A 72,089-nucleotide genomic window follows, 5' to 3' on the forward strand; every position below is an offset into this window, starting at 1 on the left:
GTTGTAAAGCCCATTAGGCATTTGATGTGACTTACTTCTCATGCATGCTTCCCTATATATATAGGAAGCATGCCATGAGAGTTGGTGGTTCATTGTTAATAAAAAAACCTTTTTGCCAAACTCTCATTCTCTCTCGACTTTCCCTCTTTCTCTCTAACCAACCGAAAATAACCTCTCAGGGTCCGAGACCGCTTAGGTGGCTTAGTGTGATTTCCGCTAACATTAAGCTCGGTTGATCCAAGATTATTGTTAGATCCACCCGCGTTGGGACCTACACAAGGAGATAAAAACATGCAAAATCCACATAACGTATAGGGAGAAAGTGGCTAGTGTGAGTTAAGGACTAATATAAGTGGCTGGTGTGAGTAATTGTTTTGGATATAGATGTTAATTTGCTATATGTTGGGCTACGGCATTGAAGTGCAGACCGCTTGTCTCATCCAGCAATACATGGCCTTGGTTATAACTAGCTTTTGAAGGAATACGGCTATGATATCAACTCAAACCAAAAAGAGTGTAACGGTATATTATTTGTGCATAGTAGTGTTACTTATGGGCTAAGAATATTACACTTGTATAGCTTCTATATCAGTCTAATATTTGTGACAAATGATTTTGATTTATAGATATATCTTCGTGAAGAAAGATGATCTTATAAACTCACGAGACAAATTAGGAATGTGGTAAAAGTTTATAATAAAATCCTGGGTGTTTACAGCTTGGTTTTCGATCAAATCATGAACTAAAGCATTATTATTATTATTATTATTATTATTATTATTATTATTAAAAACTGAAACCAAGATGACTAGCAAATCAAGAAAAGTCAATCATGTTATCACAATTGTCAATAACCAGTCAAAACTGTAACAAGGTGATGGAGACTAAACCCAAAATCAACATCATAAGTAAGATATACGTTAATGTCATGCGGTGGTGGAGTGATAAGGGAAAGACTTTATGTTTCATGTGATTCGGGTTCGATTCCTGCCCCCAATATTTAGTTTCAGAGGCACCAGGGTGATGATGGGAGATTAGACGAATATGTGGCTTTCACTAGTTGGATCCTTGAACTGAATAGGTTTTATCTCACCGCACTGTCGTGCCTTCGGGCGAGTGTTAACGGGCGTTGGCCTTAGGTGAGGGTTTATCCCGAATCAAAAAACGAGTGTATCCCAATGTGATGAATTTAACCAATAGCCGTTTGAAGGATACGCTTGTCGTTCAAAAAAAAGATTAACAAGGTAACAGTTTAACTTTTGATTAAATAAATCAGGAGATAAATGAAGAATCATAAGTGATGGCGTGAATGTATAAAAAGGAAAAGTCTTTCCTTCAATTCATCAATTTAATCATATATATATCGCCGTTTAGTAAATTATTTTATTTCCACCGTGGTAAAGTGGACAAATAATTACGCCGCATGACTTGAACGCTATGTTGTCGATATCGCCGATATATCGGTTATCAGTCCCTTGGCGATATATAAGTCAGAATATCGGTTCGGAATATCGGTACCGATAATATCAACGATATTTGACCAATTTTGGACTAATATTTGACGGATATATCACTGATATTCCCGATATCAGTATTTTAAGTCTTAATTATCAACTTTTAGTGTTCAATTTTATTGTTTTAAGTCTTAATCAATTCTTACTTGTTACGATTGTTAGTGTTTTGCAATTTCCAAAAGGTTAATTTGTTAATGGTAGGAGACTATACTGAATATTAGTGTTAAATTGCTATATATATGAATTTTACATGATATTAAAATTACCGATATCCTGCCGATATCTCACTGCAATAACCGATATCTCAGATATCGGTACTTGACCGATATCCGATATTTTTCCGCATTAACTGCTTAGCTTGTACGTTCGCTGAGTGAAAAATGTACACTCGCATGCGTAGTTGTAGTTCTGATATAGCGCCTAAAATAACGGCTATTTTTATTAATTTATTATGAATGGATGTTCGTTAACGGTTAACAAGAACGAATGTATATTATTTTATTTAACTACTAATATAGGGCCAATATTATATATTGTTTTTAGGATTGTATATGTTATTTTAGTTTACTTTTAGTCGGTGTAGTACGTACTCGATACGTTTATTTTGTATGTTTATTATGTAAACTTTGGAAAAATGGGAACCCTATAAAAGGGTTACTTTATCCATTTCTCAACAACTCAAACTCTTTCACAACTCTTAGAAATAAAGTTTTCTCTCTCCACTTATCTTTTTCTCTCTTAAATAACAAAACTAAGATCCAAGATCCGAGTGTCGTTGATGATTTCCGCTAACCAATAACACAGATTGATTCGAGTCAAGTTGTGAGATCCATCTAGAGGACCTACGTATATAATGAACTTATTTCTTTCTCCTATCGTATCATAAATATTTACGTGATTTACCATTTAGAATTGATAAAAAAATAGCGATTAAATACAATAAAGAACGTGTGTGAGCTAGTTTATGATATACACATGATAAAATATTGTCATGTAGAGGAAAGATATACATAAACATCTAAGTCATATAAGTGTTATAGTATTATTCGGCAAGCTTAATTGTATAGCTTGGAACGTAAAAAGAAATTTCTTTTTTTCTTTCGTTTTAAAACTGTTTTTGGGGTTCCAGAATTGGCGCTGGACAGGGTAAGCAAAGGCTACTATCAGAAAAAGATTATAATTGTTTTTTTAGGATATCCAAAGGCACTTCACGGGCGAGATTATGGTTCAAGTGCACGATGGCCCAGGTTGTGGTACGGAAAAAAATTAATGTAGTTTTAATTGTTTAACTAACTTAAATTGTATGTTACTATAGTTATTGGGAGACATGACGTGTGGTCGAGGTAACTGGTATTGGAAGTGGCTATTGTGAGTGGCACTTGATTATACGCAACAACTAGGGTTTAGAAGTGGAAGCGTGACGGCTATTGTCATTGGTGTGAGCAAATGCTTTGGGTGACAACTGACAACATAATATATATACATGGGAATAGGAAGTGAAGGCTACGTCTCATTATGTGTGAGCGTAATACGTGTATGTGGTAACAACTAGGATTATGAGTACCTTGCCTAAGGAAGAGTTGTATGTGAATTATGTGCATAATAATAGAGTTAAATAAGGACAATATATAGAGAGAATGATGTTACATTGGGATATTTCTAAATATTATAATGATATAACTAGTCTAGCATTAGTGAGATATGTGATTTTAGTTTGTCTTTTCATACCTCGGTTGGAAAAGACGACATTGAAAACTACTGAAACAAAGTGGAAATGTGGTAAAGGTTTTATAAAAACATCGAGTTTTCGGGGTTGGGATAATCGACGTCAACACCACCTTTGTCTATGGTAATTTATCTGAGATGTGTGTATGATACAACCTCCCTACTATGTCCACCCAACTTTCCCACATCATATCTGCATCTCTATTTGGCTTTAGTGAGTGTGCTTCGGATACTTTGTTATTTGTTTATTACCGATATTCAATCACTTATTACGTGCTCGTATATATTGATGATGTTCTTATGACCGAGAGTTATTTCGTCTTTTGCATCCGAGGTGATTTAGAAGTCATATACTTAGTCTACTCTTAGACTTGGCCAGATTGAGCTATTTTCTTATAATAAAAGTCACATTCTTTCATGATACTTTACACCTGTCTTAGCGATGTTATTTTTTCAGAACTTCTACATCACACTAGCTTAGCTCAATGCAAACATCTTTCTAGTTTGGTTTCTATGTGTCAATAGCTCTATCACTATTCTTGATCTATAGGCAGACCCTTACTTTATCATAGAATCATTGGAGCATTAAATTCTGAAATGTCCGATAAGGTTTCTCAATTTCTTCTTAAAGTTGTTGACTGATACTTGATAGAATTCAAACACATATTCTAAGGTATCTTTAGGATAGCATTACTCATGGGTTGACCATCTCTCCTTTATCTTTGACTATAATTTACTAATGCATAGATTGGTTATGTTCCGACTATTTGGTTAGTTGTTGTGTGTCTCGTTTAATTTTTGTTTCCAATCTTAATACTAATAGTTAGTGTGTAGCATCCAATTTTTGGGAATATTTGTAAAATATTCAATTTGTGTGAAGGGTTTATGTTCGTCAAGTGATTTCTTTTTAAACGTTAAATAAATGAAAATTTAAGTTAAAATGTTCATGTGTTGGTTATATGGTTAATATTGTTTACCTATGGTCGTGTTCCTAACTTACGTTTAGAATTTGGAGGGTTAACTATTCCAAAGGGTTAAACTTCTATTAATGTAGTCAAAGGGGAGAGTTGGTTAAACTAGAAAAAAAATGCGTGCCTTCTTTGAAGAACAACGGGAAACAATGGATAAGTTGATGATTAAAAATCAACCAAAGTGTTCTTCATCCTTAGGTGAATAACAAGTGTTGTAAGTAATTTATAAACTTGAAAGCCTAGTTGTTGATGTAACCTTATATTTAGAAATGAATGTTGATTGAAATGATATAAATCAGAAACGATTGTTGAAATGGGTTAGTTATATACTTATTTCATAGTCAAAGGACACATTAATCTCATTATTGAATAATGATTGGTGCGTTAATTAGGCTCTTTAATATGGTGGGGCTTTAAAGCCTCAACAGTGATCGCCACGTAAAAAACAAGGCATCGAAGCCCCTCTCTGTAATGCTCCATTGTAGTTTAAAGTCCCTTTAACTGTAAGATATTGGTAATTACTAGGTTGTTCTCATTGATAATAATGCATTACAATATATAGAGAATAATATGTAAACCCTAATCACCTACGATAGGCCCGTGGACTCACACTACATAATATAATCCAACACTCCCCCGCAGTCAGAGCGGAAGGAAACCAGAAGCTTAGACTGGAAAAAAAAACTAAAAACATAAAACAATAATAATAAGATAAATGTGCTTTGATCGACTTAGAAATCCAAACTTTTGCCAACAAATCCATATTTTACTTGATTTTATCATCCACGGGCTTCAATGATTTATTCGTAATCTTGCAAGAAACATGCAATGCGGCGGCGCAGCTACCAAAAGAAAAAGAAAACTAACAAACTAGCAGTGCGACGGCAGACTGTAGTCTAGCAGGCGGCGCGACGGAGGACCGAAGTCCAATAAGCGGCGGACCGAAGTCGGCGGCAATAGTAGGGACCGTAGTCCAATTAGCAGCAGACCGAAGTCGGCTGCAATAAATAAAAACAAAAGAGTTCGGCAGCACGACAGCAAGGAGCGGCTTGAGGAGTACGATCGGGGAGTGGAATGGTGGCTGAGATGCTATCGTAGCATCATCAAAAGCTCAAAGTACATGTTCATGTCATGGTAGCCATGGAGAAACCTTAAAATTGTAAAACAAACACCAAAAATAAATTCGACCCGTGCGTGGATCACTTCTGCTTTGTTTGGGAATCAAGATTTAATTCAAAACAATCTTATCTTGGCGTGCAAGAATGGATGGAGCCTCACGTAAACCAACAAGATATTAAACCTTTGAATGAAAGGTGCGGCTAATAAAAGGATGGTTTTGATGGCGGCGATGGACGAAAAGACTTAGATAAGTGATAACAAAGCTTTATTTGAATGAAAACTAAATATAGAAAAGAAGAAACGAAACTGTTAAACGAAGGTGGGACAGGGCGGCGGCGAAGGTGGCACGCCGCCCTGTCTAGGGTTTGAACTCGACGGCGACGGCTAGGGTTTGTTTGTGTTTGGGGCAGCGAAAGTGGTAGAGGTTGGCTGTGATACCATGTAAGATATTGGTAATTACTAGGTTGTTCTCATTGATAATAATGCATTACAATATATAGAGAATAATATGTAAACCGTAATAACCTAAGGTAGGCTCGTGGGCTCACACTATATAATATAATCCAATATTAACATCCCATTATATATATATATATATATATATATATATATATATATGGGTGGGATCTAGTAAAAACTCCTCTTAAAGAGAAAACTTAAAAACTTTAAAAAATAATTTTTAACTTTTTTTAAAAAAATTTTTTAAGTTTCTTTTTTTTTCCATTATTCTTATATGTTGTTATTGGTTCAAAAAAAAAACTTGTCAGTAACCTCGTCGGTAAGTGCGCATGTGTAATAGTGTGCATTGCATATATGCATAAGTGTTTGTATTGCATAGAATACAACACTATTGAACATATTTGATACACACTATTATATATATGCAATATAAGACTAATACACACATCGAATACACATTAGTACGTATGTGTAATACAACATTAACTCACATGCGCATCACATCGAATTTTATTTTATTATTATTTTTTTTCCATATAATACAACACTACTACACATATCAATACACAAATATTGAATATATGCAATAAAACACTATTAAACTCAAAAATACATAGTAATACACATGTGTAAAACAACGGTATCGCACGGTAATACGTATGTGCATTACAGCGGTTGATGTTCGGGTATTTTGTATATATGTTAGTGTGTTAATTATGTAGTTTTGTTTAGTATATTGTTAGAACTTTGGTACTTCATACGTGCTTTTGTATTTTAGGTCATTGATCGTTAAAGACGTTAAATTGGAGACTTGTACGAGCATGGAATGATATCTTGGGAAGACCGAAGCATAAATTGAGTCTTAGGAAGTGTTAGAAGGATTCGGGAAGAGTTTGGATGAGAAACCTAAAGCCGATACTAAAACTGAACAAGATGGGTTCACAAAAAGTGACCATGAAGTAAAACGAGCATATCCTAGGCTAAAAAATGAGTTACGGAACCCATAATATATGAATTTTGGGTTTCTCAACGAGAGGAATATAAATATGAAGTTTTCTTGGACCATTGCGTAGCACGATGGTCCAGGGAGGGTGACCATCGCGCCACGGACGGAAAAGTTAGGGTTTGATGTTATATCTTGTTTTGACGACCTTAGACGCCCCCATTCAGTTTCAGGCAGTTTCTAGAGCAGCAAGAGGAGAAAACCTTCATTCCTATTCATCTCAAGGCCATAGATATGATCCAAATCATCCAAATCGAATACCGAGAGATGCCGAGACGCTGCTAGACCATTCGAGTCATATCCGGGATGTATAGTTTGTAATCTTTCAATTTATTTCTCATGTACTAGAACAACTAATTGTAATTGTTTTGATGTTAATCTATGAGTATTGATGTTTGGTATGTTCGTACAATCAGTCGGTTTAGGTTTATTTCGATCAGAACGATTAGTTTGTCGATTGCTATAATAATTGCTCATAGGATTGTTTGACCTGTTAATTGCAATAAAGCATACGTTTGCCCTTAGTTGAGTCACATTGGCAGGGACCGTTTGATAACCAGTGCCGTGTGTTAGCGAGCGTGGATGCCTAAGGTTTAACCGATTAGTAAGTCTGTAGTTGACACAAGATAGTTAATCTGTTAAGTTGCATGAGATTGCTGTTTGATTGCTTACTTGGATTCCCGGGTGTGATTTGCTTTATTTGATTAACTGAATCTTGAGTACTTGTTCGTTTCTTATACAACTAAATTGTTTGCTAGTGTGATTAGCACTTTGATAGAATTCACTTCATAATGTTAGGAATCGATTTCACTGCACACTGACCACATACTCCTCGTGGTTCGACACCATACTTACTCTGACTAGCTTAAGGTGATTAGGACACTGATTTACTTGTTTTTGACTAGATAGCGGCAGTCTAGCATCAAAATGGCGCCGTTGCCGAGGAGTTAGTGCGCTTAGTGTTTTGTGTTAATTGATTTCTTAGTTTAATTTAGTTTTTGTTTTTAATTTTAGTTTAGTTTTATTTTCCTATTTTATGCGGAGTGTGTTATTTGTGCAGGTAGCAGGTTTATGCACACCCGTCATTCAGGGAGACGGTCCCAACTGATTTACGAGCCAGAGATTAAACATTTAGCTCGGCAGAACCGAGCTCAGATCAGACAGCCGGATATGGAAGGTTAGAACCAGAACCAGAACCAAAATCAAAACCAAGACCCACCACCCGAAATTAAGGTTTTCCAACTCGAACCAAACCCACCGAATAATCACAACCCACCAAATAATGACCTACCACCACCAATACACACCAATCAACAACCCCAAAATTCAGCCCGACACTCCAGAAACCAAAACCGAAACCATGACAGACCCGGGCCATCAGCCCCGAACAATACCCCTCGTCACCCACAGCCGATTATTCAAGATTTTGACTATGTCAGTATTCACAATGAAGACGATGAAGAGGGAGATAAGGAGGAATTTTGGGCCGAGAAATGACAATGCGGGTTTGCGTGTTGAAGAGGTTGAGGAACCGGTTAGGGTAAGAGGTAACAGGTGGAGGAACAGGAATCTTGATCGAGGTGGTATAGGAAGATATCGGGAGGAACAGAGACAGCCGATTCAGGTTAATCGGGGAGGTTTTGAGGAACCAAGGGCCAGACAAAGGAATTACAGGCCTCCAGTTCAGGGTGTTAACAGTCGGTTCAGACCGGCTATATTAGATGGTGCATCACCGATTGTCCCACAGTTGCGTGTTCAGGGACAGCCGACATTTAAATCCCGTCCGTCCTACATCAACATAGTTCCCCATTTTCACAGACTGGGATCAGAAGACCCGTATTCACACTTGTCAGATTTTTCACCTATTTGCGGGTCTATTGGTGATGATACTTATGATCAGGATGAGGTCTGGTTGCGGTTGTTCCAGTGTTCATTAAAAGACAAGGCAAAACACTGGTTCAACTCTCTACCGATGCACAGTATTGAGAGCTGGGCCGAGATGCAGCAGGTTTTCCTTAACAAGTATTATTCGCAGTCGAAGACTAACGAAGGCCAGATGGAGATTCGACATTTTTCACAGTCACCGGGTGAGTTATTTCATGAGTCATTTATTCGTTATAAGAAGATGATCAGGAAATGCCTGCACCACCAGATTGAGTTGTGGGAATTAGTGAAGTGTTTTGTTGACGGGTTGACTTACGAGGACAGAAAGTATTTGAAATCGTCATGTAATGGGATGTTGTTGAACCAACCAGAAGAGGATGATTGGGATTTCCTTGAGTTTATGTGTGAGGATTCCAAGTCGGAAGCCGCAGCTGAATGAAGACGAAAAGTCGAGGTCACCCGAACAGTTAAATCAGCCTCGAGCGAGTCAGACAGAATTGCAGAGTTGGAACGGGAACTCGCGGGTTATCGAAAAGAAAATAAGAAAGAGGTTGGTAAGGTCGAGGTGAAATTCCCGGTTTGTGCAGACTGTGGTGAGTTGGGTCATAAGACAGAAAAATTGCCCCGGATTTGATGATGATGACGAGTACCCTGATGAGGAGGAAGTCAATTACGCGTACGGGGATTCCAACAAGGGTTTGATTCAAACACCTATCACCCGGGCCTAAGGAATCACCCGAATTTCAGATACGGGAACGCTTCAAGTCAGTCAAATCCGAACTTTCAGGGGTCCAATCAGAACCGACAACAGGACAGCTACCGCCAGGGCGGTTATCAGCAGGGTTCGAACAGTCAGAATAACAGTCGGGGGTATAACAGAGATGGTTACCGGGGTAGCAGTTCATCGGGTGATCAGAATCAGGATCGGCAGAAAAGTAGTTCGGGTAATATAGATGAGTCAATTCATACAAAACTCGATGCATTGTTGAAGCTTGTGTCAGATAATCAGAAGGAAATGCAGAGACAGTTCGAGTTGAGAGACAATTCAGCAGAAGCTATGTCTAAGCAGATTGGTCAGCTTGCAGCAGACGTGGCGAGATTTCAAAAGAATGCGGGTCAGCTACCGAGCGATACCACACTGAACCCGCAACATGCCAGTTCAAGCTCTAAGAAAGGTAATAATGTGCACATCAACGCGGTAAGTCTTTTACCTCATTTTGAAATTACCTGTGTTGAAGTTGAGTCACCACCGCAGGTTGTTGAGGCGGTGGTGAATGATGTTAGTGATGAGAATGAATGTGTTGGTCAAAATGAAATGGTTTTCCAAAATGAAGTTAAATTAAAAACTGATGAGTTATCTTTTTGTGAAAACTGCACCTGTGAGAAATGTTTAAATAGCAAATCGACCAACACGGATGATGAGGAGTTGGAGGATAATACCACCTCAAGTAAACTCCAAGACCCGGGAATGCCATTTTTATCAATTCAAATTGGAGATTTTAAAACTGATCGGGTACTTCTAGACCTTGGAGCGTGTGTTAGTGTCATGCCCGGCAGTTTATATGATCAGTATGAGTTTGGCCGTTAGATAGTTTAAACACCACCGTGGTGTTGGCAAATCAAACTCATACACAAGCCCGGGGCATGGTCACTAATGTAATGATTCAAGTGGATGAATTTTGCTACCCAGTTGACTTCCTTGTACTTGATTATGCGAATGGTAATATTAAACAATCTGAAGTCATACTGGGTAGGCCGTTCCTAGCCACAGCACATGCGGAAATTGATTGTGCTGAGGGATTTTTGGGCATTAAGTGTGGGAACCATGTTAAGCGGTTATTATTGTTTGAAAATGCTACTAACCCTCTTGTTGACAAATGTGTACCATCATGCACAAATCATACAAGAGAGGGATTTTTTGTAACTGACAGGAATGAGCTGAAAAGTAGCATGAAGAGAAAAGGATGGAATGAGAGATTCATTAAGATGAAAGATGGTAAGAAACCGATAGCAAGGATGGGAAGGAGAGAAAAGGAATTGATGAGTTCCATGGTGACCTCATCGGCTTATGAAAATACTTGAGGCATTCGAGACATTGTCGAGCTGTAGACACACAATTCAGCGCTGACCGGGAGGCAACCCGGGGTTTGTAAATGTGTTCTAGTTTGTTTGTTTTTTTGTTGAGTTGTTGTTTGACTTTTGTCTCGAGTTTTGTGCAGCAAATCCCAAGTGTGGGGAGGTTTTGGTGAAGTGCAAGTCATGGAAGTTTGGTAAGCATTTGGTTAATTTCACGTCTATCCAGGTACGTGTATATTTTGTTGTATTGGAACTTTGTGGGTGTGGTTCACTATAAACCCTCACAAGACCTCACTCGTCCACCCGGGCTACCGGGGGTTCAAAGGGCTTGTTGCATACGCTAAATGCAACCGTCATTCCTACGAAAGTGAGTTCGGTCTTTTCTTATTTTTAATTAATTAACACAACTTTTTATGGAACTGACTAACTCGGCTCGGTAATGATTTTTATAATATAATAATATTAACTCTCAAAAGACCTAAGTATGTATACTTGTGAGTGGTTGCTTATACATGTCTCGAGATTTGTGCAGATGTAGTTAGTCAGTATTGATCAGTTGTGGAGACGTGTGTCACGAGTATGTGAGAGTTGTGGGCCGAGTTTAGCATTGCATTGTCATTATCATCAGGTGATTTCGGTTTCATAAACAGTTTTGTTATTTTTTATATTTTCTTTTTAGTTTTTTAGAAATGTAATTGTAGAATTTGCGTAAACCCATCACATTTGTTCCCCGAGTTTTTAAGTAGTTAAACTGTCAGTTCAACCCCGTCCCTAAATGTTTATTAATTGTTTTATTATTTTAACATTGAGGACAATGTCAACCTCAAGTGTGGGGATGGGGGAAAATTGAAAAATTTTAGCCCGATAGTACCTCGAACAGTATTCAGAAACTTAAGTTATTAACTGTCACTTATTGCTATTAATGCCAAGTTAGAGGTTTTTGGTCATGGTTGGTTTTTCAGCTTCTCGATAGTTTTCCCGACAAATGTTTTTAAAAATGAGAAGTTGAAAATGGAATCGTTTAGGCGGGGATAACGAGTCAAGCGGACAGGTATACATGTTTCATATCGGCAGCCCATATTTCTAGACATATTGTGAGATTAGCTCCTATACTTAATACACATATTATATAATAGATATAAAACATGTCTTGCCATTTATTGAAGGAAACCGGCATGTTTTACAGAATTAGAACTTGCTTGTCACATGTTTTTCAAGATCTTAATACCACCACCTGTATGGAGATTAGGATTTTAGAAAACCCATTCCGTACATATTTTCCTCACTAAATAAATTCCTTACCCGACATTATCCCCTGGGAGCCCGTTTGGACCATATTCCTTTTTCGTTTGTTAAACTAAATATTACACACCATTTCAGCCTTGGCCTTTATTTTATTTTTACCCGTGTGATGAAATCCAGTTCGTTATCGAGTTGTATATATCGAGTTGTAAAGTTTTCAAGTTATGAGTTGTAATTATCAGTTAATTCAATTATTGATGTCTAAAAAAAAAAGAAAAAAAATTAAAAAATCAGCAAAAAGACAAAAAGAAGTTATCAGTTCAGTATTTTCAGTTGCTATTAGCAGTTGAGTATGTAAATAGCAGTTGATTGTGTATTTGGTTCGTTTGTATTCGCGAGTCTGTATATTGGTTTGTTTAACTGGGTTTCATCCACCTGAGTCACTAAATAAGCCCAATCCGCACCCAAACCTAAGCCTCAGCAAAACCTTAGTCCGAATCTTTATGCAACCGGTGGTTAATGGGTGGAGATAAGACTGACCTGCAAGCGTATTCAGTTGTAACTCATATTAGGTATTTTGAGGGCAGAGACATATACTAGCATATCTTTTGCTAGTCCAGATATTAAACCGAGTGGAGTGTTGATAGTGTGAGGGGTATGAACATGTATGCCCTAACCGGAAACAAAGTACACTTGTCTGGGTGATTCTATAGTTTTATTGTAGCATTAACTTTATTTGTGGGTCGTCAATCTAGAAAGTGTCAGTCTGGAAAACTGGGTATGACCTTAAACCTTGCTAGTATTAATGGTGATAATTGATATACCTATGATGGAGATTGATGTTTGCTTTAGAGTTTTGCTTCAGGGAAAGCAAAAGATAAGTGTGGGGATGTGATGTTCGGGTATTTTGTATATATATTAGTGTGTTAATTATGTAGTTTTGTTTAGTATATTGTTAGAACTTTGGTACTTCATACGTGCTTTTGTATTTCAGGTCATTGATCGTTAAAGACGTTAAATTGGAGACTTGTACGAGCATGGAATGATATCTTGGGAAGACCAAAGCATAAATTGAAGTCTTAGGAAGTTTTAGAAGGATTTGGGAAGAGTTTGGATGAGAAACCTAAAGCCGATACTAAAACTGAACAAGATGGGTTCACAAAAAGTGACCAAGAAGTAAAACGAGCATATCCTAGGCTAGAAAATGAGTTACGGAACCCATAATATATGAATTTTGGGTTTCTCAACGAGAGGAATATAAATATGAAGTTTTCTTGGACCATCGCGTAGCACAATGGTCCAGGGAGGGTGACCATCGCGCCAAAATATCAATTGAGCTCTTATTACGGTTCAAAATATCACGTTTAAACGTTCTGAACAAAACTGAAGACACTAAAACGTTCTGACCAAAACAAATTTAAACGTTCAAGTTAAACGTTCTGACCAAATCGAACACCTTTAAACGTTCAAGTAATACGTTAAATTACCCTCAATTAATACTCTTAAACTAATACGTTCAAAAGTTCAAGTTTAAACGTTCAATTACCCTCAATTAATTAAACTAATACGTTCACAATATGCACTTGACAGGTTGACACCATCCATCCGCCATGGAAGCTCTCAGAGCTCCCACTCCTGTTTTTCAACCTTCAGTCATCAAATCCCAATTATTCAATTTCAAACCCATTTCCACTCTCTCAATCACTACAAATAAACCCAAATTCAAAACCTTTACCGCAGTTTCAACCGAACAACCCATATCCCCACCTGAAGAACAGACCGAAATTATTAACGAAGATGAAGAGCAATTCGACTAGTTCTCTTAGTGGTACGCACTCATGCCCGTCTGCTATCTCGACAAACGGGCTCCACACGAGAAGAAGGTGATGGGGCTGGATGTGGTGGTGTGGTGGGATAAGAACGAGAATGCGTGGAAGGTGTTCGACGATATGTGTCCTCACAGATTGGCCCCGCTTTCTGAAGGAAGGATCGATCAGTGGGGCCGGTTGCAGTCCGTGTACCATGGATGGTGCTTTAATGGCTCCGGTGACTACAAATTGATCCCTCAAGCGCCCCAAGATGGTCCTCCGGTACATTACATGATGTTTTTCGCGTCATTCTATTGTTACGCATTCGTTATTACGCATTCATTATTACGTTTTCGAAGTTTATACGTTCAATTCAAAAGTTCAAGTTTATACGTTCAGCTTATACATTCAAAGTTAACAAAAAAAATTTTGAAGTTCAGCTTATACATTTAGACCTTTAAACGTTCAGTAACATAAAACTTGAACAAACCTTAAACGTTCAGAAGCTCGGATATGAATTTAAACATCTGTATCATGAAATTGAACACTGAAATCACTTCATGTAATCTCGTAATCATCAAACAATCATCAATCGACCTTCAATTTTATCACAGACATCATCATATGAACAAAATATGGAACGTCTGTAACTGGGTTTCCGCAAATGGCGTATTTCATTCAATTCAATTGAAGCATGTGTCTGCAAATGGCGTCGGTAACGATGGTTGAATCGACGCAATGGTTAATTAGGATGGAAACGATTTGAAATAATTTACAAATTTGCCACCGTGTGTTTTTTGAAATCTAGGGCTGAGGGTGTCCCGTACGTAATGTATGATAAACGATTATTGTATTATATATATATATATATATATATATATTGTATGTGTGTGTATAAGAGGGAGGGAGAGAGAGAGAGAGAGAGAGAGAGAGAGAGGAAAACACATGGTCCCACCACCACTTTCTCTTAGGCGGCGGCCATCATGAGCCCCCCCCCCCCCCCCCAATGCGGTGTTCCCTCTCAATAACACCCCCAAAAAAGTCCACAATACCACCCATAACGTGCAGCCTTAGGGTAATGAGAAATGTTTTTTTTTTCTTTTTTTGCCTAGGATTGATAGTAAGACCAAACGGCGTGCACTATATAGGGGCGGTAAAGGGGTGATATAGAGGGGCTTTGAAGCCTCAAACACCACGCCAGGGCTTTATGGGATGGGGCTTCATGTGGTTACCCGGGCGGTAAGGGGAAGGAGGTCGGGCCATGGTGCTTTTCACTCTCTCTCTCTCTCTCTCTCTCTCTATTGTATGTATGTACGTACAATGTAAGGCCCCGACCCGGGTGCCCTACTTTCACTCTGGTCGGATTTACTCATTCACATAATTCGTAAAATCTGAGTTAATTAAAACATTTCGCGGAAATAAAAGTCATTCATTCATATATAACATAAACATCTTGTCTTAAAATATCATAACATAGGTCTTTAAACATAAGTCATAAATGACACGATAGTCTTCTTCAAAGCGATTCCAGTCTTCCTCTTATTGCCACGTGTCCTCATCAAGCAACTTGTCTCATTCTACTTGCCTGCGTGCATACTAAAAGTCAGCTACGCTGAGTGAGTTCTAGTTATTTAACATACATTACGTTCACTTACTTACTAATACGCGTCTGAAGATACGTATTAATACTTACCTGTTCATCTATTACTCAAACATACATACATACATTTATACTTCTTGCTGACTACATACCTCGGATACTTTAAAGATCCGGTCCACACATACCTTAGATATTATAAGGGTCCAGACCCTACATACCTCGGAATTAATAAGGATCCGGTGTCCTACATACCTTGTATATCCTCAGAGTCCGGTCCCTACTTACATTTGGATATTATAAGGGTCCAGTGCCCTACATACCTCAGTTATTATTAGGGCCCGGTGCCCTCTAACATACCATACCATTCTACCTTCGTTACATTTTCATTCTACTTCCTTCAATCATAACTAATATAACAACTACGTGCATACTAGTTAAACAATCCATATCATTCACATTCATATGCAAACATATATCTAACATACACTTACCATTTAAGTTAAGTGTATAAATCTAAACACATCGTATAATGCACACAGCCCCGAAAACATAACACATAAAAGGGGCTAGAACTCACCTGGATCCTGTTGCATTCATCGTTAATAGTAATTCCCTTCCTGAGCTGTGCGCGGCTAACTGTTTAATAATGTATATGTATTTATCCTCTATAAGTTAACGGGGTTAACTCTTTAGCTAACTGAGCCGACATGTATCCTTCTTATTTTGTTCATACTAATTTAATATTCTTAATCCTTCTTTATTATCTTTGTTTTTATATATATTATTCTTATTCATTATTAGTTCATATCCCTCACGTGTTTATAAGTTAACATCTTTAAGCGGGTTCGGGTTCGTTAGACGAGTCGGGTCTCAGGTTCGGGTTTTCCTTTAAGTTCTTGTATCCACATGCACTCTTAACATTATATTTATTATTTATTATTAAATTATTATTATTATTATTATTAACATAAGTCCGCCAAACACTCCTTCCTCCCCACTACCCAAATCTAGCCCCCCCCCCACCCTCCCTGCTCTCTGTCTTTTCCGGAGACCGGTTCCGGGTCGGGCTTGGGTTTTGGCTTCCTCATCCTGTTCCATGGCCTCACCACTGCCGCCACTTTGCTTCTTCTCCTTTCATTCCCTAACCGTGGCCACACCACTGCCGCCACTCCTTATTCCGGCGACCATTTTCACGAGGAAGAAGGCGGGTTCGAGTCCGAGAAGTGGCTAATGAGAGGCACAGGGTTCGCGTGTCAGAACTTCGCTTCGCACGCCGGAACTTCGCTTCGCATGCCGGAGTTCGCACAGGGGGTTTCCCATAGTAGCTTCGCATGGGGTTCGCACGAGATGCGAATTTCAATAGTTCGTATAGAGGGGGTTTCGTGCGGATCTTTAGCTCGTCAGAACACGTTCTTTACCTCACCGGCTCAGATGGCGGCTATTGGCGACTTGTGTGAAGGACCAGGAGCATTTTGGGTCCTTTGGATCATATCTGGGTTTTGGTTACGAGATTCCTCAAGCTGGTTAGGGTTTAGATCTGGGCTCGGGTCCTTAACCTTGGCCGAGCAGTCTGGGTTCGGGTTCTCATTGCACTCGTTTGTAACAGTTTGCTATTTGTATTATTTATTTTTCTTATTTTGCTAAATCCCTTATTCTTATTGTTATTGCTAGATTTGATTGAATCTTGTTTGTATCAAGTTTGTTTATGCCGGCTCGACTCGGTTCATTTTACGTTAATCTTCCAAGGATTCATTCATTCATATTTATTATTAGATCTTCAAAAAAAAATAAAATGAACTAATAACGAAATTAATGTTTACCTTTTGGTGAGATTGAACTAGATCTAGGATGGATATATTTGGTGTTCAAGGGAATTATGTTGATGGTGGAATGATAAGGATGGAAAATCTAAGGTTTTAGGGATTTAAATAGGTAAAGCCCAAAGGCTTTTGGCCCATAATCTCACCCAAGTCCATTAACCTCTCTTAATCTTATCCATATTCGATATATAATCTAATTAATTTAACGAGTTCACATGGCACGGTAACTAAAATAAAACTCGAAACATTTATTTATTCATTTATCGAAACTAGGGCGTTACATATAATAAGAGGCTTTAAACCACACCGGAGTTTTATGGAGAGAGGCTTTAAAACCCCATTTCCTGCATGACGATAACGTGGAGGAGGGCGGTAAAGCCCCTCCACAATCGAAGAATTGACACAACTAAACGTGGACTACCTAATTACCAGTTCGTTAACATAAAACTTAACATATATCAATGATTAACGGAAAATGGTTCAATGCCTATAAGAACTTAATCCTAAATGTTGATGAACGCAAACCAAATAATTGATGATAAGCGAAAGTCCCAGAAAAACAACTGTTTAATCAGTTCCAATAAAATATAGATTTAATCAATTAAAAGATTAATCAAAACTAAATCCCAATACATGTAATGTTTATAAAAATAATCAGTTCATTATGCGAACCCTACACCTGAAGAGGTCACCGGTGGTTTAGTCTTGCATTTGCATCATCAATCATTCAATTGTTGAGTTGAATCTTCAAACCGTGGAGGAATCGATCTCAATACCCCAAAATGGCTGGAAGAAGTTCAGTTTTCGTAACCCTAAGTTTATGTTTATATATGAGGTCAAAAAGTTAATTTTCGCGTCTTTTTACGAACTTGGTCGCAAATTATGCTCATGGGACTGCAAGTTGCGGCCTTTCTCCCAAAACTGCCTTATCTACGCTAGTACTTGCGACCTTTCTCATCAGACCGGACCATAAATTACGGCCCTGGCGGCGCAACTTGTGGCCTGTCTGGTCTTCTTATTTTTCCTACATATCTTGACTACCCGTCCCATTCTTCTTCGTATTAACTCTTGAGCATCATCCCAATAGCTTTCATTAAGCTTCGTTTAGCTCCACACCTGCAATCATAAAAGATCTGAAAGTAATCGTGTTCGATATATATAAATAGCTAAAGCACACTATATTAGATATTAAAAACACATTCTTTTACCCACACATCAGGTAGCAAACTTGATTTATTAATCAAGCCATCAATCTATCAATCACTAGGTCTACTCTCAACGCCTAGATTGTGAAATCAAGTTTTCTTAATAGTAATATTTGGGTGTTAGCCAATTCTTGTTACGTGTTCTTGAATACTGATTGTTAGTCTGATTCTCAATTAATCACTTTAGATTGCACAACCAAAAGAGGGCTAGGTTAATACTTAATGGGAAGAATAACACAGCCACATAGAATGATGATAAAAACAACAATATCGAGCACACATAAACATCATATAAGATAAAAAAAAAATTAGTTTTACTAAGACAAATTAAGCTTCATAATTCAAGTCAAACAACGTTGATCTTTACTCGGTGACCAACTTCACACCAAAAGATGTTATTTAAGCGAACACTTCACAGCCAAGCTCTAAAATCATAATTTTCTATCTAGAATCACCTCTAATAATAGATGGCAATGAAATTCAAACCCGGCTGGAATACCCGAAACATTTGGACGGGTATAGGGCCCGGTAATTGGGTGTGGGACCTAATATGGGATTGCTTTTGAATTTTTTTACGGTTATGGAACGGACATGGGATTTGTGATATACCCGTTTACCTAGCCTGATAGCATATACCCGTTTACTTGATTATATATCCAACATGATTTTTTAGTATGTACGATATATAAATATATAATATACCTAGTTTTTACCAATCCGATTAATAGTAAGTATATATGATATATAATATACGTGATCTGTATTAAATATACACGGTATATAGTATACTCGAAAACCTCGAGTATACATAATACCTAGTGGGTAATTGCCCAATAGATACCCGATGAGTTTTGGGCCGGGTATGGGACAAACTTTAATAATCGGGTATGGGGTTGGGATTACATAAACGCGTCTCAAAACCGACTCATTCTCATCCTTATCTAACAGTGGGTTAGAAGATCTAAATGTTAAACTCCTAACTCTGCCGTCAAGTTGATTTAAATAACCCAAAATTCGGGTTTCTTAGCTTACCGAGAGACGACCAGTATCATGTTATACGGTTATATCACGGCTGATTTTTTGGGCTACTTCTACTCTATCTAATATGGTTGGTATCATGTCTTACATACCCTATTGTCTCTTATTTTTCTTGAATTCTTCAACATGTCCAATATTGATTCTGCCATGTCATTGTTTCTTTGGTTTTGTCAAAATTGTTCAAAACAACAAATAAACATGCAAATTCAAAGTTTTACGTAATTAAGTACTAAACCTTATCGAATCTACAAATAAAAACTAGTTAAATTTAGGACTAGTGTGTTATAATTGTATGTGCATAAATTAGAACAAAGGAGTTTTAATATTTTGAAAACCTAATTTTAGTATGAACAAATGAGTTTATGTCTTCTTTATTAAAAGGTAAACAGTTTTTAAAATTTCATCAAAACAACAAGCTCACACAGTCACACTTTTTTCTTTGTAAATTAAACATAATTTAAAATGATGTCATATTCTAGACATGGGATAGAAGGGATCACATTTATGAAAATAATACTTTATTAATATGTAGATTTCAGACCCTTCACTATATCCACCCTTCACTCTTCAGAATTCAGACCCCTTTTAAGATTGAGATTTCCTCCCACAGAGTAGACCCTACACTATGCCCATTTCAACATTATAATCTCTCTCATCTCACTCTGTATCATCTTCTTCTTCTTCCATATCTGCCCATCCCCTCTTGCCTTGGGACCACTTCACCTCATTCATTCTATCCCCAAATCACCTATCTATCTTTCTTCATCAGGGTTTGGTGTTTCTTGCTTAAATTCACAATCTTTTTTTAACTATTTCAAAAACCATACATGTTCAAGACATTAAGATGCTTTGATAGATTGATTGATTGATACAACTTACTGCCTCTTCTTACATCTCACATGGTTAGTTTCTTTCTTTTAATTTGATTTTGTTATGTGGTCATTTTTCAAGATTCTTCATTTATCTTGTAATGTAAGTCAAGGATCTTGTCTTTTTAATCAAGGTAAAACAAAACCCTTTTCATATACCTTCCAAAATCTTTAAACAACTCATGCATTTCTTGTTTTTTAGGGGTTTATGTTATTATGCAGTTGGTTCTGCATATGCTGTTCTGAAATGATTTTATTTTTAAATTTTGGTGCATACCCTTTTAGATTTGAAGGTTTTGAAATTTTTAAGCTTTGTATTTTTACTGTTTTGTTCTTCCCTGTTCTTTAATCCACTCATGCATTATTTATACCTTTTTATGCTTTTATGTTATTATGTTGATTTTGTAAATACACTTTTGAAATGCTTTTGTTTCAAGTTTAGTTTCATACCTATGATTTGGATTTGGATATATCAAGTTTGTTGTTGATAAAAATTGAATATTTTTCATTTAATTTGGTAGAACAGCTTCTGTGTGTTCTTGAATCTTGATTTGAATACTTTTGAGTTTGTTAAGCTTTATTCTCTGACTGTTTTACCCTTCCTTGATCTTTAATCAACTCATGCATTTATGTTCTTTACTTTTTCTAGGGTTTACACTCTGAAATGATTTTGTTTCAACTTTAGTTACATAGGCATGATTTGGATTTGAGTATATTAAGTTTATCTTTTTTCATTTGATTTGGCATAATAGCTTCTGTTTCTTGAACCTGATTTGGATACTTTGTGTTGGTTACGCTTTATTCTTTTGACTGTTTTACCCTTGCCTGATCTTTAATCAGCTCATGCAGTTCTATTCTTTACTTGTTCTAGGGTTTACGCTTTTGAAATGATTCTGTTTCAAGTTTAGTTACATACCCATGATGTGGATTTGAATCTTTCATGTTTTTTCTTGATAAAAACTGAATCTTTCATGTTTGTTCTTGATAAAAACTGAATCTTTCATGTTTGTTCTTGATAAAAGTTGAATCTTTCATGTTGTTCTTGATAAAAACTGAATCTTTCATGTTTGTTCTCTATAAAAATTGAATCTTTCATGTTTGTTCTTGATAAAATTGAATCTTTCATGTTTGTTCTTGATAAAATTGAATCTTTCATGTTAGTACTTGGTAAAGATTGAATCGTTCATGTTTATTCTTGATAAAAACCAAATATTTTATGTTGGTTCTTGATAAAAACTGAATCTTTTTCACTTGATTTGACAGAACAGCTTCTGTGTTTCTTGAATCTTGATTTCTGTAAGTATGGGTAGGGGTAGAGGAAAGGCTAAGAAGTTCACTTTGACTAGCAATGATGATACCGGAAGCGGTGAAGAAGAACGAATTCCCGCCCAAAAGAAAAGGGGCAGGCCTCTAAAACCATCTGCAGATGACATCGATGAAGATATTGAAAAGATAGAGGATGAAGCGAACACTAAATCAAATGATGTTGCATCAGACAAAGATGTGAAGGTTACCGAGAATGGAAAAAAGAGAAAACGAAGCAAGCAGTCAAAAGACGAGGGCGATTTGGTCAAAGAGGAAAGTGAGGTTGGAACTCAGCCAAACACGAGTGAGTTGACTCAGGTTAACGGTTTTCGACATGTTGGGAGTAGGAGGAAAAGTAAGCCGCGCCGTGCAGCTGAAGCTGGTGTTGAATGCAAATGAAATTAGTAAATCCCAGTCTCATTTTGGTAATTTGGTATCTATTCTGTTTGTTTTTTGGTAAGTAGTTTATGGTATGATTGAATGGTAATCGCAGACTATTATAATTTAAATTTTTGCATCATATCTGTTGCATAGATCGTCTTCTAAATGTCTTTGTTCATTTTGTCCTGTTTTCGGTTAATTATATAGTCTAAATATGTTCTTTATGTTCTTGATTTATTTTTTGTTTAATCATCAGCATGATATGCAAACATGTTATATGAAACTCGGGATGTCGATCGTTTGTGAATTTACTAAAATACCCATGATCATAGACTAGCAAGATTTAAAAAATTTGTACACTTTAAACACTTTGTGATGAGATCATTACAATGATTGTGTATTTGATTTCATGAGAGGTTGGTGATATATGCGGATGACAGCATATAGTCATAACGTAGGGTACTGGTGTTGTGTTTGTTTGATCATCTTTTTGTAGGGCCATAAGTTTTATGAAACGTCGGTTGTGGTGTTTCTGAGGGTGTAACAGTCATTTTCCAATGTTGCTGTGTAAATATTCACATGGCAAAATAGCCCAAGGTGTTCACTGATCCAACATTTGTTACTGTTTGGTGATTCAGATACCACCTTGTTAAAAGAAGATATTTTCACAATTAACTCGTAGGTATCGCCTATATTAGCTTGTTGAATACCTGATAAAATGCAGTTTGAAACGGGCTCGTTTAAATATTAAATGAATACGAGATGAACATAGCTCGCTTGACATGTTCGTTGGCAATGTCAATCTTGTTTAAAGAAAGATAATTCCTCAATTAACTCGTTGGCCACGCTTATATTAGCTTGTTAAATACCCGATACAATTAAGTTTGAAACGGCCTTGTTTAAATTTCCATGTTAAAAACGGGACGAAGGTCGTTGGTGATTTCGTGTTATTGAGATGTGTATGATTAATTCATATAAACAAAAGTCGCTAGGCGCTAGTCGGACAGTAACTAGGGATTAGTGATTAATTGGAATTAATCGGATTAGAATTTATATGTAAATTTTCAAATATACATATATACGCTAACTTTTATATATATATATTTTACTATTTTGCCCGATTTGATCAAACACCTATTAATCGGTGACTAATTAGTGGGGTACCTACTAGCGATTAATTAAGGATTAATCAGCGTCTATGCGATATTTTTACAACCATGATTTATACCGTATGCAATTCTTTTTTCTTTTTTTTTTTCAATTATAATATTTTATTTCATACCAAATTGGTGTTGATCCTCTCATAGTTCTCTCACCATTTGAATTGTGACTTCTCTTTTAAGTTACTCTAATTATTGTATTTGCTTTTAGGTGTTAAGCTATTATAGCAACAATTTCATTTAAAGATAAAAAGAGACCCAAAAGAAAATGTCATAATTGAAATTTTGAATAAATATGCCTCGAGTTTCAAGGATAAACTCTAAAGTCAAACAACAGGTTGGAAACATTTTTTAAAAAGCTACAATTATTATTTTAAAAAGTTAGGAAAGAAAAATAACAAAAATTCAAATGTTTGTTGCTCCATATTTTATTTATACTTTTCATACCTACCACTATTTTCATAACCGAACTAGTCGGATCGGAAACGTGTTGCATTACCAATTTAAATAGCTTCTATGATTTCAAAATTTAAAAAGTCTAATTTACTCAAGTATCATCATCATCATCATCATCTAAGCTTTATATTTTATTAATATTGTATTGTAAGGGTAAGATCCAATACAAATAAAATTAGCACACTAGACATACAAAATTACAAATTACTAGAGTAGTTAGAGTTTTAAACAAGTCTTATTATTTAAAAAAATATTGTAATAATAATAATTACTCTATTTTAAAAGTTATAGTATAATAATAATTAAAAATTACTCTGATGTTAGCATGATTACTTTATTTATTTATACACTTCTCATAATAAAAATCATTTATACTTAATTCAAACACATGTATTGTAAATCAACATAAAAAAACAAAGTAGTTTCATTTCTTTATTTTCTTTATAAATTAGATACATATAACTTTCATTTAAACTTATTTATTACATCATGTGATTATTTAACCAGCCCGTCCAGTAAACCACTAAGAAAAATAGAGTACACCCGTTTAGATAGAAATACTATTCGGAACGCCCATACCCGTCACACCGGGTTCCGAATAAGGCTTCAAAAGGTTGTACGGTACAACCCCAACTCCATTCCTATTCTTTCTACTTTCATCAGCATTCCTCTCATCAATAATCCCTTCCAACTCCTTTAACCTCCCAACAAACACTTCATAAGCACCTTTAATTATCGGATCCGCTTCAAAAACCGGCTCAATTTTCGCCCCGATATACTCCTCATCGGGCGAATGATTCGACAACACGTCCAAAACCGCCATTACTTGCGAAGCTTGTATTTGAGAGGGAAACGCGGACAAAAGTTCATCTTCGGGCCTATGTTTAAACGCTTCCCATTCGTCCTCCGTCGGGTCCTCACATGGCATTTTTACGCGGGCTATAGTTGTTCGGTTAGGAATGTAGCCCGCGTAGTCATACTGCCCAAAGTTGACCGCCCGCATGGTGGCCCGTGGCAACCCATATTATTATCGTGAGTATCCCGATAAGATCTTTTGTGGATTTGAGCACGGGCCACCACAGCTCATCTTTCTTGTCCGCATGGCCCACGGTTCGAATCTCGGTCCACCACGCTTGAAGCTCGGTATCGGATTGTACAAGGCTCGGGTCCGGGTAGTAACGTGTCACATAGTTTGTAACCCACTCTTTGATAATATCCCAAAGGACTAAACCATCATTTGCATACGGGTAATCCTCGATAGATAGTTTTAACCCGTGTGGCGAGTCCGGGTCTTCGACAGCCATCCCTCGGGCAATAAGGTCGGCTGGTAACGCTTCGTGGTCAAACCGCCAAAGTTGTCCGTATGCAACCGAGCTCAACTCAATGCTGTACTTTCCTGGTGAGAAGCACGACTCGATGATCCCGCCAGCGTTTATGAGGGCTTCGCGGGCCAAAGCGTTTATCTCCATGGTGTAGCGGAAATGAGGATGTAAGAGGCTGTGTATCGGGTGCATTTTGCTGAGCTGGCGGTTGGTTGCGATTATATATGGCTCAGTGCAGCAGTGTGTTCTCATCCTGCAAAGATATTTAGGGTGTCAATCGTGTTGGATTAACTTGTTGACTGGTTTAAAAAATTAGTCAACCTGAAGACGACTCATTAAAAAGTGGGTTGACTTATTGTTCAAGAGTTTTGAAAGAAGCTAATATTTTGATTCTAAGAGATTAAACAATGTTAAAAATTTGAGTTAGATATTTTTAATTATTCATTTTAATTTTTAACTTTTATTTTATTAGTTCTAACCGGCCATTTTCCGATTATTCCCATTCGTTTATTCTAATCTTTGGCTAAATATATAAACTCATGTTTGTTAAATAAGATAAATTCACAAAAACAATTAAAATAATACAAATTACCAAAATGTTTAAGATAAATCAGAATAATTAATTGTTTAAATTGTTACTGTAACCCTAGATAGTACTCATATTCGTAAATGAACATGAAACAGGTTGACCCGAACATGAAATGACTTTAGCTCGACACGACAAGACTTTTAGCTCGACACAAATAAGTGCATGGGTCGGTTAGGGTTGAAGAACTCTACCTGCGAACCTGACATGATTTACACCCCTAATCAATCCTAACTCGGATGCACTTAATATCGCGTTGTGTTTTAGGTCGACCCATTTATTGTTCATTTACAAATATGAACTCTTTTTCAACACTTAAATAGACTAACGGGTCATGTTTGGTTAACAGTTTATTAAATGGGTCGTGTTCAGTTGACCCGTTTACATGAAGGGTGGGTTGGCCTTACCAGTGGCTATAGAGCTGATGAAAACCGCTATCATGAGCAAGTACATGGACCTTAGCAAGCTTCCATAGCCACATACCGGTTGCATCCCAACAAGGAGTGAACACGCGTTTCCATTGTGGTTTGCTGTTGCCAGGTGGACGAGTCAACTTGATGGCTAACGGTCTCAATGTTCCGGTTGGAGTAAGGTACATTAATGTTCTTGATCCATATAAAGTTGTCCTTATATTTTTCAACTCTCTAACTTTGTGCACATATGGCAGGAAGATGTCATGGTAATCTAGTATGAACAGCTTCTTGTTCTCTATCGCCTGCATATGATGCAACTCTTCAATCGTTTCTTAAACGTATTTAATTGGGATGTTGTGCGCATTAAAATTTTTTTAAAAATTAAAAAAGAAGCTAAATAACCAACGGTATATTATTTTTTATGAAAACTAAAACTACATTCGGTTTCAGTTACACCTCGTTCAAAAGCACACCTAACCGAACTGCACCAGACCTGGGCGCCGAACTAGTTTGAATAATTGTTAGTTAGTTATTGCATTTATGGTCCAAATTCTTTATTTCGGGCCAAATGTTTTAGGCCCAAATTTGTTAACAAGTGATTCACATATACTTTTGGTCAAACGTTTCGGGCCCATAAATTATTTTGGGCAAAATGTTTTAGGCCCGAAATTGTTAATAAGTGGTTAACAAATACTATTGGTAAAAGTTTTGGGCCCAAGTCCACTATCTCAGGCAAACTTTTTTCGGGCCCAAACACTTCAAGCCCAAATGTAAACCGAAAACCGGCCCATATCCGAACCCATACGCAAAATCGGAAAACCAAATCCGAATGGTTCGTTTCTTTAACCAACAATTATTGTTTGGTTCGGTTATACCCCGGTTCCAAAACCGCACCGAACTTGTTTAAATGTTTGTGATTGGATTTATGGTCCAAATTCATTACTTTGAGCAAAGGTTTTAGACACAAATTTATTTTACTTAACAAATACTTCTGGTCAAAAGTTTCGGGCCAGATTTTTTTGTCCCAAACACTTGAAGATTAAATATTAACCTATAAGAGGCCCATAACCAAACCCATACGCAAAACCGAAAAATCAAAACAAACGGTTTCCTAAACTGACTCATGCAGACCCCTAAATTCATACTTCCTCAAGTGTGCAAAAGCCTCTGATTTGTCTTTCAACAATCTCTTTGGTTATTGCTGATTCAGGAGGACCGTACACTTCCGGGTCAAGTTTACTTTTCAGTGGCCATTCCTGCAAAACATTCAAGCTGTTAAATTTACTGACTAAAGTTTCATTTCTTGATCATCAAATATTCACAACTTGTTAAAAAATCAACAGTTGTGGAAAAATGGGCCGGTCATGCAACGGGTCAAAACAAGTTGTCAAGTTAGACTCGAATTGTGGGTGCCGACCCATTTGAACCTGTAACAGACTCGAGTTGACCCATTATATAATTTGAGTTGACTCAAATTAACCCGTACCTTGACCAAGGTTATACTCAAAGGATTAAGACCAGAAACAGTTTGTCTACCAAATTCCTCATCCCTTGTCCAACCAAACTTATCTCCTGCAAATCAACAAAGCTAAAATCATGAAATTAACAAAAAAAAACAGTCAAAAGAGCTAAAATCATAAATTTAACCAAAAATAAAGTCAAAATAGGTAAAATGATAAAAATTTGACCAAAAAAAGTCAAAAGAGCTAAAATCATAAAAATTGACCAAAAATAAAGTCAAAAGAGCTAAATTCATGAAATTGACCCAAAAAAGTCAAAGGAACTAAAATCATGAAATCGACAAAAAAAATGTCAAAAGAGCTAAAATTATGAAATTGACCAAAAAACTTATCTCCTGCAAATTACAGTTCTGTAAAAAATTGTCATTAGGCGCCGATTAATCGGAAGGCTACTTCTTCGATTTCACCTATTCGACCCTAAAATCGGTACCACTGAAAATGGGTCAAAACTGGTCAAATTGTTGTCAAAACAGGTCAAAATCATTGAAGTAGTTGAAAAAAAATTTTCAATCCGATTAATCCATGTGAATCGCTAGTTGGGTACGCCTAGTGAGTTCTACAACACTGTAAAATTAACAAAGATCAAATCTTGAAACTGACCAAACAAAGTCAAATAGAAAGTCAAAAGAGTGAAAGCAGTAATTACTATCAATTATAGATGGAGTCTCAAACAGCAAAATATTATTCTGAACATCTTCAATAGACTTCAAAAGCCTGGGCAGAATATTCTTCAAAAACCCATCACTATCAATTGGCGGTAAATTCACACCCTCATTGAACAGAGAATCAATGGCAGTGAAGTACGGAAACCCGAGGTTTTTGTCGATCATTGTCGTCTCCAACGACGGTATCACCGCCTTCAAAACCAAAACCGAGTTTACGGTTTGCACATTGAATGCTAAGTTCTTCACTTCTGAAAATGCTTCATCTCTTGGCACGTAAACTTCATTGCTTCTTGTTTCGGATAATGGGTCTGCATTTGAAATTCTGTTAGTAAAAACTAGCCTTGAGCTAGGCTCATTTTGAGTTATTAGGATCTTTTTCTAAAGCTCGAGCTCTGTGGGTGAGTTGTTTTTTCAAGCTCTAGTTGGCTCGTTTATTGTTTACAAATGAATAATTAATTTATATACGTTTTGAATTATTGTTATATATTTTGACTTTTGAGGACACCTTAGTCAAAGCTCGGCTCGAGTTTAGCTCAGTTGAATAGAGAAAATTACTGTTTGAGTCCCTGTGGTTTTAAGACGAATGCACAATGGGTCCCCGAAAAATTTTTTGAACTGGTTGAGTCCCCGTGGTTTCAGAAACGAACCATTTGAGTCCCTACCCTTACTTAACTTTCAGGGTAAAACTTTCATTTTACTGAAACCACAGGGACTCAAATTGTTCGTTTCTAAAACCACAGGGACTCAATCAGTTCAAAATTTTTTTCGGGGACTCATTGTATCTTTGCCCTAAAACCACAGGGACGCAAACAGTCATTTTCTAATTAATATATACAAGTTCAAAAGAGTCAAAAACTTTAAAAAATAAAAATAAAATAATAAGGCTCCTTATGGCTCAGGCTCGGCTCGTTTTCACCCTTGAATACCTGATTTGGTGGGATGTCGACCAGTTTTGCAACGCCTAGGGTGAGGGAAGTCTTTGTTGCCGAGAACTGGGCGAGCCAGTTCAGGATCCTAGTCCGGATCACCGAGGTCATTGTATACATCGTAATCGTAAATTCTATCTTTCTTTTCGCGAGGTTTATCGGGGACTCCTTCGCCACGGAGGATGGCGAGTTCGTTTTCACGGAGTGACTTTAGGCCACTGGGCGTCTCCGACGGTAGGCAAGATACCTGCGTAAAAAATAAAGTGTTATTTAAAGTTTTCTATTCAATATATTAATACTTACGCGGACAAGAAAGTCGTTCTTCTAAAAAAATATTTAGGCTGGCAATATGAAAGCATGAGGTGAATCGAAATGGGTAACGTCGTTAGACCGTCTGTTATACCTATACTTTATTTTATTATCATTTTGTGTTATATCAACGTCACAACTCCATCATCCTTAATCTTTCACCGCAACTTTCAAAATATGTTATATCCATTTTTATGTTTCAGCCTTTTTTGTTAATTTTTGTAAGACAGATAAAAATATTTTGAGGCTATAGAGCTATTTAGGTGCTGTTTGTTTTTGCTTAAAATGTCTGCAAGGGGCTTACGTCTGCAGGTGCTTAGACATAAGCTTTTGAATACTGTTTATTTGTTTAAAAAAAAGATCTAAAAATGATTTTATTGTCTTAAAAAATAGGTTATTGTTCAACTTTTTCACACTTCTTCATATCCTACCATCACCCAATGTCTAACACCATCACCACCCACCATGCGCCATCACCACCGTCCGCCACCACCACCCGCCACCACCACCCGCCACCACCACCCACCGTTGGTCACAACCACCGTCCACTACCACCACCCACCATACGCCACCACCACCCACTGTCGGCCATAACCATCGTCCACTGCCACCACTCACCACCCATCGTCCACCATCACCACCGTCCGCCACCCACCACCACCGTCCATCACCACCACCACCCACCGTCGGCCACCACCATCGTCCACCACCAACCACAACCGTCCATCACCACCACCCACTGCCCACCACCACCATTCACCGCCTACCACAATCGTCTGTCACCAATCGTCCACCACCACCCACTTCCATAGTTCGTACACCACCACCAATTGTTTTAGCAATTTACAAACGTTAAATGACTTCTATCTACTGTGATATGTATAATAGGCAACTAATTTTCAGCTTATGTATACGATATCCAGTTTATAAAACAAACAGTATTATATTTTCAGATTGCAGACCTTCAGAGCACATCTTCAGTTGCGACATGAAATCAAATGAAATCAGATTGCAAACAGTTTTTGTGTTAAAAAACAAACAACACCTTAGTTGTCTTCAACGGGCTATAAATATTAATGTTATGACTTATGAGTTATGACTTTACATTCTATGAATGTATTTTCTTTAACGATTTGGTTTTGTTATTCAGAAAAGGATAATGGTACATGTTATTGCCCATTTGCCTTCATTATTTATATAAACACTATTTTTTTAATGAATTTTCTAATTGTTATTATCTGTATCTTTTCTTAAAATAGAACATACATGCAATTTAGTTGGAAAATAATTTCAAGTTGTATGCATGGTCAACGCATTAGTCTAACCTATGCTTTCCATCCCCATCTTGTGTTGGTATGTCTTTGTCACTCGTAATAAATTAATTAATTTTATATTTGGTCATGTTTCTTTCATTTGATGTCTTTTAAGTTCTAATTGTGTTTTAACAATGATCTGTCACAAATAAAATAAGCAAATGATCAGCCAAGGTTAACTACAAAATTCATGTTCGAAAGAAAAAGAAAATAATTTTCTCTCCCAATGATTAACCATGATCAACAATTGCTAACCTTGTCAATGAAGAAAATACGTTTTTCAGGATTGTCGAACTTTGAGTGAACCCATGAGTTACATGAGACAGTAATTGGGCCAATAGCGGAGCCTTCTATGACAATAGATTTCACAAATACCTCCTTGCGATGTTCATTTTCTATTTTAATAGCCCCAATAGAACCAAAATCCTCTGATACTTCAAATTCTGCTAAATATATTACCTCATTTGCTCGTTGACTGGTTCGGTGTGTATAATTTTTTATTGTTTCCTTCACTAGTCCCATCTCTTAATATAAAAACAGAATAAAAAAAACAACAAAATTTAGCTAAAACAATTTTAATTAGTTACAAATCCAAAACTAAAGTTATTTACACATTCTATTTTGCCCAAAAAAAATCACACGATGGAAATGAAGTTTATCAACTATTTCACTAATGTCACTAAAAGGTTTTTTTCTCTAAAAATTCTTAACTTTTATTTTATTGGTTTTTTCACTGCCAATCTCTCATGCCACAGGTAATAAAGTTTGGGCCTCTTTTTATGCTTAAAACACAGATAGTCATTTTTTTAACAGGTAAGAATCTCACATGTAAACCTATTTTTTGAGTTATGTTTAAGGTTGGCTTTTCGACCGTCGTGAGACTGTACTCCTACGATGCACGGGAATCGGATGGAATCTGCAAACCCTTGCCCTGTGTCAGGTTTAAACCTGAGATTAAAGCACTGATTCGTCCATTCACCCAGATATTCTTCGGGAATCGGATGGAATCTGCAAACCCTTGCCCTATGTCAGGTTTAAACCTGAGATTAAAGCACTGATTCGTCCATTCACCCAGATATTCTTCGAACTGGCCCAAGTAAGAATCGAACATATGTCTCCACTAAAAAAAAAAAGCATGCCTCTTACCAATACACCAACTTATCAGGATAACTGTCACTCTTTTGTTCCCTCAAAATGCAACACAATAAATATTAACACAAATAAATCTAGCACCAAAAAAATCAAGAAAAAAATTAAAAAGAAATTCAGCTAAAAAGATCTAGTATAAAAAATTCAACATAAAAATCTAACACAAAAATTTTAGCCCACAAAATCCAGCACAAAAATCTTATACAGTATAGAAATAAAAATAATTTTAGTTTTATTTTTTATGTATATCAATATGGTATTCAAATTAAAACTAACAAAGATGCTCAATTTTATAATACAATTTTTTTTAAAAATAATGTAATATAAAAACTTTTGAACGTTTAAAAAAGATGGGTGAACTTGAAATAACTCAATAAGAATGACTCTTCCCGAAATGTTTCTCATCCGTTTATTAATCTAGCAACATTTTAATCACTATCATTGATTGAAAAATGAAAGGTTAAAATGCCTTTCTAGCTAGTAAAAATCAAGTTTTTATTTCATTCTTCAATGTGTAAAAAAAATAATAATAAATTGGTTGTAACCTTTTTATGTTATAGTATTATATTATTTACTAAGTTTTTTTTCCTTTTTCGTGCGCTAACGTGTTTTTATATTTATCATCACACGGTTCTGTTTTTTAAAGTTACATAATTGTGTGTTTTTTATTTGCATGAAAATGACGGTATAATATACTACAACGGGACCACTAAACTAAGTGAGATGGTCTTTTTGAAATATAGTGAAAGTGATTGAAATAATAATATTGAATTTCTTATTAAATAAGTTCATCTTAAACTTGACAATTGGCTCGATCTCTGGGGGCAGCAATTGACGATTCAATTTTATTTTGTGGACCAAAATACTTAATCCTAAGCAATCAACAAAAATTAAAATAAGAGCAATCATATCTCTCCTGGTGTGTCAATTACACATACGCACACCCCACACACAGCAGAACTTAAAACATCTAAATTAAATATATTAAAAAAGCATATGTTTAACTAGGGCTTTTGGATTAGAAAGGGGGCTAGACAAATAAAGATAATGCTATTCAAATGTAATATGCTAATTAAACATACACTTCTAAGAGAGTGTCCATATACTTAGACAAACCATAATTATGCATCATAGTCACGAACCCTGTTGTAAATTACACATCATAATCACCTAGTAACGCACAATTTTGCATCAACTCTGCACCACTATGTATGTAATAAGGGTAAAGGGGTCATTCTACTCACTCCAACGCGGGTAGGGCACTGCAACCCTTGTGGGTTGGCCATGCGAGTTCGCCAGCGTGCCATAGAAGCCAAAGTAGAGGAGAGTTGGGCAACATGACTTGAGCAGTGGGTCCAACTAAGAGAGTGTCCTAACCCTTTTTAGATTAAAGTGGGTTAAAATGAATGACACATTTTTAAATATTACTTATAAAAATAATATAACTATGTTAAATTTAAACTAAAGATAATAAAGGTCTCGATTTTATGTATACGTTAGTACTTGTTACTTGAGTTCATAAAAAAAATTATGAACCAGATTTAATTCAAAAGGTCAACAATTGATGTTTGATATCATATAAGTTTTGGTTGGGTGGTAAAAGCTTTTGTTTTTAGGAGTAAAAACCAGTGTTCAAAACCTGACATGTAAGGTTGATTTTCTCTTAAAATAATTTAGACGTATGGGTAGAAATAGATAGGTGTGTGTAGCTGTTAAAAAAAAAGAAAGGAGTTTGATAGTTAGAGCATTTTCATCCAGTTTTCTATCCCTATATCCATATATATCATATAATTACACTTAAAAACACTATATTTCTCTCTCCTGTTCAATTAAATAATATTTTTTATACGTTTTTCATTACAGTTTTCTCTCTCCACCCTATAATTTACAAAAAAATCACTACATTTTCCCCAAATTTACAAAAAATCACTACATTTTCTCACTCCATCCTGTAATTTACACTCATAACCATTCACAACCTCATCCTATAATTTACAAACCCTCCTCACATAATTTTAGAGGATGAGTTGAGAATACACTTGGTTACCCTTTTGGCCATTTGAAACTCCATATCATTTAGGATTTTAATATCGCAACAATCTTCACCATATATTATAATTTCACTATGTATTTAATTTAATTTAAATAAATAAATAATACCTACATATGCATATATCTATGTATCATCTTAGAAGAATTTCATGTACATAACTAATTTTATAAGTGGATTATCACGATGCATTTATATACAGAAATAAGATCAAATACATTTTATTCTTAACATGAAAAAAATGAGAACCAATTTGCTATTATTATTAGGTTTATTTTTATAAATGTTTGTTGTTATTTTTTATTCGTATTTGTTAATTTTCGATTATGAAACGTTATAAGTATTTGCTTATTTATATTTTGTTCTTATTATTAGATTTTTTCTTTTGCTGATATAAGTATTTGCTGGTATATACTGTTATTATTTTGTTCTTGATTTTGATTCTTTTGTTGTAAATTTTTGTTTTTTTTCTTTGTTATTATAATTTATGTAGATATGGTATTGTAGTTGGTATTGTTTCTAACATTCTCATTTTTTTATAAATTGGTATTATTTCTTACGTTCTCATGTTAAGACTAAAATGCACATGAAACTTCTCCTTTTGAATTAAAAAAATTAAAAAATTAACTTTTAACCGTCTTTTTCTTCCACCACATGTAATTATTTCTATGCATCAGGTGCAAGCTTTCATATTGTTCCCATATTTATATATCAACTTAAATATAATTTCTATTTAAAGAATCCAAAATTCATCTTTGTATCTTTGCAATTAAGTTCTAATCATCGGATGGACTTTCATTTATGGTAGAAAAGTATATAAAAGATGAGAAAGTTAACGTACAAATGAAATTAACATGTTAATTGTGAGAATCAAGTACTCTACTTGATTCTCACAATTAGCACGTTAATTTCATTTGTATTTGATCCAAACCGATAAAAGGTATTACCGCTCTAGAGTGCACACTTACTAGGATCGGTCTCGGATGCAACAAGCTCCAAAAGTAGTGATTTCCCAATCAAATCAGTGAAGCCATCAAGCACTTTCACTAAAGGGTTTGACATGGCTCCACCCATCGTCAACTGGACCGTAACCACGGCTTTGAGCCTCATGGTTTTGATGGTACCATCAGTAGTGATTTCACCGGCTACGGCTTTGATTTGGCTGACCGATTTTCCCATGATCCGCTGGGAACATAATGGTTTAATAGGAAATAACAGCTTGTTATTTGATACAAAAGAAGTAGGGTTTTCGATACCATCTCGGCCGATAATAAACGTTTTTTCCCGCGTAAGTAAGGACGGAGCCGGGATTTTTGGGATGTGTAGGTGGTTGACTTGAGGATTCAACATGTTTGTGATTTGCATATGTTACCATGCATGTGATTTACTTATATAGAAGACAACAGGGATGGAAGTTGTAAAAAGATGTAAGTTATGCAAACGACCCATGAAGAAACCAATGTGTGCAGTTTTACTCTCTTTGTGATACACTTACCTAATTATTATTTTATGTGAAATGATCTTACTATTTGTTGAAGTGGACCGTCTTCCAGTTTTACCATGAACCGATTGGTACACAAGGCTAGTTATCGCATAATTTAATTAAACTACTTGCTTTGTGCATTGCGTAAGTGACACGGTGTCAACTTGATCAGTATGGTTGGGTTCATACTCTATTAAAAATTTATAGGGCTGCTTGTGTACGTATCTTAATGACATAAAGGTTAACATATTAAAAGGTTGTGGGCTAATTGTGTGATTAATGAAACTTAAAGATTACTTTGTTAATTATTAATATATAAGTCAATAAGTTGTTTTTAAACTCAATCCCAAACGATTTAAAGGTGAAAGAGATCATTTATGCAATGAGTTTACAAATGTCAAAAACGAATTATATTTTAAAATCCTTCTAATAGCAAATCTTAACTAACCATATGATACATTATTTGAACAATGATCTTGATTAAGCTATTTGGTTGTATTCCTTTCTCCTTCATTAGTTTCACATTGCTTTACCTGAAAACTAAAACCATGCATTTATGACCTAATATAGAATTGAAAGTGACAATTCTTATTGAAATTTAATTTCTATTTCCATTTTTTATCGATAATATTTGTGTTGAAGTTATCTAGTTTATAATGTATATACATCATCTAGGCTAGAGGTGCATAAATCGGGTATTCTCAATACCCGGTTCTGGATATGATTGAGTATTGAGAAATTGGGTATTAGTCATAACCGGGTCATGGAACTTGTTATTGGCTTGAAAAACAATACCCAATATCATTGGTTCCAGGTAGGGTATGAAACCTGGTATCCTCTACCCGGGTATTTCAATACCATATTTTGGGTATTAAAAAAGCCCTATTTTTGGGTATAGATTAGCTTTTTTAAGGGGCTACACTTTTTGAGGTATTTTTCAGATATAGTTAATATAGTTGAAATACCGGTTTTGGATATTGGAAAAACCCAGTTCCATTTCCAAGTATGGCATTTCCAAGTATGGAACCAGTTCCCGTTTTCTGGTGTTATCGGCTACAGATCGGGCCCGGTTTTGGTACTAGAATATCGTATTCGTACCCTACGGTAGAGTCGGGTCCAGGTTCGAGTACTAAAAAACCGGTTCTAAGCAAATCCAACTCTAGGCATTTTGACTAGGTTTTCCGTGTTTAGTTTTTATGCAACAGTAATCTAGACAAGTAGACATTCATTATTGTCCAAAATTATATTTGTTTTACTCCAAACACAGGATAGACGATATCGACCTTCAAAGTAAGTATATATTCTTGTAATGAATCTTACAAAAACTTAACATTAAATTGCAATTGTTATCCTTTTAACTTTGTCAAATTATAGATTGAGTTCTTTAAAAATTTCATGCTCACTCGCGGATTTTTAAACTTAATACTATCTTTATCAAATTGCAATAATTGTTTCAATCAATACGTGAACGCAATTAAAAAATATGTATATATACATCTTGGACTATTATTTTAACTTATATATATATGATATATCACGGTGTCAACGATTTTGCTGTTAAGTTTTTTATACATATGTGAACCACGTGATTCACAAGTTGGCATATGTTTTATTATTCACATAGTAAATTACAAAATGATCATTACAAAATCATTTATATTGGATACAATCACTGGCGAAGCTTATTCATAGTTACAACGGTAACTGAAGTAATTGACCCAAAAATTTTTAGGTCAGTGATCCGGTTCGTGTCAGCGATTCGGATCGGGTCAACAATATGGAATATAAATATCTAATTTTTCTTCATTCATTCAAAGTTTAAACGATTGTTTTTGCAATAATAAAAAAAACAAAAACTAGATAAATTTTTAACAACAAATACCTAAAATATTTGTGTTAATACGAGTAAAAGAGTGAGTACCTAGAAGAACAATTACCCGTTTGTTCATCATCTCGTTTTTTTTTTTTTGAAAAAAAGAATGAATAGTGTCTTGTTTTTACATTATTTACTTAAGATTCTGTAGGATTGAGTTAAACCAAAAAATTTCACTATACAGTACCAATTATAAGCTTAACTGATCAATTTCCTCAAATCCCCAATTCCACAATTATAAAAGCTAATTTTATAATCCTTGAATAATAATAATCAATATAGATGCAATACAATGTTTAACAACTCAATAATGGTGAATAATAAACTAAAATTAACAATTACCTTGTTGATTAGTGATTGCGATGTGCGGTTACTCAGTGCTGCGACGTGTGTGGTGTCTCCAAAGCTGAAAGCATTGTCCTGTGTGTGGTAGTTGGTTGTCTCCAAGGCGTTGCCCGACATCGACGGGCAGCGGAAACCGGTGTGTGCTTAGTGGTGGCCGGTGATCTTCAGATAGGCAGTGCCTTTGAGTTCTAAACTGAATGAATCTTAGATGGTTTCCAAACCCTATGCCCAATGGCAATCCCAAGTCTTTTTTATTTATTTGTTTTTTGTATAAACAGGTTTATTATTATTGTTAGAAATAGTCCCCTTCAAATTTCAGTTTTATAAAAACAAAGCTTTTAGTATTTGACGAGTATTTGTTTATAAAAAATGTGAGGTTTTATAAAAAGAAAAATCATACACGGGATACTATAAAAAAAATTTCAGTGGTGACCGTTACCTTCTTGAAAAATACATCGGGGTGAGCGCGTGAGCTCAATACCTATTAAAATTTTTAGACAAAAATCGCAAAATTTACCATATTAATTGAAAAATCGGCAGTGGCCGGGGTCACCCCTGGTCCCAATAAACCTTCGCCCCTGGATCAATCGACTTAACATACATTCCTTGAAAAACATGCTCTTACATAATTAGAAATTACGATGTAAGCTATGTTTTAAAAGGCATGCTAAGATATACTTTTAAAACGTTTTAACTCAATATATAAATAATAGACGTCATAACGTCATTGTCGTTACATAGTTTTTTATTATCGATCACTTAATATCATTGAGTGTCTAATAGCTTCGTGTACGAAACTCAGGCCTCGAGCTTTTAAGATATGGTTAATTTAAGCTTTGTCGAAACAATTTTGAGTTGTCCTATTTTTTTGTCTTTCTTTTGTTGACTTTGGTATTGATTAGGAATTGTTTGTTATTTATGACATGTAAATGTCCGCATAAAATAATATTAATTAGAATAATGATTTGTGGATGAAAGAACGTGAAGTGTTTTATATCGTATGTTTTACTTGTTTATATGTATCAAACATGAGTACTTTGATTAGTTTTATGTTTATAGGTGCTCGGAGTTAAAAGAACTAATTGGAGCATTTAGGATGGCAAGGAATTGAGTTATGGGAAAAAATGAAGCAATCGGGGGAGTTCAGAAGTGATTCGTGCGCACTTAAAGTAAAACGGGCATATCCGGGGCTAGAAAATGAGTTACGGGTGGTATATGAATTTTGAGTTTCTCAACGAGACAAGCATGAAAATGGAATAAAAACCATCATAACGCAGAAGCTCATCACCGTAAGCTACGGTCGGCTAGGCGGGGAAAGTCGCTTTTTGGTTTTTTCTTCCATATTTAAGCCAGGTAAAGCCCTAGAACGAGAATTCTTCATACCCTAGCCACCAAAGGACGACTTTGGAGCAATTCTTCACCATCTTAACACCTCTCAACCATTATAATCATCTATGTTATCATCCGTTCAACAATCAATGAAGCTATTCAAGATGTATATGCTAAGCTAAACCGTTCATGACCATCTTCGGACACAGGGTTGTGTTTGTAGTTGCAGTTTATTGATTTAAACCTTCACTTTGGATTTGTAATTGATTAATCGTTTGGTTAGTTGAATCTTTATGTTTGTTTATGCGGTTGAACAGTTTTTCATAATTGAATGTTTTGAAGTTTTATCAATTAATTGATTTGCGGTCATCAACTTTTAGGATTAGGTTCCTAGAGTCATTGATCGGTTTATCTTTAACCATTAAGCCGATTACATTTATCAAACCTTAAAATTGGTAATCAATTAGATTATTATTCATCCAAACCAATTATTCGGATTAAGTTCTGATGATCAGTAAGGTCAAATATTTTAGTCTTTTGATTATTTATTTAAACAAAGTGATTTCCGAATAGGTTTAATTAACTTATCCAATCTGCTTCGCAACCTGAAACCTGGAGATTGGTTATTTCCTCATAATTGTTTACAAATCAAAGTAACTGTGTTTTCACTTAACAAATCTTTCTAACTGCTTGACATCGTCTGTCCACTTAGTTTAATAGTTAATAAATTATGAGTTTGATTAGCAATTTTCATTGATTCTCTATAGATTCAACACCTTACTTGCCCTAGCTAGTAAAGGTAATTTATAAATGTTTTTAATTAACCTTTCGACGTCGATCAAATAATATAGGCTTTAAAAACAACCTAAGCACATCAGATATTGATGTGCCATTAATCAATTTTCTCACAATTAATAACATATTTTTATAATATTTTTAATATGTGTAACACCTTTTATCAATTTCTTCTAGGACTCTTTTGTTAATCATTATAATTATTTTTAATACACTTTAATTTAAAAAAAAATACCACATGCATAAATATGTAACTTTTTTAGAATGACACTTCTCACTCTAATCATACTCCTAATTATACATCATTTTTACCACAGAACTAAAACCTCAAACCGAAAGATACGAACATTAGTGTGTACACAACTTAATACAAATATATAGACTATAAACCTTTTGATTTTTATCTATTGTATGTAACTATTTATTTAGTAAACAAATGTAGTTTACTTGAGCACCCCCGTCTATTAAATCTTAATTACATTCTCTTAATATTTTAAACCGGTTTTAGTGACCAACTATTCAATTATTAAAATAAGGCATTTGTAATCAGAAAACTACCTTTTTGTTAAGTTTTTTAACAACATTTGAAACTACCCCTAATACTGAGCGAGCTTTTTTAAGACGAGATGCCAACCATCAACATTAATTTTGACACTCAAGATCTGACTCATCCAGGAACACTATCAAGGAAGAAGCTCACCGATGTTATCTTTTATTACAATAATAACTTTTAAAAGCTTATATCATCGCATTACGCTCTCATGTCTCATAAATTGTTGCTTGATATTGCAACAGTGATTGTATTTGTCAAAGGGAATACAAGAAGTGTTAGTATACTAATTCAATTAATTAGGACTATTCAAAGGCATGTAATTATGTAAATACTTTCTTTGACATCTAAGAATGGCAATATTTGGGTTTATTAATATCATTCTCATATTCGATTATAAATTGTGACTAATCTCATAATTGATTATAATTTGTGTCTACCATATATTAGTCACTCATTATCTTCTCAAAGGTATCAGCCATATCCTGATATATATCCATTTATAACCTTTTGTGATTAGAAATTACTTGAGTGAAGTTTATTACCTAATGCACTAAAAAACAGCCTAGGAGTGCAATATGAAAAAAAAAATGGATAATCCAATGTACCTATCCCCGAAAGTAAAATTTATCTTCACTAAGCACTACTAACACACCAGTCTCATCCACCTAATCCTTAAATTGTTTAAGCATCTCACTAGTCACTATATATGTGTACGGCCGAGTCTTGAAGGCTGTGATCCAACAAAGTAGTCGGCGTGGCATGATTATTAAGTAGTTTTGTATGGCGCATCACTTGTAACACCATACACATCATGTATGTACAAACAATTATGGGTACTCATGATACATGTCTAAGTATATAACGACTTGATATGGTTTTGGAGCTGAAAGGTTGCAGATGTACTACCGTCAACCGGTAACCAAAACCGCTGAGATCGTTATACCTCAACAAAGTAGTTTTTAGAAATGCAATCAAGGAGGTATAGCTTTATGTAGGATGAATATGATGGCGCTTAAGTTGTCAACTACTCAGTACTCACAGAAACTAAACTTGATTCTAAATATGGTTTCATGTCAAATTTGGTAAACAAACCATATTGGGATATTTGGTAGCATAAATTGAATATTTTTAATAGAAAAGATAAGAATGTTACATTGAAAAAAAACTATAAATGGCGAGTGGCAACTATTCAATTAGGCTAAGTTCATTTACAGCCTATATTGTATACAATAATGAAAAAAAAACACTTTAAATTATAATCAATATCATTTTATAGATTTTTAATAATTTAATATTTAATTTGGGCTGTGGGTTTCGAAAGAACGCAAATACTCCGTATTTGTTTGTTTCGTAACAAAATTTGACGTTTTGGCGTGTACATATTAAAATTTAATTAGAAATAATAAAGTATATAATAATGTATAACGGCATCACAAATTGGAAAAACTTGCTAACTTATTTGTATGATAATTAACCCGGTTGTGGTCCCAAGTATTAATCATGGTGAATTAGATAAGAACGATGTTAACTATAGCAATTAAATATTTAAATAAACAGAATTAAGCAAATAAATACTTTTTGTATTTTGGATCACACTCCAATAAAGTATTGATCTTGATTTTCCTATAAATAAACTGAACCAACATAAACAAGACTTGTTATATTGGTTATCATTAGTCCAACAGATGAATATATGAACATAAAATTCTTTTGTTCTTTTGTTAACATTGTAAATAAACGTAAACAAACAAATTAGGGATTAAACAAAGATCGAAGATTTGAAAATGAGTAACGGGTTGATAAGTTTATTTGCCAAGTCAAGGTGTCTAAAATCTTAAAATCAAATTGGTTCGTAATCAATATTTGTAATATATAAATTTGAATAAATATGTAAACAAACTGAACAAATATAAACGAACATGTTTGTGCAATGCGTTTTATATCTTGATGACAGTAAACACAAATGCTAGATATATAATAATATATATGTTCATTCCATGCATTCTTTAAATCATAATTGTTAGGAACAAAGCGGTGCAGCGGAACAACATACAAACGAGCACACACGATATCACGCAGTAAATAGAAAATATTCACGACACACGACACAAGAATTTTACATGGTTCGATCTCAGTGGGGGACCTACATCCATGGGCTGCAACTAGGTTATTTCATTTATTAGGTGCAAAGATTACAATTACATGGCATGGTTATTTACAAGATATGAACTAGGGTTAAAGGCTTAATTAACAAGAAACAATAACACGCCAAGTCCTTGTTCTCCTTGTCACCAATTTGAGCCCAAGCCCAAAGCCTTCACAAACCCAACAATCTTCCACTTGAAGGCTTTGCACGAACCGCAATAGCCATCCAAACAAAACCCAGTACTCAGTAATTCCAGTAACCTTTAATAACAGAAACCCACCAAGCCTCCAATTCCAAGAACAAGCTAAAACTTCAACAACAGAAGTTCTTCAAGCCTTCAGTTCCCTATGAACAAGCTAATATTTCAACAATCCAATCCAACCCACCTAGTTGCAGCTGCCGGCCTTTGCATCAGTTTCCCGAAAGGCCCATTGAAGCACCCCAGCTCCATTACGGTCTTCACAGACCCAGTCATAGCAAAAACCTGCCAATGACACATCTTCAATCTCAACCGGAACCTACTTACTCGCACAACTGGCTCCAGAGACTTCAAGAAAAAAGAACACTCTCCTAATATAGCAAGCACCAAGAAGAGAATTTTCATTCGGAATTCGGTCTCAAAACCCAACGTCACTGTGTAACTGTACCTGAACACCCCTGTGCTCCCACTGTTACCAAATCCTCATCAAAGTTTAAACCTCCGAATACGCTCAAGCTGACATTCTTATGGCTCCAGGATTCATGCTTGCATTATGAAGCCACTTAGCTCTACCCGATGTGGCGAGCCAAGAATTTTACAACTCCAGAAAAGTCTTCAATAATAGATTCACCGATGCTTCATTGAAGTAGGTAACAAGAAAATGAAGCAAAACAGCTCGAACCCAAGAGTCTTCACTGCCTTCCACTGAGTCCTAATGCGTCACCACCGACACATTCTCAGAAGCAGAATTTACCAATTATAGACACTGACTCTAAATAATGTCCCACACCTTCATGCAACACCACTAAGTCAAAGTATGCCCAACTCCCACTGTCTTTGTTATCCCAACCAATTCCAAAACAACAATCATGAGTCGAATCTCCACACGTACTTCCCTAGCGAAAACTCCACCCAGTACCAGCACAAAAGACCCCCCTCAAATGTCAAACCACTGATCACCACCGAACAAGAGTAGCTTCACAATTCCAGACCAGCTAATAGGCAAACGGTTATAACAGCAGTTGAGCTTTCAACAGAAAGCAAGCGGTAAGAAGGGTTCTATGACCATACACACAATTAGTTAACGCAAACCCTAACCGAAAGATCATCCAAATGAGCAATAGATCACATGACTTGCCACTTTTTTTTCACTTATGCCGTTACCAGCGCACCCACTGGTTCTATTTTCTCCAGGTTTATCCATAACCGGTACCACATCCAACTTTCCATGACAAACCAATCAACCAAAAAATCAAACCGTTGAACATTCCGATCATAACCATCTTGTGTTCAGTTATAACAATAACAAACAAGAACAAAACCGGAAACAATGAAAAGACACAACGATGGCACGGGCCTGAACTTGACGGTTGTTCAACCGAACACTGTCAATCAAACCAACTTGCTCCTGCAATAACCGACTAATCAAGTAACTGAAAAATAAACTGTAACAATTACCTCACACCATCTCTTGCAGGCAAATCCGACCCAAACCGAACTCAACCGATCTTTCACAAAACTCGGTTAAAATACTCATGGTTAATAATCACAGTCAAACGTGAACTCAAAAACAAAACCCTACTTAGCCCGTAACCCAAACTCTATTAACGACTGAATAAACCTCATCAGTAGCTCCAATCAAATTATTAAAAGTAAACTAGCCGCTCAAGGATTTTTAGAAAAAAGTCCTAATCTTAATCTAACCAATTGGTTAAAAAAAGAATACTGACCTCCATTCCATTTAATGGATTAAAAAAAGGAATATTGCATTTCCATGTGAAGTCTTCGTGATGTTAAACCACCACCACAAAAAAGCCTTTTCTTGTTATGCATGCATACCTAGACAACATCACATAACTTGTTTGACAATTTACCCGACCACCACTGTAGATCCGACCTTCTTTCCATCACAAAATGCCGGAGGCTTGGTAGCACACCGTCGGAGTCGCACAACACAGACTACCCCACCTGTCTCTATTTTCTGGTCACACCCATGGTAAAACAGTCGGCAATCAGCCCCGACCGCCGTCACGGAACAAACCCAGCCTGGTTAACGGCCACAACACCAAACGATCCCAGCCACAAACCTCGGTACCAAGAGCTATTTCTGTGTCGGCTAAGAACGTCTACCACTAACCCTAACCAAAAATTGTTATGACTTTTGATATTTGATTTTGCCGTTCATAGCCGCCGAACAAACTAATCACCTTCTCTCGGACACAGATTCCGGCTACAAAAGGTTTCCATTGGTCGATCCAACCACCAAAACCCTTAACCAATCTGACTTCCAATTATCAAACAAAAAATACAAACCCAAACCAAACTGCGAATCGGTTTTCGTGCAACCAACTGTGTGTTTAACGAGCCAAAGCTCTGATACCACTTGTTAGGAACAAAGCGGCACAGCGGAACCAATGTTGTAAAACTCCCGAGTAGGCGGTCGAGTACTCCCCGATTACTCCCCGCCTAGATCGAGTACTCCCCAACTCGGCCGAGTACTCCTTAGGTATTTTCCGAGTAATCCCCAACTACTCCCGAGTACCCGCAACTTCCCAGTCAACCGCTTAGGACCGCCTAATGACTTTTTCAACATTGAGCGGAACAACACACAAACGAACACACGATATCAAGCAGTAAATAGAAAATATTCACAACACACGACACAAGAATTTTACGTGGTTCGGTCCCAGTGGGGGACCTACATCCATGGGCTGCAACTAGGTTATTTCATTTATTAGGTGCAAAGATTACAATTACATGGCATGGTTATTTATAAAATATAAACTAGGGTTAAAGGCTTAATTAACAAGAAACAATAACGAGCCAAGTCCTTGTTCTCCTTGTCACCAATTTAAGCCCAAGCCCAAAGCCTTCACAAACCCAACAATAATGATAATGGGCAGAACCACTACGCTTGCTACTATGTTCGTATCATGTGTCAATAGTCCAAGATGAATATAAAAATATTGGCAAAAGATGAACCAATTTGAAAAATGTAACAACATAAGAACCAAAGTCAATGTGACGATTCGGTTGTGATTCAATCTTGAAATATCTGGGACACATTATCGAGCCAAACTTATTTTCAAGTCAACAATTTGTCTACACATCTATTGATATAAAACACAAATCAACTTAAGGATGCTTGATGGATGTTTAGGTTGAGCTTTAAAATAGCTTAAAATAACTGTATTTTATAAAGCTCAAAAATCTATTATATGAAACCAAACTTTTTATACAATCTCTCATGATTTATAAAAGATTGCTATATAAAAACAGTGGCGTACAAATGCAAGGTTAAAAAAGCTCAAAAATCTCTTATATGAAACCAAACTTTTTATACAATATCTCAAGATTTATAAAAGATTGCTATAAAAAAAACAGTGGCACACAAATGCAAGGTTAAAATTAATGACCGCTAAAACAAGTTTCATTAAAAAACCGATGAGTTTTATAAAAAAAAAAGTCATTAATATGTTTAGAAATATGATAGACATCTTTTTTTAGGATTCTTCCATCATAAAAATAATTAGTATTTTTATATAGACATTTACTGATTTTATAAAAACATTGATTTTATAAAATACTAATTATTTATAAAATCAGTAAATGTCTATATAAAAATATTAATTATTTTTATGATGGAAGAATCCTCCAAGAAAGATGTTCTATCATATGTCTAAACATATTAATGACTTTTTTCCTTTTTTTTTTAAAACATAGCATAATTTGTCAGTGACACATTTCCTTGCATTTAACCTACACAAAAGGTTTAATAATACTTTCAAAATAAGTGGTACTGTAATATGTCAATTTTTAGTCAACGGTTTGGAAAAATGTTGGAAAACTTAAAAAACACACAAACAGGAAAGGGTGATCAAAGCATGGTCGACCCTAGAGCATTCTTGCCAATTTCACTCACTCTCTTTCACACTAAAAACCTAAGTGATCTTTAAATTCTTACTTCTTCAGCACAAAAGGAAATTCATAGTTTAGCAACAGAAGTGTTGAACGTTCGTCATGAATTTATATTTTAAATGTACTTAAAATTCAAAATTTAAATGAAAATACATTTGTTCAGTTTCGGTTCGGTTTTAATTACATGCAGGGCCGGCCCTTGGGGGTGGTAGGGTGGTCGACGGCCACAGGCCTGACACCCAGTTAGGCCCGATTTTTTTTTTTGAAAAAATTATATGTATTTTTTTAAAAACAATATGTATACTTAATGTTTAAACATAATTATATAAGCACTAGTTTGGTCTAGTGGCAAATGGGTTTACCCACAAGTTATAACCTTACTTGTGACATCTTAATTCTTTTTATACAAAAGTTTTTTACACAACCCAAATTATAACCAAATAAGCTCATATAAAAATTAAACTGTTTAAACCTAACAAAATACTCAATTTACTTAAGGCCCAAAAAAATTTTCGCCTTTGGCCTAATATTTTTTTTTGCTTTTTCGGAGCCGGCCCGGATTACATGCAAAACCGAACTAAAAGCTTGCAGTTATACATAAAGTGTTCACCCCTACCTTCATTGTTCATTGTGAGCTGATTTTGATTGTCGATCTCACCATATAAGAAAAACATTGTATTCGTGATCTCTATGATCATTCTTAGATAAACTTTAAACTTTAAAGGTGATGACTACCTTATTAGTGTGAAGACTGAGTGGTCTGGTGAGACAACTGACAGTTGACAAGAAAATATATTTACGAAAATGGTGTTGTAAACGAATAACATGAATCTCAGACGAGAAACCAAGAAAGAAATTTCAGCATGTAAAAGTTATTTCATGCATTTCACATGAAGTAAAAGTTTTTGAAATTATATAGCAATATGGGCCTGGTGGAAGCCCATAATTATAAGTAGTAGGCATAAAGAAGAACAGAGGCTTGAGTGACATTAAATTTAAATAATTATGAAATTAGAATTTACATATGGGCTAATGTTACTCGAGGGGTTTCTATACAGTTTCAACATAATACATGTCAGGTTTTGTGAAGTCCTTAGGTTTATTTCTAATGGGCTTGATTATTATTATTATTATTATTTTTTATTTTTTTTTGTTAAAACAATCATGTTCATTGGATTACATCGAAACAGAAGGCAAGCGGGCAACAAGCTGCGCCGCTACCCCTTGATTATTATGGATATTTAGAAGGCCCGTTTGGTTTTCTTGTTCACTAAGCCTTAAACCCTATATTAGTCTTTATAAATACCTTGTCTATGTAATTGTAAAGTGTGCACTGAAATAATAATATCCCTAGTTGCAGAGAGTGGACGTAGGTCTCGTTGACCGAATCACTATAAATCCTCGTGTTTGCGTGTCTTTATGTTTTCTCGTTTATTATTGCGTGTTCGTTGTGAATCGGTTATTCCGCTGCGCCACTTTGTGCCTAACTTGGACCGAATAAATAGAATAAACCAAATCGTGAAACGTTACGTGAATCTAACGGGCCGAAGCTCTTGTGTGCCGTAAGGTCATTCGTGACCACAAAGTTCCTTTTTTCTTTGAGGTGGTTGTTGGTAAACGTGAACCAAAAGAATAGGAAGAAACTACAATTTTCTTTTCTTGTGAAACCTACCACCGTCACATAATATATTTATTTTTGATTTGTTCAAATCAAGATGGTAAATAACAAGGCATCCAACTTTCTGTTTGAGTCGGTGCGATTAAGTAGAGAAGGAAGCAAAGTTTTTTTTATTTGTGGTTGTTCTGCGCATCAAAGGAAAGGAATACCGATTGCTGTTAGTAACCGTTTGGAGCATCACTGTGAACCGTTTTTCAGCCGCGATCAGAAGAGACAGGTTTACTCATTCTTGTTTTCTGGTTAGGGTTTGTTCGGGTTTTGGGTGTTCAAGTTTCGGGTTATTATTCGGGTCGTTCGGGTTTGCTATGAGTTGTGGTTGGGTATTTGTTTGGCCGGAGTACTGTTGAATCTGATTCTTTTGAACCAGTGTTGAATTCGGGTTGCTTGAAATTGGGTGTGTAACCGACAGTTTATGTTCAACCGCCGAGTTCTAGTGTTTGGTCGATTAGGTTTTTGGTTCGACTCGGTTACGGTTAGGGTTGGTGATTTTGTTAAAGTTTTTGACGGTTAGTTTATCAACTTGGAACCGGTTACTTTTATCGGTTTCTGTTTGTTGTTATGGCTGAAGACGGAAAATTTGTGATTGAAAAGTTTAATGGTTCGGATTTTAGTTGGTGGAAAATGCAGTTGGATGCATTACTGGGTCAAAAGGACTTGGATATGGTACTAGAAGAAAAACCTAAGAAAATGGATAAAGAAGAAGAAGCTTTGTGGAATGCCAAGGACAAGAAAGCTAGAGGTGTTATTACATTGTCGTTGACGAGGAGCGTTGCATTTAACATCATGTCTAAAACCAACACTCGTGGTATGATGTTGGCTCTGTTAAACATGTATGAAAAGCCATCTGCAGCTAACAAAGTGTTCTTGATGAGAGAGTTATTCATGATGAGGATGAATGAGGGAACTTCAGTGACCAAGCACATTAATAGTCTTAATTCCATTTTGTCCAGACTTGCATCTGTAGGAATGAAATTTGATGACGAGACCAAGGCTTTACTATTGCTATCTTCACTTCCAGATAGCTGGTCCGGGATGGTGACTGCTGTTACGAGCTCGGTGGGAACTGGCGATATGGCATTTGAGGGTATCCGGGATTTGGTACTAGGTGAAGATCTTCGCCGGAGGAGTGCTAAAGGGGGATCATCTTCTGAGATGTTACATGTTGGTAGGGGAAGGGATAATAGCCGAAATATTGGAAGGATCAAGGGTCGGGGCAGGAGCCAGTCTAGGGTTCGGCCGAGTGCGCGTTGTTGGGACTGCAACGAGAAGGGGCATTTTAGGAGTCAATGTCCAAATAAGAATGCTGATAAAGAGTTGAACACTGCTGGGAATGTTTCTGATGTTTCTGAGGATGAGGCTCTAATTTACAGTGAGGTAGACAGTATAGACTCCTGGGTCATGGATTCTGGTGCATCATTCCATGCTACTTATAGCAATGATGGCATGCGGAATGTTAAAAAAGGTGATTTTGGCAAAGTTAGGCTAGGAAACGGTGAAATTCTTGATGTGACTGGCATGGGAGATGTTGACCTAGTTACTACTTTGGGCACTACTTGGACTTTGTGTTACGTTAGGATTGTTCCAAGGCTAAAAACGAAGTTAATCTCCGTTGGGCAATTGGATGATCAGGGTTTAGATGTTAAGTTTAGTGGTGGAAAGTGGAAGGTGTTTAAGGAGAATCTCATTATTGCTAGGGGTTTCAAGAAGGGGTTGTTGTACATGGTGCCTGTTCCGTCTAGGGAGTTGACCACCTTTGTTAAGACGGACGCCAAAGTCGGGCTCGCCGATTCGATAGTTAAACGAGTCCAGTTTGCAGAAAAGGACTCTGGGACTTCAGGTAATCTGCTTGAGCGTATTCAGAGGTCTGAACAAGTACGGGATATTCGTAGCAGTGGGAGCATGGGATGTGTTCCGACACCGTCTGGAAATCAACGTTGGGTTCCGAAGACCAAGTTTCCAATGAAATCTCTCCTGAGAAGTTTCTGCTAATGGGGAGTGTTCCTTTGAAAATCCCTGTATCTGATGGTTCGAGTCTATGGGAATCAGTTGGGATTGAGGATGTGAAGACGGGGTCTTTTGAGACCAGATTGAAGCCCTCTGGGGTTTCAACAGGCCTTTCAGGTTGCTGATGATAGGGCCGATGCAACTAGGTGGATACATAGACAGGTTTGAAGTTTGGTTTGTTCTTAGGAGCTGGACCTGAAAGACTTTTGTTCCTGTGTGATTGAATTTTACGAATTACTGAAGACATGGATTGCTTTGTGCTTGTTGGTGGACTTGGTGCTTATCGCAAGGCCTTTAAATGGGAGATTGTTGGGTTTTGTGAAGTCCTTGGGTTTATTTCTAATGGGCTTGATTATTATGGATGTTTAGAAGGCCCGTTTGGTTTTTTTGTTCACCAAGCCTTAAACCCTAGATTAGTCTCTATAAATACCTTGTCTATGTAATTGTAAAGTGTACACTGAAATAATAATATCCCTAGTTGCAGAGAGTGGACGTAGGTCTCGTTGACCAAACCACTATAAATCCTCGTGTTTGTGTGTCTTTATATTTTCTCGTTTATTATTGCGTGTTCGTTGTGAATCGGTTATTCCGCTGCACCACTTTGTGCCTAACAATACATTGATACTCTGGCTTAATAGAATCATAGAAATAACTCATATGCTACGCGGATTGAGTAAACTGAATTTTGCATTATTTTACACTTCATCGTGAAAGTTGAAAGGTATCTCGGGCACTTTCTCAATCCCCCTATCAGCCATTGCAAGTAAGACTTTTTTAAAGATAAAGGTAAGTTCATATAGTAGAGAACAATGGGTTGATCCGAATGATTTGTCCATGTGATTGAATAAATTATCACTATTGTTTCTAAAGTTTTTTAGTTAATGAGCATTTACTGTATTTTAGTCATTTTACATAAAATCCAATCGAGTTTTTTTTAATGAAATTCAGTATTAATTAGAATTCAAACTTTGCTACAAATTAAAATCATATGACTGAAATATGCAGTAACCTGAACCTTAAGTGTGTGTGACTAATGCAAAAGCACAAGACTATGTAATTATCTCTAAAATTTAATACAAAACAACTTCAAATAAATCAAAAGAATAATGAAGAAGGAAATATGAGGTTTTGTGTTCAATAATTTACACTCGCCCACATTGATGCAAAATAATTGCCAACCAAATGTAATTCAATCGGCATCACGTGTGTTTTTTCGGAAATCTGGGATTCGGATAGTTCGGATACGAATAGGATTCGGATTCTTTTGAACACCCCTAACTATCGCTGCCTAGCAACCACCACTGTCGCCACAACCATCGCCACCACTGCCACCACACCACCACCATCGTCGCAAGTGCTGTTTTTTTTATTCTGCCAAATTTTCTTTATCTGGAAGCAGTGAATTTTTGCCATTTATATTTAATTCATGTAATATTTCTTTAATCCACCAATAAACATAAAATAATAATCCATTATATTTTATAGGTTAACTAAACAAAATAAAAGAATGATGATCTATTTCATTTCATTCTCCTTACTAATCGGATCCAAATGCTTACAAAGTTGCAATTTGTTAAAAAAAATATATAGAAAAATAGAAAAATAATAATAGTTAATAGGATGAAATTATAGAATATCCTAGGAATCATATTCCCTCGTTCTTCTAAGTTCTGACCACCTGTCTGCTTAATTAAAATGAAATTTTCAATTTTCTTATTTATAGCTATATACAATCTGCATTTCACCTTTAAACAACTCCAATTCATTGTAACGTATAAAATCGAGAATGAAACAAACAAAATTAAATAAGGTTACATCGATAAAGAATAATCTTAATGTAGATCAAAAAATTTTAAATAAAAACGAACATGGTTGGTGTCTAACTTCTAGATAGTTCATGAGTAGACGACATACTCTTGTAAATCTCAGAAAGCAGTCTGTTTTGAAACTCATCATTAGAACTCGCAATCCTGGATGATTGACGGGCCTTTGAAGTGTCTTTTCCATGTTTTCTTGACTTGTTGAAGTTAAACATATTCTTGACCCTCCCAAATCCACCACGGTTGTCCTCTCCGAGACGAACAGTCTTCACGCTCCTTGCACCATCATATCCTCTGTATGTCGTGCTCCTCCACAGTTTGTTACTATCATCCGAACTCGAAACACTTCTTGAAAAGGTTCTTGATAGGCTTCTTGAAAGGCTTCTACACAAGTTTTCCATTTTTTTGTGTATTTTATGAGTTGTGATGGTTGTGTTTAGAGAGATGGTTTTATTTTATGGGAGATGGTTTTGATGGCCATTTATACATATGTAGGATATGAGGCAAGGTCCCACTAATTTAAGCATGTGTAACTGAAGTATTAAACCACTTTTGTTGACCATACAATATATTGCCAATAATAAAGTTGGTCTTATATACATATGTAAGATATGACGCAAGGTCCCACTAATTTAACTATTTAAGCATGTGTAATATAAACCACTTTTGTTGACCATACAAATAGTCAATAACGTCGTGTTGCCATTATGTAGCCTACCACAATCGACTTCCTCACATTTCTGGAAGATGGGAAAACTGATTTCACTTTCCTTTAAAGATATATTATTAATTTAATATATAAATATAATTACTTGATTAATATACAAAATGTTGTCTTTTAAGTTAAAAAATATCTAGTTTAATAAAAGAGATCTTTCATTCACTTGTCAACTTCATATACATTTTCATCCCGTCTCTCTCTTATTAAATGCATCTCTGCTTTGTGATAATAATATAATTTTAAATAAAATACTAATTATACTAATAAAACATATTTATTTGGAATTTTTACATATATTCTCTTACTAAAACATCTAATTGTATATTTCTCTAACTCCTAAAACTTAATTACATATTTTCTCTTTTAATATCAAATTACCCATTTACCGTGCAACCCCACATAACCCATTGACTGAAAAAACCAAAACGTCTGTGAAATTTATCTATGGCCTCCTTCCCCACTTTTAATCGATTCAGGCAAACGATTAGTGACAGCCCGTTCGACTCTTCCTGCATCGAAGAAAACTTTGGCGTCTTTGTCTTCGTCTTTGGTTCATGCTTTATTTATCTCTGGGTTCCTTCGATTAGTACATAACCCTAATCGGTTGATCTTCGTATATCTTCCTTCGTTTATCTATGGCTTCGTTTCGCCCTAATAGTTGGTATTGCTTTGTTTGGTGTCTATAGTTGCTTAGTTTTTGCATAGTTTTTTTTATTTACTACAAAGCCCTATATCGGTTACTTTCATGTTATTTTTAGCTAACAATAGAAGCTGCATATTTTGATTAACTGATTTGGTGTTTTTGATCTGGGGCATTTAGTTGATTTGGTGTTTTTGTTTCTTTATTGTTTTCTTTGTTACAACGCCCTAACAAGGTACGACGTCGTCATGGTCTCTCTTCAGATCAATCATTTAATGTATTCTAGGTAAGCTTATGTAGTTGTTACTAAAATATGATCTCCTAATTTTGTACATTTTTACTGAATCCTAGTTTACATTGTTATGTGATTTCTAGAAATGTGCGGGATGAGGAAGGGATCAATGAGTTCTTTGCTGCAATCAACCCATCCCAAATCCTAATTTCCAGTTCCTACTCCAGTAGCCATTACCTAGACACTGGTTTTGCCTTATACCAAAGCCTCATACTTGAGACTTATGAACCATATGACTGTGACTGTTGAGTAAGAACACTTGATTAGTTACTATGAAGTTGAGTAATATTAGTTATAGTGATTGAACTGCATTTTGATCTAACAAATATATTAGCTAAAGTTCTTCATGATGTTGTAAACTTCTTGTCTCTAAATCTTTATTATTATCTTTTATTTATTTATTTATTTTTGGTAATTCAAGTCAATTTCCAATTCTAACTCATGGTAGTTTTTATTTACCATCAATTTATCAGTGTTTAACTTTTATTATAATTGATTATGTGCAGTTTAGTTCTCAAAATCTAGCTCGTTATTTGATAGATATCTGACGGGTTTTGAGTAGCAACCCAACAGGTTTTTGGCCAGGTTTTGAGACAAACTTTTATAATTAGGTATGGGATTGGGGTCACCTAAACCTGTCCCAAACCCGACCCATTACCATACCTAATAACACACCTACAATACTAATCAACATCTTATTACCAATATGCTAATGGGTTTTTTGATTTAGGCTTATTTGAACACTTTACTATTTAGGTTTACTACTAAAAACTTAAGCTACAATTGTAATTTTCTTTTGTATGATTTATGTTGGGAAAATAAGGACCTTCCTCATTATCCAGGTTTTTTTTTTTTTTTCATCATAATTTGTTCATTGTACTTTGGTTAATAGTTTTATTCTGGTTTATTTTTTGGATTTTTGGGAGTTTTCTTGCTCATCATTTAGCATTCTTTGTTTTATACAACCGAATACGGGTTACTTGACTAAGGTCAAAAATGTATTTTTGAATGCAAGTGATTAAAAATTTAAATATGGACATGAGTAAAAAGACAAAAGATGACATTATAAATATGATTTATATGTTTCTAATTTTCAATTGAAAAGTGATTACATGCGAAATAAATAATTAGACATGACTTTATTCAACATTTTTAACACCATAAAAGTTCCATCAATGAATAATATTATAATTAACCTATTAAAATTATTGGACTTTTGTATTTAGAGCCGCAAATTTGTTGTTCTCATTTGTACCGAAGATTCAAACTTGGAAAACATGTAATCAACTAGAATTTTAACCGGCGCGTTGCGCTGGGCAGTTTGTTGGGAAAACTCGACCGTTACGATGGCGAGCCAACATGCATTTGATCAGTATCGGTTACGTTTATTACGGTATAAACAACGTTGATAAATTCCAATCGTTGAAACACAAAAAAATAAATTCGTCAAGTTAATAGGATTAAATTAAACCGAATGCGACCCATTTTTTAGGGATATTGGTTTTTAATGCTCCTAACTTTCACCAATTGGCTGATAATACTCAACTTTCGATTTGTTGCCTACCACTCTAAACTTCCACCCTATTTATTTTTGCCACTCCCTTACTAACAGATGACTAACGTTGTTGGCCGAATCCCGTTGGAAATCATACCTTATTGCCGGATGCACTTCACAACCGTCGGAACGCCCTTGCATCTTATCGATTGATCCTTTCTTTGTGTCAATCGGACCTTGGAGTTGTTGCAACAGTCTTCAGTAGATCTCTGAACCACCTGAATTGGAGGTTGTCGTCGCCTAGCCGTACCGCCTCCTTTTTCTCTTTTTATAATCGTTTGCTTCGCTGGAAAATCGGGATTCTTCGAAAACCATAGTCATGCCGCCTCCCTCTTCTCTTTTTCTGATCGTCTGCTTCGCCAAGAAATCAGGATTCACCGAAAATTTGAGATATCACTCACGACGTTAGTGTGGGAGTGACAAAAACAAATATTTGAACAAATTAAAAGTTAACTATGGGGAGACGGGGTGGTCCGTTATGGACCTCCCATCACTCGTGATGGCTTGTCGAACACCGCCGCCGGTCCTCCCATCACGCATGATCGGGGGCCGGCCGTGATGGCCATCACGCAAATCAATTCAACCGTTGGAAGCTTATTACCGTTGCAATATATAAAAAAAACCTTAATTAACCTATATAAATATATCAAATCCATCTTCAAATCCAACTCAAATCCAACTCAAATCCTCTACTACAAACAACATTCTAACATCATACAAATGGAGGGTTCAAAGAAACGTGGCTCGGGTTCAAAGAAAACCCAATCCCGACCAAAGGTTCGACAAAATCTTGGCGAGCCGGCGAGATTCCGAATACAAGATGAACCCGATACAACCCAATCATTCCAACAACAACCTTTTCAACAACAACCGTTCCAAAACCAACCATTTCAATCTCAAACATTTAATTACCGTTTTCATCAACACCGTATCAAAACCAACCGTTTATTCCACCTTTTTCTAGCCAAATATTTCAAAATAATCCTTTTGAAACGTTTCAATCTCAACCGTCACAAACGTCCGTCGATCCTTTAGAGGATAACAATGTTATACATCAATTTGCACGTGCTTTTCGTGATGAAGACGACGATGTGGATGAAGACGACGATGAAGATGAACCCGCGGAAGAGCCCGCGGAGGAAGATGCCATCGTCCGTAGACCTTGGTCGTCCGCGGAGGAGGTCGCCTTGACAAAGGCTTATTTACACGCCTCCGAAACAAAAAAACACGGAAACCAACAAAAACGAGATATGTTATGGAGACGTGTGATTGCACATTTCGAAAAACTTCTCGGTGCAACCGATCGAAACATGGATAAAATGACTTCCAAGTGGGGAGATTTGAATAGAAAAATGTCAAAATTTAATGCTTGCTACATCCAATTGGTAATTATTTTTTAAATTTATTAGTTAAATTTTTTTTTATAATTTATTACTTTATTTTTACAATTTTGATATATATATATTTTTCGAAATGTTTTGTAGAGCCGAGATCCATAAAGCGGAGCGAGCGAGGCGACTATCATAAAGAACGCCTTGAGCAATTATACCAAGATTTTCCGATATAAATCTTTTCCCCACTTGGATGCGTGGGAGATTGCGAGACACCACCCGAAGTGGGAATCGGTTCCCATGGTCGACATGGACGGACCGACGGCTCCAAGGAAAAAAGGATCTTCTTCAAAAAGATAAAAAACTTCCAATTCCGGGAACTACACAACGTCTACCGACGGCTTGTCAAGCAACATGCCGAACATGAACTTGAACGATCAACCCGGAGACGATCCAGACGAAGACACGCCCACACGGCCGCATCGCAAGAAAAGTGGGGAATCGTCAAGATTAGGAAAGGAAACGGTGGCCGAGGACTTCAACGAATACAAGTCGGCTAAGTTGGCGGAAATGGTCGAGACAAAGGAGCGAAAGCAACTAGCTCTTGCTTCAAAATTAAAACGTGACGAGGCGTATATCAACCATTTGAATGAAAACCAAAAAAATGCCGATTTAACATTCATCGTACATCCGCACGAACATCTTAACGAACCCTTTAGATCGATCCTACTTCAACGCAAACGCGAGCTATGCGAGAAGTGGGGTTGGGAAGCGCCGTAGATTTTTTTTTGTCGGTTTTTTTAATTTATCTGTCTTTGTAATATTTATTTAATCTTGTTTTATTTTTTATTTAATTTAACCTTGTTTTAGTATTTATTATAAAAAAAAATTCCATCACACCGTGATGGATCACCAAAATTCCATCACTAGTGATGAAAAGTGATGGGGTGATGGAAAGTGGTGGGGTGAAGAGGCACCCCGTAATTGTTGGGAGCAAGTGATGGCACCCACCCCCCTAATATCCCTTCTTTTTAATTTTTAAAACCTTCTTCCCCAAATTAACTTTTAACACACACACACAAACCCTAAATTACTCTCTAACTACAAATTCCTTTAATCTCCGGCTTCAATCAATCGGAATACATTCAATTGTCTCTCGATCCGTTACCAATTGCGGTAGGATCCTTCACATCACAACTCTTATAGTTTAATTGTGTTTGATTGTGATTCAAATTTATATTACGTGATTCCGTTTATTGATTGATTGATTATTATATCATTATCAAACCATTAGGATTTGTATGTGTAGTTTTAACTTTTATAAGTTTCAGTGTCACTCATACTTGCATTTATATGATTGTGTTATGTGCTGATTCTCGTTAATTAGTGTTAACCGTTAAATGCCTCAATTTTATTACATATAAAGTTGAATTTGACTTACGAGTGCTTGAGCTCGGCTTATTTTGAGCTCTTTTTTGAAAGATTGAGCTCGGCTCATGAGTAGTTTTTTCAAGCTCGGTATCGGCTGGTTTATTATTTGTTAGTTAAATTATGTATGTTTTTTTTAATTAAGTTTATATATTTTGAGAGAAACCTTAAACGAGCCTAACTCGGCTCGAGCTCTTGTAGTACCTCAAACGAGCCAAAGCTTGGCTCGAGCTCAGTTGTGAAGTGTGAAATTAATACATAGAAGTCCAAAAGAGGTAAATATTAAAGTACACCAGGCTCGTTAAGGCTTGACAATCTTAAATGAGCTTCCCATACAAGGCTCGAGCTCGGGCTTGATAACTAAATGAGGTTTATTTGAGGCTCGTGTCGAGCTCGAAAAAGCTCAGCTTGTTTCGAGCATTTTATCTATCCGATCTCAAGTAGCTCGTGGGTGGCTTCGCTCGTTAGTAACCCTTGCTATGAACGCTTTGCTGATTCCATCACAATTTATATGAGTTATGCTTCTAGGATAAACTATTATATGCTTGTCTACCACTATTAATTTAAGTTTTGGTCTTTTTAGGTCATCCACAAGGGATCACTGCAATATAATTTATTGTATCTCTAAATGTGAATATGAACCAATATTGTGATTAAATTGTGTTACTGCAAAGATGGATGTCAATACTGTTTCTAATGGTTCTAGTTCAGAACCGCAAGAGGCTATGGAATTCGATTCAAATGAAGCAGCGTATGAGTATTATAAGGAATATGCCAAATCAGTAGGGTTTGGAACTGCAAAACTGAGCAGTCGTCGATCTAGGGCATCGAAAGAATTCATAGATGCTAAATTTTCATGTATTAGATATGGAAACAAACAACAATCTGATGATGCAATCAACCCGAGACCTTCACCTAAGATAGGCTGTAAAGCAAGTATGCATGTTAAGAGAAAACCAAACGGAAAGTGGTATGTTCATAACTTTGTAAAGGAGCATAACCATGAACTTTTACCATCTCAATCACATTTTTTCAGAAGTCATAGAAACTCTGATCCGCTTAAGAATGATAATAAGGTACGTAGGAAAGCAATATTATCAACTGTGTCTAAACAGTTTGGTATATATCAATCTCAATCTCAAGCTACTGGTTTGGAGAATAATCTTAGAAATCAAAACGACAGGGGTAGGTTTTTAATATTAGACGAAGGCGATGCTCAAAGTCTACTTGAACTATTTGTTACAATGCAAGAAGAAGATCCAAATTTCTTTTATTCTGTAGATTTGAACGAAGAACATCAACTTAGAAATGTGTTCTGGATTGATGCAAAAGGAATTGATGATTATAAAAACTTTAACGATGTAGTTTCTTTCGACACCATGTATTTCATGAACAAATATAAACTACCATTGGTTTGTTTTATTGGAGTTAACCAGCATTGTCAACCTGCAATGCTCGGGTGTGCATTAATTGCAGATGAAACGTTATTTACATACTTTTGGTTATTCCAAACATGGTTTTTAGCCATGGGAAACCGGGCCCCAAATGTGATACTTACTGATCAGAGTAATTCTATAGAAGCAGCTATTGCAGCAGTCTTTCCGGAGACACGACACTTTTATAATCTCTGGAATGTTCTAGAAAAGGTTACTAGACAGCTTGATTATTTGAACCCGTGGCATGATACGTTCATGGCAAAGTTTAATAAGTGTATACAGCAATCATGGACTGAAGAAGAGTTTGACAGAAGATGGGCCAAATTAGTCAACAAGTTTAACCTTAACGAAGACACGCTGTTTCAATCTTTATACCAGGATCGAAAACTATGGGCCCCAACGTTTGTCAAAAACGTATCTCTTGCTGGATTATACACGAGTTCCCGATCCGAAAGCTCAAATTCTTTTATTGATAAATACATTCATTTAGAAACTTCTATGAGAGAGTTTTTAGAACAATACAAAGTTATGATGGAAGATTTGTATGAAGAACAAGCAAAATCGAATTTTGACGCGTGGCACGACACACCCGAGTTGAAATCACCATCACCATTTGAAAAACAAGTGTCGTTTGTTTACACTCACGAAATCTTTAAGAAATTTCAAGTTGAGATTCTGGGTGCATCTGCGTGCCATGTTAAGATTGACAAACAAGACGGTGATTCAATAAGATGCGTTGTGAAAGAGTTTGAAAGTGGTCAAGAGTACATGGTGGAATGGGACGGGACCCAGTTGGATATTTGTTGTTCTTGTCGTTCGTTTGAGTTTAAAGGCTATCTATGCAGGCATGCGGTCGTTGTTTTACAAATGTCGGGTGTTTTTAACATTCCTTCTAAATATGTACTGCAAAGATGGACAAATGCAGCTACAAGCAGATACCCTATAAGTGAAAAACTGGAAAATGTACAAATGAAAACCAGACGACTTAATGATTTGTGTCGGCGGGCTATTATTTTGGGTGAAGAGGGGTCAATTTCGATAGAAAGTTATAAAATTGCATTAGGTGCGATTAAAGATGCATTGGCTCGATGCTCAAATGTAAATAACTCTTCTCCAAATGTGGTTTCTAAAGAACATGGGTCTAACTTAGATGTGAACATGGGTATTAACCGAGCCGAGCCCGGGATAGAAAAGTCAAACAGTAATAGTACTGCGGTTCTGAAAGAGAAGGTTTGTTTGTTTTCCCCTGTTTCTAGTTAGAGATGTGCATCAAACCAAAATAATTGATTCGGAACAGAAATGGTAACTGAACCAAAGCCGAACCCAACCCAAAACCGATGGTTTGGTTTTATATATATAAAAAAAAAAACGAACCGAAACGTAAAAACCTATACGAAATGTAAAAACCGAACAAACTTTTATAACCGAACCTAACCCAAAACTGGCAATTTAGTTTATGGTTTTTCATAAACCGGATTTATGCTTCGGCTTTGCATTTTCCCAAAACCGCTCCGAATCGTAAAAACCAATGTGAAGCTTAAAAATGAATCGAATTTTATAACCATACTGAACCTGTAGAAACCGAAAAAACCGGTTTTTCATTTTATTTATATATTATTATTTTATTTATAAACGGTGTAACCAAATGCTTTAGGCCCAATTGTGTAATATACAATTAGTCATTAACTGACAAAAAATTGTCGGCCTAAATGCTCAAATTCATTATTTTTACCTTTTTCCGACCAAAAAATTTCAAGCCCAAATGGCTAAAATGAACCGAACCCATTGCGAAAACTGAAAAGCGAAACCCAGCGTTTTAAAACCAAAAACCGAAATTTTGGTTTTTGATTTAGTTTGAGCCCAAACCCGACTGATGCACGCCTCTATCTTTAATGAAATCAAGTTCTCATCTGTTTGAAATAAGCTTTCTCTCTCATATGAATCAGGTACCCTCACAACCAGAAGTTGTAAATATTGGGCTCGATGCCAGTTTTCATCAAATGGTATGTCCTGATTTTCAATCCTTATCATACATATGTACGCCATTAACATCGTTGTTACAACTTACAATATTATTAATTTATAAATGTCGGTCGCAGGAGCTTCCTAACACAAGGCATCTGCAGTTACACAATATGATGCCGCCACATTTGCAAGGCATAGTACCGACAATGTTTCACAATGTAGCATCTACACAGTTTCACAATGTAACTTCAGCACAATTGCAGAATTCTCATTTGCCACATTAGTTTAAGGTTAATCCTTTTTTAATTTAAATTTATGATTGTGCATTCTCTATCAATAGAATTAGAATTTATCCTTTGTTTTTCTTGAGTTAATCATACATTTTCACATTCTAGATTTCTATCACATTGTGTAAGTGTACAGAGTCCTGATTCATGGTAAGAGCATAATACTAAATCTTCGCAAAAACACAAAACAAATTTCACCATGTAATTTTTTGGTCAATAGTTTTTTATTTCTAACTTTTCTACCGTTTATATACTCGTGTAGGAGTGTAGGCTATGCACATATAAAACCATCAAACTAGAGTTTCGTATATTTTTCAATTTTTTTACACATGTAGGTAATATAACTATACTTGTAAATGTTATATGCATTGAACAAACAATCAAACTAGTTTTTCATATATATATATATATATATATATATATATATATTTTAATTTAGTGAAGAGGAATGAGAAACAATAATCATTGCATTTATACTCATTTCTTTATGTTTTATTTTTTAAGCTTGGAATGATAAATGGTTATTTTTGTTTGTGTTCTCGTTATATATACAAGCACACGTTCAGTCCAGAACTTTATTTAAATAGAGAACTGCAAGACCCACATGATGTCGAGAGAGAGAGAGAGTATCGTCTTATGTATACAAGTATTATAGTTCTTGTAGTTCTCTACTTAAAATTGGTTATGTAATAAATGACTATCGATTTCTATTTGAATTTATTTGCCCGGACATTTGTTTGGAAGTAATTTATGTGTCTTGTCTTGGTATGCTTATATATTTATGTATTCGGCCCTAGAACAATTAAAGACGAGCTTTATGATAAATGTGCATGTTATTTGTTAACACATCTATATCAAGGTATATTTTGATCTTTCTGGTAAATGTCTCCACACCAAATCCGCTTGTCGGTTCCTAAGCATTAGAGATTTTATATATCATTCATTCGATCGACTATAGGTGACAGGTTTACTCTACCTTAATGTAGTGAATTTTCAGCCAATTATCGTTGTAGTAAACTTTGAGTGGTGACATGACAGCCGCACAACATGTTGTGTTAGTGAGAACGCTGCCATGCCAATAAAAACAGTTTTAGTTTTCATCTCGTGACAGCGAACACCTTCAACATTGTGGCTGGCTTGTCAAAAGCGGATAGGTGACTAGCTGGTTTACCGTTAAAGTTTGCATCAATTGGTTATGAAGTCATTGCATCTGCATGCAATGGATATTTGGTGAAAGGGGAGATACATTGGGTTAGAGATGTTCAAAAATCAAAGAGTTCGCGACTCATTTGAATGAAGCTTGCATAGTTGCTTGTAAGCGAGTTGAGCTACCTTGGCTTGGTTTATAAAAGAGCTAAGCCGAGTCGGGAAGCTCGCACGTTTGGCTCATTTATATTAGAACCCAAATATTGATATATTTAAAGTATAGTCAATATATACATTATTGTAACACCCTAGGCAAATCTCACATCGGTCATGGACAGAAGAGATCCTTGGTTCATAAGTAAATGCCCCGCCTCTTAAATCACCAACGCGTTTTGGGCTTAATGGTAGTGAACGAGAGGAGAGCTCCACAGTTAAGCGTGCTTAGGTGGGAGTAGTAGCAGGATGGGTGACCTCCTGGGAAGTCTCCACCTGGCGGGCAACCAAAAACAAATCCGTGAGCTCTTCGTGGGTAAAGCGGACAATATTGGTGGTGCGAGAGGCCGGATGTTACAAGTGGTATTAGAGCCAGGGCCGGACTAGTGGTGCTAGGTCCCGCGAGGACGCTGGACCCCTTGGGGAGGGGGGTGGATTGTGACATTATACATCGGTTGGGGAGGAGAACTAAGCCTTCTTTATAAGAGGTGGATACCTTCTCCATCATAACGCGTTTTGGGCGCTTAATGGTAGTGGATGAGAGGAGAACTCCACAGTTAAGCGTGCTCAGGTGGAAGTAGTATCAGGATGGGTGACCTCCTGGGAAGTCTTCGCCTACGCAACCAAAAGCAAATTCGTGAGGCGATGGTGGTACGTCCCGGCTAAAGCGGACAATATTATGGTGCGGCGGTAGCTGGGCTGTTACAGATGATATCAGAGCCAGGCTGGACCGGTGGTGCCAGGTCCTGCGAGGACGCTGGACCCCTAAGGGGGGTGGATTGTGACATCCCACATCGGTTGGGGAGGAGAACTAAGCCTTCTTTATAGGGAGGTGGATACATTCCCCATCATAACGCGTTTTGGGCGCTTAATGGTAGTGGATGAGATGAGAAATCCACAGTTAAGCGTGCTCAGGTGGAAGTAGTATCAGGATGGGTAACCTCCTGGGAAGTCTTCGCCTAAGCAAGCAAAAGCAAATCTGTGAGGTGATGGTGGTACATCCCGACCAAAGCAGACAATATTATGGTGCGGCGGTAGCTGGGCTGTTACAATTATAAACCCTGTAAGTTGCATATTATGTTTATGTTTGATTTTATTATTTTTCAACAAAAAATTTAAAAAAATGAAATGAAAATAAGCTTGTTAGTCGAACAAGTTGGTGTGAACTTTTGATGAGTAATCATCGAGCTCAATGTTCAACTCGTGAAGATAAACAAGATTGGTAAATGAGTCAAGCTTAAGTGTACGCTGGCTCGTTTTCATTGGATATGAAAAAACCCTTACTAGCAATTATATATATATTAAAAACCATATGTTAGTTATCTCATAAAATTTACTATTTATGAAATAAACCAATTATCTTTTTATAAGTGTATAAGGCATTTTGAAGTAGTTACAATTTAAATTATTTTGAAGTTTGATTTTAATATTATTTTATATTGTCATATTATATTCTTTGCAAGTTATTCAATATTTTGACATATTTTATATTATTTCTATAATACTAGACATATTTTATTTATGAAAATAGTATGTTTCTTAAATTTCAAATACGCTATTGCGACGTGACCATTTATATTTACGTATCGGTGTAAGTTTTGCTCGAAACCAATTTGGGTCAAATATAATATATTTTTAACTTTTTTTACACATCGTAACGTTACTCTAAATTTCGAATACAAACGTCAATGTTTCAACGCACGCCTCAATATACATTTTATTCAATACCGGATTACCTGGCTCACGCAATTTGCCAAAACAGGTGGTTAAATATGATATATGTTTTATGTTTTCTTCACGACAACCTAATTTTGTATAGATGCATCCTTATTTTTATTTGTGTTTCGATACAAATTTAATTAAAACCAAATATGCCATAAAGCGTGGACAGACTTTAGTAACTTAATGTTTTGTCAACATCTCATTGCGCCATACAGGTTAATGTGTATTAACGCGTTCGCTGCAACGCGCTGGACGCTTACTAGTTTATGTTCATTGGGTTGATATAATGGAACTCTTGTATTAACATGAATAAAATAATAAGAGCCAGTTACATTGATGATCCATGTGTTCCGGCAAAGTAACACTTTTGAGGTCAACGTTTAAAAGTAACAAATTTTGGGATTCTGGTTTCAAATTTCTAACGTGCTTGAGGTTTTTAAGGTCAACTCCCGTTAACTTTTCTATTTAAATCGTTTTGAGTCCCATGCCAATTTTGAAACTGTTTCTCATACTACTTGGTTGTGAGTTACGCATTACCATTGGGTACGCTGATATGCTTGTAAGTACTTGATCCGCTAATGGTTTGTGTAACAGTAATTATTATTTTAGATACTTATTGGCTGAAACCTGATCATAAACTCACCTCAAAATTGATTTAAAATATGTGATATTCAATTACACCTCTAACATTAAAATTCTTACTACTTTAATATGTTACTAGGATAGTGGCCTATATATATATATATAAACGAAAAACCCAAAATTTCTATGTGTCGTGATGTGGTCGCTCCCCCCTTTTATGAATGCCACTAGATTTCTTGATTTTTAAATTGAGGCATCTCATTGATTTAATCCAAATTCATAGGTATGGGTCTTACCAAAACCAGATTGCTCTTAAACGGGTTATAACATCTCTTTAAATTAAAAATTAATCTTACCAATTATTTGATATGAAAATCATACAAAATAGGAATATACTAAAATTTAATATCCAATTTAAAAAGAAAAAGATATTATTTATAATTAATAAACAATTTTATAGTAAAAAACATAAGCGGGTCATGGGTCACCAAATCCAGATAGCTTTTAAACGGATTATAACATATCATTTATTTATGAAACTCTTTCATCATCAAACCTTAAGTATATTATTAACTTTCTTACAATAAAGAAAATTAAAATCCAACAAATAAATATTAAAAAACAAAAAATGTAAAACAACCATTCTCTCAAGCCATCAGATTACTTTATTTGTAAATGAAGGCTTCTCACGCATTTGACCTGAATTCACGGGTAAAGGTCTCACCAAACCCAGATAGCTCTTAAACGGGTTATAACATCTTATTATATTAAAAAATAATCTCATCAAATATTTGATATGAAAATCTTATAAAATAGGAATATACTAAAATTAATATCCTATTTTATTTTAAAAAAAGATATTATTTATAATTAAGAAACAATTTTATATAAAGAAAATAAGCAGGTAATGAGTATCACCAAACCCAAATAGCTTTTAAACCGGATTATAACATATCATTTATTTGTGAAACCATTTCATCATCAAACCTCAAGTATATTAATTATTAACTTTCTTACAATAAATAAAATTAAAATCCATATATATATATATATATATATATATATTAAAAACGAATAATGTAAAACAACCCCCGTAATACGGGGGATAAAATCTAGTATATATAAGGGTTCAAATAAGAATAAGGAGTTTCCTTGGAATGGTAAGAACCAATAGATTTTTGACATGTGGCATTATAACCAATGGTGAAAGAATAATTATAGGAAACTATGTCGGTTATAATGGTGAAATAGTAATTCTAGAAAACTATGTCGGTTTTGGGGATTTTAAATCTCAGTCATTGATTAATATGATACAATGGCTATGATTTATTTATAGTCTTCCTAGAAAACAATCTCTTTTTATTTTAACCCATATTCATATGTGCGTGTGTGTGTGTGTATGTGTGTGTATAGCTATCATAAGAATTTTTTACATTGTTTTCTGTAAAACCACAAGATGTAGGAAAAATATATGTAGCTATCATAAAAATTCTTTAATTAGTTATAAATAAATAATTGTTGTCAAAATTGGTTTTTAAATCATTTGAAAGGAAATAGTTGCTAATGATTCTAGAAAGCATAATATTAGTGAGTTTATGATTCTAGAAAATATTAATTAGTGAATATGTGGCAATTCTAGAGATGGAAACCTTGTAAGCTTATGTGGACATCCTACTTGATGGCCATATGAATATTTTGTTTTGCTTTAATAGTATAGTAAGAAGATTAGCATTAGGATTAAAATTAATTGATTAATTATGTGAAAATTATAAGCATGGAAAGTGAATGACATGAAATATTAAGTGGACACCCTAGAAAAAGGATAAATGGACAAATTGGTTTTGGTTTAATATATTAGTCAGATGTTTTGTAGGATTATATATAATCTATATTAAGTGAATGAGACTACCACTTATCCCATACCAACCCAAATACTCGTCCCATTTATCCGTCCTAAATGTCTCGAGTTTTTCTGGTTGCCCTCTTTTACCATCCATAGGTAGAATGCCATATTATGGATTGTGTTTAATAAAATGATGAAATATATAATTTCAAGTGTTTAGAATGAGTGTATTGATATTACTTGTTTTGTTTGTCAAATATGATATCATGAGAGTTTACAGGGATTTATATAATATTACACCTAACTTATTATGCGTTGAAGATTCGTGGTGGACAAAACGATGTAAATTTAGAAGCAAGAGAAGTGTGTGAGCTAGTCGTTCTAATAAAACTATGCATATGTGCATATATACGTTACGTGTACTATATCATAGAGAAAACTCAATGTAAAGTTGGAAGTAGATCATATTTTTTAAATTTTAACAATGAACATAACTTTAATTGATTTCACTATTAAAACTGATGTGTTTTTTTAAAAAGAAAATAGAATGAATGTTAAACGAATGCATGTTCGATTGCTCCCCTCCTGATTGATCCGAAACCTGGGCATATGATATGAGTCGGTATCTCTACCTCTTTCATCTTAATAATATGGACCCTTCCTACACCCAACAATACGTGTCTGTCTTTTCATGACTTGCAATAAATTCATATACTTTTCATTCATAACATTTCAAATCTAAATAATTTTAGTCCTCAAAAGGTCCTTGTTCCAAATCATCAGTTTAATTAAGCTTTAGTATTCATACTTACAAGTTATAAATATAAAATTTACATCTAACTTCCAATAATTTTATATATATTTTTTTTCTTTTTTGAAATATTAACCGCGCTATTAAAAAAAGGTATTTGTGATGGGTTGTTCAAAAGAAAACTAACAATATGTTGAGAATTACTAAAAAAAATAACCGTATGTAAAGATTAAAGAGTGATTTAATTAAATAAAATAAAGAGAGAAAATGGTTCATTTCTATCTTATGAATTTTTAAAATTTAATAGCGCATGTTGTGTATGTGTTTATATATATTCAGACAAATTGTTATTAATACTATATTTAAAAAAAACAAACCTCGAACATATTTAAATCCACATTATTTCTAACTAATTATATAACAAATATACAAGGTTTTGAGTGTTTTTCCTTTCACTCGTCGACATACTAATTAATGGTTTTGAAATGAGTAGATATATACACAGTGCCTTGGTGGTGAAGCTTGACTCAATAGTTAATATTAAAGTGGTGAGAAGATTGCAAACAATAAGAAGCTACAAACAGTTGAAAAGACAAACGAAGAGTTCACTTTATAGATTTTCTTGTTTAAATTTTGGTTATCATTTCACATAAAACTTTAAGATACTATATTATCTTTTTTAAAATCAGTATACAACAACATCAAGAAACTAATTCTTTTTATTTCAAGTATAATATAAGGAATATTCTCAAAATAGCCCATTTTAAAGAGAGAAGTCCTATTTTAGCCATTTTTTCCTTAAAATCTTTTGTAATTTGGACTTGCAAGACGCTTTGGGAAAAGATAAAAATAAAGAGAGAGCAGGCCAAATTTTGAAAGAAAGTCAGGTAAAAGACGAGATTTGGGGAAACAATGACGGTAAAGTCCAAATTATTTTGTAATCTTGGAGCAAAAGTCCATATTTTTCTAAATCTTTTTTATTCAAAAAACCGTCTTGAGAGACTGTTTTTTATGTTTCTTGCTTTTCTCGTCCATATTTTCAAATTATTGGAAAAATATATTTTTTACAATTATACCCCTTAACCACCACCACCTTGAACAACCACCACACCACCTTGAACCTCCACCATCACGTCGGACCCACCCCATCACCACCCCCACCCCCACCCCATCACCTCCTCTCCACCGCCTCCCGTCGGCCCGAGGTTTTGGGCTGGTACAGAGTACCTTGTTCTCTTGCCCAAACATGCCCGCCTTCAGAATATTACGTATTCATCCAGAATGAGTGTTCAAGTTCAATATCAGGTTAGTATTCCATGAGCCATTATGTTACATTTCAAATTATATATACTTTTTTATGTATCACACGTTTCTTAATATTGTGATCGTGCAGGTATATACTCAAGAGACAGATGATGCTTCAAGAATGATTTTAATGGAAGATAATAGAGAGATCACAATTGGCAGGTTACCTGTGATGGTCAAATCTGACTTATGCTGGAGGCGGTGGAGAGGAGGTGATGGGGTGGGGGTGGTGGTGGTTTGGTGGTGGTGATGGGGTGGGGCCGACGTGATGGTGGTGGTTCAAGGTGGTGTGGTGGTTGTTCAAGGTGGTGCTGGTGGTTAAGGGGTATAATTGTACAAAATATATTTTTTCAAGAATTTGAAAATATGGACGGAAAAGGCAGGAAACATAAAAAACAGTCTCTCAAGACGGTTTTTTGAATAAAAAAGATTTGGAAAAATATGGACTTTTGCTCCAAGATTACAAAATAATTTGGACTTTACCGTCATTGTTTCCCCAAATCTCGTCTTTTACCTGACTTTCTTTCAAAATTTGGCCTGCTCCCTCTTTATTTTTATCTTTTCCTAAAGCGTCTTGCAAGTCCAAATTACAAAAGATTTTAAGGGAAAAAGGGCTAAAATGGGACTTCTCTCTCTAAAATGGGCTATTTTGGGAATTTTCCTTATAATATATCTATGTTGATGTTTTAAATGTCAGCAGTTGATTACAACAATGCGCCTAAACTGCTTAGCCTTGACACATGTATGAACCGTAAGGCTAGTCGTTATGGGCACCCTCATGGGCGATTTTGGGGCGCGGTAGGCGCCGTACACCGCCGCGGGGCGCGGTAGGTAGGGGCGCGGAGAGGGGGAGCGCGGATGGGATGACCGGCGCCTTCTCTCTCTCTCTTCGGCGCCTTCTCTCTCTCTCTTCGGCGCCTTCTCTCTCTCTCTTCCTGTTATTCACACACATACACATATACATATGCATTTATATATGCCAAAAGGGGCTTTAACAATAGCGGGGCGTTATAGAGAAGGGCTTCGAAGCCCCCGGTGCCTACGTGGCATTGTGGAGGGCTTCGATGCCCCTCACCATAACATACAGTCTAAGAATAGGTGTATCTAAACTATTATAACGTTGCGTCTAAATGTACGTTATATTTAATAGACTTATACACATACATAACATGACCGTAGAATACATGTGTTGCATCTAGAATCATTCGTTACACATAATAACCATCTACCTATACTATTAAAGTAATAGGCTTTTTGAACAAATGGCATATACCTATTGGTTCATTACTATAGTTTCTATATATAGTAAGGCTTCTCAAATCTACCTATACTATTAGATAGCGTTTGGTATGCATGAATGATAGGGGGAATGGAATGATTCATTACGTAGGAATGAAAAAAGTGATGTTTGGTTGCTCAATGGAATGGAATCATCCATTACACATGGAATCACATTCCATCAAAACCATTCCTTCCTACCCTTATTCTTTTTTTTTTCATTTCATTCCTCATTTACCATACTTTCATAAAAACACCATCACCACCTAACAACAACTACCACTACCATTTCATCACCGACACCTTACCGCCACCATTGCCACCACCACCGTCCACTGCCTCCGCCACCACTACCTTACAACCAGCGCAACCACCGTCACCGCCGTCACCACCATCGTCGTTGTAACCACCGAAAACATTGTCACCCCCGTCGCCTGACCATCACCACCACCCTACCATCGCCATCGCTACCAATGCTACCACCGCTTGACCACCACCACCCCCACCACCACCGTCGCCACTGCCACCACCATTTTCGTCGCTGGAGCTAACACCACCACCGTTGCCATTGCGGGTTTTTTTTTTGTAAAAAAAATTATTTTGAGTTAGGAGTGTTTTTATTATTTCTATTTCAATCATACAATTTTTTAGGATATCAAACAATATAAAGTAATAATTCATTTCATTCCTATATGATAACCAAACAAGACAAAGGAATGGAATGATCCATTTCATTCTCTTGTCCATTTCATTCATTCTTCCATTCCATTCCCCCTTAATTCCATTAACTCCAACCAAACATACCCTTAAAGTAATAGGCTTTTTGAACAAATGGCATATACCTATTGGTTCATCATTATAGTTTCTATATATAGTAAGGCTTCTCAAATTTTCTTGATAATTAAATAATTCAAAAATAAATAATTTAAAAGTAATCTACCTATACTATTAAAGTAATAGGCTTTTTGAACAAATGGCATATACCTATTGATTCATCACTATAGTTTCTATATATAGTAAGGCTTCTCAAATTTTCTTGTTAATTAAATAATTCAAAAATAAATAATTTAAAAGTAAACAATTAAATTCATATATTAATGTTAATAATTATGATTGTAACACTCCAATAATTTTAATCTACCTATCAACCTATACTATTAAAGCAATAAACTTTTTGAACAAATGGTATCTACCTATTGGTTAATCACTATAGTTTCTATAGATGCTAAGGCTTCTCAAATTTTTTTGGTAATTAAATAATTAAAAAATAAATAATTTAAAAGTAAACAATTCAATTCATATATTAATGTTAATAATTATGATTGTGACACTCCAATAGTGATAATGGTGGTTAAATCTTTTATAAATATTTAATGGATGTTATGCTTTATTTTAGTTATTGAAAATTTTGATAACTTTTATATCATTAAAATTACAATAAATGTTCCGATTAAAGAAAATAATCAAAGATTTTAAATGACTTTAAAATTTAAAATATAAGAAGTCAATAATAATTACGTTTCTATTGTCAACATTATTTATTTTCTTAATTTTCTTTTCCCT

At 35.5% G+C, this 72,089-nt stretch overlaps 2 protein-coding genes and 1 pseudogene across 4 annotated transcripts; 2 read left to right on the plus strand and 1 right to left on the minus strand.

Moving 5' to 3' along the window:
• The first annotated feature begins 20,192 nt into the window (after window positions 1-20,192).
• On the plus strand, window positions 20,193-22,250 carry LOC143570318 (uncharacterized). 2 transcript variants are annotated; one of them, XM_077055996.1, is made up of 2 exons: window positions 20,193-20,366; window positions 21,597-22,250. In XM_077055996.1, exon 2 carries the CDS (start codon window positions 21,636-21,638, stop codon window positions 22,035-22,037), a length of 402 nt encoding a protein of 133 aa, XP_076912111.1. In that variant the 5' UTR covers window positions 20,193-20,366; window positions 21,597-21,635; the 3' UTR covers window positions 22,038-22,250. The 2 variants fall into 2 exon arrangements, with proteins under 2 accessions (XP_076912111.1, XP_076912112.1); XM_077055997.1 differs by having other exon boundaries at window positions 21,602-22,250.
• A 1,932-nt stretch (window positions 22,251-24,182) lies between these two features.
• On the minus strand, window positions 24,183-35,505 carry LOC143570320 (linoleate 13S-lipoxygenase 2-1, chloroplastic-like; annotated as a pseudogene). The gene is made up of 8 exons (XR_013141908.1): window positions 34,857-35,505; window positions 30,945-31,213; window positions 29,068-29,314; window positions 28,123-28,449; window positions 27,443-27,528; window positions 27,102-27,212; window positions 25,951-26,258; window positions 24,183-25,210 (listed from the first exon to the last, which is right to left on the minus strand). The product of XR_013141908.1 is annotated as a linoleate 13S-lipoxygenase 2-1, chloroplastic-like (transcript).
• Window positions 35,506-58,637: 23,132 nt separating this feature from the next.
• On the plus strand, window positions 58,638-61,862 carry LOC143570321 (protein FAR1-RELATED SEQUENCE 4-like). Its single transcript, XM_077055998.1, has 3 exons — window positions 58,638-60,664; window positions 61,381-61,437; window positions 61,534-61,862. Exons 1-3 carry the CDS (start codon window positions 58,673-58,675, stop codon window positions 61,681-61,683), a joined length of 2,199 nt encoding a protein of 732 aa, XP_076912113.1. The 5' UTR covers window positions 58,638-58,672; the 3' UTR covers window positions 61,684-61,862.
• Window positions 61,863-72,089: the final 10,227 nt, after the last annotated feature.

The sequence above is a fragment of the Bidens hawaiensis genome, unplaced genomic scaffold, assembly GCF_021521415.1.
Source record: "Bidens hawaiensis isolate Kalapana, Puna unplaced genomic scaffold, B.hawaiensis_p1.1 tig00024868_1, whole genome shotgun sequence".
In the NCBI taxonomy this organism is placed as follows: domain Eukaryota; kingdom Viridiplantae; phylum Streptophyta; class Magnoliopsida; order Asterales; family Asteraceae; genus Bidens; species Bidens hawaiensis.

Excerpts from the sequence above, each read along its gene's own strand:
- LOC143570318 (XM_077055996.1), top strand. The coding sequence starts at position 21,636 with ATGGGTAGGGGTAGAGGAAAGGCTAAGAAGTTCACTTTGACTAGCAAT.
- LOC143570321 (XM_077055998.1), top strand. The coding sequence starts at position 58,673 with ATGGATGTCAATACTGTTTCTAATGGTTCTAGTTCAGAACCGCAAGAG. Across the intron at positions 60,665-61,380 it reads CTGCGGTTCTGAAAGAGAAG|GTACCCTCACAACCAGAAGT; the intron begins GTTTGTTTGTTT and ends CATATGAATCAG. Across the intron at positions 61,438-61,533 it reads ATGCCAGTTTTCATCAAATG|GAGCTTCCTAACACAAGGCA; the intron begins GTATGTCCTGAT and ends TGTCGGTCGCAG.